We start from the raw sequence: 72089 nt of genomic DNA on the forward strand, positions 1-72089 counted from the left end.
GATGTCATACTGCATAAGAAGACGGTGAGGTCTGCCACAGCTGCAGGGAGGCCTGATGGGGCCCGCTGCAGGCCACAGGATATTGAGGGGGCCTGGCCCCCTCCTTGAAAAATTGGGGGGTCCTCAGCTTTCGCCCTCCCCTAGATGGCACCCCTGTCCAATATTTCTGGGACTGGAATACAGTTCTTGTTGCTAGGAAGAAATCCACAGCAGGTTCATCCTGAAAGGCAAAATATCCCCTAGCTTTTGACACAACCTGGCAAGGCTGTCGTTGTTGTTGTCTTCTTCTTCAAATTTGGCCTTCAGTATTGGTCCCACTAATTGACTGGCAGGCCGACTGAAACTCCGTGTGATTAATCCACCATTTAAATGGATTACAGTTGACAGCCCTAATTATTATGCACTGACAGAACACCCCCCAAAAAATAAAAAATAAAAGAAAGTGTAGGCTTATGCCCTTTACTTTGCCAGAGAATTGCTTACCCGCGTCCCCAGGACCGAGAAGAGAATAAAAAAATTCCAGGAAAGTTTCTTCTTTGGAGAAAAGAGTTTTATTGCAAATCTGTGCACAGAGACAGTCAGCAGAATATAGTTTCTGAAATCTGACTGTCCAGCAATACGCATCTGCAAGCCTTCTTATACTTTAGAGTATTTACCCACCTCCCAGACCTCCCCCCAAAACTTCCCCAATCAGCTGGCAAGTTTCCAACTTATTCCTTATATGGCACATCTATATTTGCTGGCTAAGGCTGCTAGCTAAGCACTTCTTCTGCTGGTTAAGCATTTTCTCTGCTCAGTAAGCACCCCCTCCCACCTCCTTGTACACGTGTATTCTTTTGCTAGCTAAGCATTCCCTTCGTATCTCTTCTTATCTTGCATTACTTAAAGCAGAAGCAAAGCAGGAAACATCTTGCTAGTGGTTTTTAGTTGACAGCAGTTTTTGGCTAGGCAGGAAACGACCTTCTGACCTGTAACTAACATCAGCAGTTTCAGATAGCTGGTTAGACAGGAAACGGCCTCCTGACCTGTCTGATTTAGACTTTGCAAATAACTGCATTTTTGGGTTTGAGCTTGTGTAACCATCCTAGCAGAGTGCCGGAATTTACTATGTGTAGATAATATTAATGATTAACCGTTCCCCTCTCCCTTCACTCCCTCCTCTTCTTCTGAACAACCTAATACTTAGGTTCGTTCTGGGGTATGGGCCTATACTCCCTCATCACAGCGATGACTGTGGGTCCTAGCTTCCGTGACAGGAGTCTTTGCATCATTTGCTGCAAGCATTGCAATAAGCAGGGGATACAGAGGCAAAGAAGCAAAAGGATTAATAGAGGTCCTGCTAATAATACTATAACATTCCTGAGCCAACTGCCATCAGGGAGCCAGGAATACATCCAACCCCATGCATCACTCCCTGTGGCTTTCAGCGGGTTTGCAGCTATCATTGTTTCCATGTGGTTGATGGTGGCTGAAATATTTGCTGACTGGTCTGAAATGTACATGCAGCAATGGGAATGAATTAAGGCACAAACTCCGCCCTTAGAGGCAAGGACTACATCCAAAGCGTAACGATTTTGAAGGACTACCTCCCTTATCTCTGACATTTCCTTATTAATTGCTTTTAAGGCCGAGATGGTGGAGTTAAACAAAGCCTCGGTCCAGTTTGCCAATCTATGCAGATCCCGGTAATTCATGGCTACACCCAAAGGGGGTAGAAGGGACCTAGAGATGGCTGTGCCGGTATACTGGTTAATAGGTGATTTCGCGTCCCTTTTGTTACGCAGACGGACTGTTGGGAGCTTATCCATCTTATACACCAGGGGTACGACTACTCCTAAAGTACAGGTTCCAGAAAAGGCAGAGGGGATTTCTTTGTAGGCTCTTGTGCCGCAGAGCAACCACAAATCAGACTGGAGCAGGCAGTTAGATCTGCTGCGCGCCGTCATCCAGGTAAACCAAGTATAAAAATCGACACACATAGCATCATAAATGGAAGTACCTTTTTGGAAGCAGGAGGATCCGTTAATATACTCATAAGTCCAATTGCAATATGGATAGTGACCTAAAAAATTGCTGCTGTTATGATTGAAACGGAGACAACGAGGTGCCTGTTCCATGAGTGACAGAAACACTGGGGGTGAATAGGTGCGACCATCTGACATAAGATTACTAATTCTAAATGACTCATTTATTGGAATACTATGCAGTAGTATGCCAGGCTTCTTAAATTGTGGAGGGATATGCATACAAACCCAGCATTCAGAAAGATTAAGCATAGAAGAGAAACGATCTATATCTCTAACATAGGTATTATTACTCCAAATCTGATGATAGGCATCAGGCCAATAAATGCGGTATGGCTCAGTGGGGTCAGGGCTGTGGGACATAAAGCAGATAACAAAAAGAAAAGAGAAAGTCCCTATGGAAATATTAAATGTCCTGGTGAGTTTCCTGGGTTAGTCCTGGCACGGAGTTGGGGACGCTGCCCGCGGGCGCCCCTCCCATCCAATTCTTCAGCTGTGCGTTGAGATATCAGCTTCCGGTGTGATATCAGCAGAGCGGTCGTCTGCCAGGCGTCTGGAGATGGTCAGCCGAAGGGAGTTCTCTGGATCTGGTGTTACTGTCCAATCCGAGATGGCTTTCTTCACTCGAGTATGGTGGACCCACGGGGTGATGCCGGCAACCTTCACAGCAGTAGGAGTAGAGAGTAGCACGGTGTATGGTCCCCTCCAGCAGGGCTGTAGGGGGGCTCGCTGCCAGTCTTTCACCCACACTTCATCACCTGGCTCGAACTGATGGAACGGTTCAGTCAACACACATGGGGTGCGAGCCTGGGTCCACCTGTTGAGATAAGAAAGAACTCGGGAGAGTGACTGTACATAATTATTCAGTTGCACATCTTGGCTAACATACGGATTTAACATTCTAACATATGGGACTGGTCTCCCAAACAGAACTTCAAAAGATGACAAGTGGGTCCGTTTTGACGGAAGACTGCGGACCCTGAGTAATGCCAAGGGCAACATGGCCACCCAATTAGACCCGGTTTCCTGTGTCAGCTTGGACAGCTGATTCTTTAGAGTTCTGTTCATTCTCTCTACTTTTCCAGAACTCTGGGGTCTATAAGCAGTATGCAGCTTCCAGTTGATCTGGAGCGCTTTTGCCAGCCCCTGTAGGATTGCGTGAACAAATGCTGGTCCATTATCAGATCCTATGGACCTTGGCAATCGGAGGTCTTGGACCGGACGATACGAGTTATCTTCCTTCTTCACCGGCAAGAGTGGGGTGTTCCACTGAGATTGACACTGCCTCAGGATGCCATGGCGAAGTAACCGTTCCAAATGTACCCATACTCCTTCTGCAGCTCGCCGGGGGATAGGGTACTGGTCCACAGCCACAGGGTTGGCGAATGGTTTGGGCTTGACTATTATAGGTGGGATGTTCTTTGCCATTCCGGGCGGGTTGCCTTCTGCCCATACACCAGGGTTTACTTTTTGCAGGAGGTCTTCTGGAATAATCCCCTCCTCTTCTTTTACCATCATTAAGCGCCAGTGTTCCCTTAAGGGTACTTCTAAGGAAAGCTCTCCTGTTTGCCCTGTAGTCATTGTCACTTCTCCTGTCGGTTGAAAGGAAATCTGGGCTTGCAATTTTGATAGCAGGTCTCGGCCCAATAATGGGATGGGACACTCTGGTATATATAAAAACTTGTGTTGGACTACTTGGCCACCCAGGCGACAGACAACAGATTGCAGGAATGGGGCTCTTTGTGATTTGCCTGTAGCTCCTATTATGTTAATTGTTTGCTTGGTGGGCTTGGACACTGGTACTGGCAAAACAGAGTGGGCGGCTCCTGTGTCAACCATAAAGGGGATAGTTTGGTTCCCTGTTTGTATTTTGACCATGGGCTCACGGGAACCTAAAGCAGCTGGGCCCGGTCTGTCCTAGTATTCTTCCTCCTCTCTCAGGCTCATCATGCCGGGCTGCCTTTGGGCTGAGGGGTACCAGGGAGGTCCCTGTCCACGTCCTCTACCCCTGCTGGCATTTGTCGATGACCAAGGTCTCAGTTCCTGTCCAGGTCCCCTGGGGGTTGGGCCTGGGGCTCGTTCTCCTCGTCCTCTCCCTCCTAAGTGGGCCTGTGGGCATTCTCCTTTCCAGTGCCCTTCCTGCCGGCAGATGGCGCACTGATTCCTCCCCAGGCGGCCTTGCCCTCCTCCCCGGGCACTTCCTCTTTTCTGAGGGATGGGTGCGGTGGCCTGTAATGCCATCAACTTCTTTGCTTGATACTTCTCCTTTTTCTTTTGTTCCTCTTCTTCCCTCTGATTGTAAGTGGTTTGAGCCAGTTCTAACATCCACTCAAGGGTGTGGCCCATGAACCCCTCGTGTTTTTGAATTTTTCGGCGGACATCGGGCGCTGCCTGAGCTACAAAAGCAGCCTTTACAATAAGGGCGTTGGCAGCCTCATCTGGGTCTACAGGAGTATACTGACGGTAGGCTTCCTTCAGGCGTTCCAGGTAAGCCCCTGGGGCCTCTTCATTCCCCTGCACTACCTCTCTGACCTTCACAAAGTTGGTGGGTTTCCTGGCTGCCCTTCTCATACCATTTAATACGTTCTGGCGGTAGGTAGTGAGGGTTTTCTGGCCATCAGCAGTCTGATAATTCCAATTCGGGGTACTATCAGGGTATCCTGTTATAATGTCTGGATCCGGTGTTCCCTGTGCTCTCATGTGTACTCGAGCTTCAACATGGATTCGCCTAGTTTCTTCTGTGGTTAGCAGCGCATCCATCAAATACTGCACATCATCAAAAGTGGGATTATAGGTTTTAAAAATCCCTTCAAACAATTTTATAATTTTAGCTGGATTCTCCTCAAAGGAAGGATTTTGATTTCTCCAATTACAAACATCTGCACTTGAAAAGGGTATATGCTGGACCGTGTAGGTCCGTGGTGCCTCCGCCCCACCAGGCCCTGGAGGTCCCGGTGGGTCATAAACCCTTCGGAGGGGCATTACTCCGACCCCACCCTTTTTCTGTGCCTCATGGGACTTATGGAAGGCTGCCCTGGTTGCTGCTTCTATCCATTCCTTCTGCCATTTCTTCCCTTGTGTTGAGGAGCATCCTGCTGCAGCCAACACGTGGGGGCTAACATCCACTTTTTCCGCATAGGGTTGTACATACTGTTGCAATCTCAAAGACTGATACTGAGTCCACTCTCTTCCCTTCTTTGCTAACTCAACCAATCCCTTTACAAATTCCTCATCATCCTCTTCTTCCTCTTCTGATTCATCAGCCTTGGGGGGTTCAGGCTGGGGGCTAGCTCCTCCCGGTGCTTGGGGACCTGGGCCTGGGGGAATTGCTAGAGGGGCAGTTGGTGGAGCATAGGGTGGTGGCGGTTTGATGATTCCCCCCTCCTCATCTTCTGGGTCTGGTATCACCGGGGGCTTTTCTGCCTTCCCTGCCGGTCGAACTGTACAAATTGTATTTCGTGGGGCGTCGCCTTGGCAGGCTTTCAACCACGGTGGATTCTTTTCTACATTGGTTTTCCAAGTAGAAATGTAAGGGATTTGGTCGGGGTGGACATTCAATATGTTCTGGTATAATGGGCTGATTAGTTGCAAATCAAAGCTTCCTCCTGACGGCCAATTAGTTTGTGCGGGCCAGTCAACTTCACATAATGTCCTCATTCTCTGTTTTCGCAATCTGATTCCCCAATCATCATGCTTTGTGGCCGCTTTCCAGTTCTTTAAAAAACATTCCAGAGGACTACATTGGCTTGCCCCAGACCCCATTTTTTTTTTTTTTTTTTTTTTTTTTTTTTTTTTCAGATACTCCGCACCTGACTGGGCTGTAAATTCTTTCACAGTTCACACGATACAGATTGTGGTCTGCACGAGGTCGCCCTGGCAGAAAACGCACAACCCTGCAATCGCTCGGCCAAGGGGAACGCTAGGCCCCGACCCACACTTGACAACAATTCAGTCACTGGAGTATCTGACATGCAACATATAACATACAAATCACACCATTATAATTTCAACATGCAACACACAAAACACACCAATACAACTTCCCCTCTGTTTCCCTTTTACCCAACCTTACTGGCGGCAAACTACTGCAATCGGCCAGTTCTCCCCTCTGTTTCCCTTGTACCCAACCTTACTGGCGGCCCTCTGCACAACCAGGTGAGGCTTGATCAGACCTCGCCCCCCTTTTCCTTGGGGCCCACGCCCTGTCCCTTGGGCTTACCGTTTTCCGCTGCGGATTCCCTCCTGGCCAGTCCTCTTTCCTCCCTCGACCGAGGTCCCTACTCAGGAGCGGTGTGGCCGGTTTCCCCCACGAATCAGTAGGGTGCGCGCTGAAGCCTGCAAACTCCGGTCCGAGCTGTTCACCTGGTCGAGCCTGGCTCTTCCCGGCCCCCTTGGGGTGGGGCAATTCCCGGCCAATGCACCAAGCTGTAGGCTTATGCCCTTTACTTTGCCAGAGAATTGCTTACCCGCGTCCCCAGGACCGAGAAGAGAATAAAAAAATTCCAGGAAAGTTTCTTCTTTGGAGAAAAGAGTTTTATTGCAAATCTGTGCACAGAGACAGTCAGCAGAATATAGTTTCTGAAATCTGACTGTCCAGCAATACGCATCTGCAAGCCTTCTTATACTTTAGAGTATTTACCCACCTCCCAGACCTCCCCCCAAAACTTCCCCAATCAGCTGGCAAGTTTCCAACTTATTCCTTATATGGCACATCTATATTTGCTGGCTAAGGCTGCTAGCTAAGCACTTCTTCTGCTGGTTAAGCATTTTCTCTGCTCAGTAAGCACCCCCTCCCACCTCCTTGTACACGTGTATTCTTTTGCTAGCTAAGCATTCCCTTCGTATCTCTTCTTATCTTGCATTACTTAAAGCAGAAGCAAAGCAGGAAACATCTTGCTAGTGGTTTTTAGTTGACAGCAGTTTTTGGCTAGGCAGGAAACGACCTTCTGACCTGTAACTAACATCAGCAGTTTCAGATAGCTGGTTAGACAGGAAACGGCCTCCTGACCTGTCTGATTTAGACTTTGCAAATAACTGCATTTTTGGGTTTGAGCTTGTGTAACCATCCTAGCAGAGTGCCGGAATTTACTATGTGTAGATAATATTAATGATTAACCGTTCCCCTCTCCCTTCAAAAGCATTGTTGTGTGCAAATTGAATCACATATTTGGGCCAGCTTTCGCCTAATGAGAATGTGTCTAATTTCGCAGCATCCCCAGAAACATTAGTATGATGGACTATGAAGGACAGCGCCGCAACCAGCAGAGTTGTCATGGTGAAGAAATATGGTGGAATTATAGAGTTCATCAAGAACTTCAGCTCCCTTCATTTGGGTCTGAATAGAACCAATGGCTTCCTTTCCTGTTACAGATTCTTCTTCTTCTTTGGCAATCACTCGTAGCTGAGTAAGATTGTCTTCCATAAACACAGTCTTAACAATGAGCAGATAAGTGACTGTGGGGGCCAATTCTGGATCCACACGTCCTTCAACAGTGGGGACGTTGGTTTCCAGGCAGGAATTGAACACGGTGTGGATTTGCCAAGCATGCCTTCCTCTTAGCATGTTTCTCCCTTGCTTCCTGAGTTCGAGTATCTTCAAAGCCAATGACACCTTTGGTAAAGGCTGTTCTCCAATTGGAGCGCTCACAGGCAAGTGCTTCCCAATTGTCGGTGGTTATACAGTGGTACCTTGGGTTACAGACGCTTCAGATTACAGACGCTTCAGGTTACAGACTCCGCTAACACAGAAATAGTACCTCAGGTTAAGAACTTTGCTTCAGGATGAGATCAGAAATTGTGCTGCAGAGGCATGGCGGTAGCGGGAGGCCCCATTAGCTAAAGTGGTACCTCAGGTTAAGAACAGTTTCAGGTTAAGAACGGACCTCCAGAACGAATTAAGTTCTCAACCTGAGGTACCACTGTACTCCAATTTTTTAGATTTGCCTTGAGACGGTCTTTAAACCTCTTTTGTTGACCACCAGCATTACGCTTTCCATTTTTAAGTTCGGGATAGAGTAGTTGCTTTGGAAGAGTATCATCAGGCATCCGTACAACATGACCAGTCCAGCGATTAATTACCTCAGCGCTGCCAAGATGATTGTTTTATCACCTGCCACTGCTGTTTTACCGAGTCACTGAGCCTATTTTGAACGCAGCCTACCTCTAATTGCCTCGTCCCTCCCTGTACTTCTGCCATTTTATTTCCTCCTGACCCCATTGCAGACAACTCAAATTACAATCCCTCACATTGCGGTCGTAAGGAAATAAACCTGCAGTTGAGGAGTACGCTTCATGCATCGGATGGAGTGGGTGCTGGTCCGCTGCAGCTCACACCACAATAAAAACTGGTGGTCTTGAAATTGCCACAAGACTCCTGGGAACATAAGGAGCTATTGTAGACCAAGTTAGAGTTTCATTCCATCTAGAGCAATACTGTACACACTGACTGGCAGCAGCAGGAGAAGTCAGCCACTGAAGTACACAACGCTTGGCTCTGCGCTCGGCCTCCTCTACCCCCTGATTTTTTCAGACATTGGGGGGGGGGGCGCAAAAGGGCTTGGCCCCCAGGAGTTGGTGCCCCCGAAACTGGGACATTCTGTTCTACATCAGTATCACTTCCTGAGCATTTCCTCCTGATCATGTACAAAATGTTATTAGGGAAAACGCACAATGCTACAGTATTTTATACACAGAAATCTTTGAATTTATGCATTGCATTTAGGGAAATCTGAGGGGGAAAGAAAACCTCAAATCAATAAATACAGCTGACTGTGTGGACTGTGTAGACTATGCAATGTTATCATGCATTTGCGAGTATTTTGGAATCACCATTACTGTTGTGATGGTGCTGAGGAGATTTCACCCCTCCCATATCTAATAATCTCCTGAGGAGTCTGCTGATTCTGCAGAGAGGAGGAGGCGTGTTCTGCTCTCTACTTATTCTGCTCCAGCACCACATCAAAGAGTCGGTCAGTGAGTCGGTCAGTCAGTCAGTCAGTCAGTGTGTCGGAGAGAGAGTGTTAGAGAGAGATTGTGTGTTTAGATAAGGTTGCTGCTAAGAGCAGCTGCAGACACTCAGTGCAGTTTAGCATTCATTTATGCTTAGGCTCATTTAGCTCTGTATATAGTTGTATTATAGTTGTAGTTATAGAATAAAGAAGATATTCTACAGAGCTGCTCTCCGAGTTGTTTATATACTCTGCTAGACTCTGCTGTACTCTGCTGTGCGACGACTGTCTACTTGTGGAAGTGAATCTGGTGCTCACAACTCTAAGCTGTGAGTCCACAGCACTTTGACCTGTTCCTGTGCAGAAGGTGGTCTCTGGAAGTGCTACCCAGCTCGCCTAGCCCAGTCGGGCTGAAGTGGATGAGTCCAGTTAGTGGCACTGCCTCAAGGGCGATGCTGACAGGTGCAGGGGTGTGAAATTGAGAATCCCAATGTTTATTTTAGGGTCCAGGAACACACAAACGTTTGAGTTCGGGGCTACATAAACTGCCCCCTTTTTTAGTGTTTCAAACTTCTGAGAAAATTAGGAATGTGCAGCTGCAAAGACCCCCACCCCACAGGTATCCCCTCCGCCAACTGCCCTAGGATGCGGCCCTTCACTCAAATGCACAAAATGGGGAGACTCATCAGATTTCAGAAGGTGCCAGCAATTCAGATGAATGCTTTCCCCCCATCCACATTAGAAGCCAGGCAGGAAGCGTCTTTGGAGGGAGGCGTTTTTGCTCCAGAGGACCCCTCCCCATCTCCCCAAATCCCCTTCCTCTCTAAGAATCCAGTCCTGTTCATTTTAAGCCACAGATAGTGCCAAGTTGCAGGATCAGATCTCTCTGCATCTCTCTCAAAGCAGGCGCCAAAGAGGAAACTCCCGCTACACATACCGGTGGCGGCTCAGTGACACTTCAGGTTCCCAAATGAAAATGGAAACGAAAGGCCATTGCAGTGATGCAAAGAAACTGGTCAAGGACCTAAGAGGTTTGGACGCAGAGCAGACCCTCCCTGTTGTGTGAGGTGTTGCTGAGTATCTTTTAAAGGTAAAGGTAAAGGGACCCCTGACCATTAGGTCCAGTCATGGCTGACTCTGGGGCTGCGGCGCTCATCTCACTTTATTGGCCGAGGGAGCCAGCGTACAGCTTCCGGGTCATGTGGCCAGCATGACTAAGCCGCTTCTGGCAAACCAGAGCAGCACACGGAAACGCCGTTTACCTTCCTGCCGGAGCGGTATCTATTTATCTACTTGCACTTTGACGTGCTTTCGAACTGCTAGGTTGGCAGGAGCAGGGACCGAGCAACGGGAGCTCACCCCGTCATGGGGATTCGAACAGCCAACCTTCTGATCGGCAAGTTCTAGGCTCTGTGGTTTAACCCACAGCACCACCCGGGTCCCTCTTGAGTATCTTTTAAGAGCATGCAAATGAGAACCTGAAGTACGGTAGATTACGGCTTCTCTCTGAGGATGGAAGGAGCAATGAATGAAAAGGTGGAGAAAGATTTGAAGCTTTTTGAGCGGGGAGGAAAGGTTTGCATTTGGAAATTTGGGACCCTACATGACGAAATGAGAAGCCGTAATGGCCTGAGGGTTTTCGTAACAGTCCCAGCATTTAAGGGCCAGTTGGAGACTGCATTATCTTCGTGAATTTGACTAAGCCTCTGTTGCCATTGGCCAGTTATGAAGGCTTCCAGTCTGTTGATCGTAGCTTGCCCATCACTTGAATGCAAATCATTGCTTTTATGAAAGAAAAATGAGGAGGAAAAACCCTCTCACCTCTTCTTACAGTGGTTTTATGAAGAAAAGAGTTTAGCTGCAATCCTGTCTAAAGAGTAAGCAGCCTGAATATATATAAAAGGAGAGAGAGAGAGAGAAGTGACCATTTTTAACAATGTAATATTTCGTTCATCGGAGGCCCTTGAGGAAACCAAATATGCTGCCATCGTGTGGACTGAACACGGCAGCAAGTTAGAAGAGCACGGTTCGAACAGCCGTCATGCCTAGGCATTGTCAAATAAGTCATTTCGCAAACCCTGTGCACTACTAGAGTCATTAAGAAAGATGTTGAACAATACCAGATCCTTGTGGGGAAGCTGCTGAATGCTTATTTACAACACAATTACTTCAATCCATTAATTACCCCTTTTCAAATGTGTCTTTTGTTCTGATTCTAATTCTACGCAGAATTAGACAAACTAACAGGGAGAATCCGAAACCGGCGGGACCAGAGATTTACAGAAGACTGGTGTAAATTTACGGAATATTTGAAAAGCAGTTGTGACGATCAGATTACGTTTGTAGGTTTGCAAGAAGTTTTTGTGAGGTGAATTATTTGAATTATTGGGAAAATGGATAAAGAGGAGGATTGTTCGCTAAGACAATTAAAGGCAAAATGAATTTAAGAAGTGCAGAAGAAATAATAAGAATGGTGGATCATCAGAGGTGCTGATGGAAGTCCAAAAAGATTGTATAAGATGTGAAGTTTTGTGGTATGTATGACAATTAATATACTAAAATTAATAAAAATTATTATTATTAAAAAGAAATTGAATGTGACTTTTGTTCACACTTCGTTTATCTGTTTCCCACTAGTTTATTTTAAGCACACATTTCTCAGGCTTGGTTAGCGAGGCGCCGTTTGGCTAAGCCCCAAGGAATCCTGGGAATTGTAGTTTGTTAAGGGTGCTGGGAATTGAAGCTCTGCAGTACAGTTCCCAAGATTCTTTGGGATGTGAGCTGAGTTCAAGGGCGTATTCCAAACAAGCAGAAACATTTGACAAGCGTGTGATGCAGCGCTAGGGAGGGATGTGGCTAATGGATAAAAGGGGAGGGTCCCAAGGGCCGAATAGAGAATTCTGGAGGGCCACATTCAGCCCCGCCCCCTCGGCTCCCGACCCCTTCATTATAGGAATGCTGTGCAATAATTTTACTTACTGCAGCCTTTGCATGTATGGGATGTCAGCAGATGGGAGGGGGATATTGTCTGCTGCTATAAATTTGTGATGGATAGGACTCTTGTCAATCAGCTGTCACAGGTAGTTTCCCCGAAGATGCTAGAGGGATGGGCAACAACCACCCCTGTGTGGGTGATTCATTGTGTCCCTGTCACTCCTTACAATCAAACCAAGCTCCAGGAACGCAAAAACTTGTATCATGATAATAGCTTCTGTTATTGCTACTGTAATTCAAGGTTCTCTTATAGCCCCTACACAGCCAGAGTTTTGAAACAGAAATGTGTTCCGTATTCTTTTTGACAAGGAATTTGACACGTGGCCTGCCCAATCTCGGAAAGGCTGAAAGATACAAGGAGAGTGTTGCTGCTACGATAAGTCTTGTCCCACCTTCTTGCCAGACACGATACCAATAGATCTGTGGTATTTTTAGTTGGAACATATAGCACATCTAAAGGAAAATATAAACTAAATTTTGGACTTTCCCCACACTGGACAAATTAAGCCAGTTAAAGTGCTGGGAATACTACTACTGCTGCTGCTGCTGCTGCTACTACTACTACTACTACTAATAACAATACAGTGGTACCTCATGTTAAGTACTTAATTCGTTCCGGAGGTCCGTTCTTAACCTGAAACTGTTCTTAACCTGAAGCACCACTTTAGCTAATGGGGCCTCCTGCTGCCCCCGTGCCGCCAGAGCATGATTTCTGTTCTCATCCTGAAGCAAAGTTCTTAACCCGAGGTACTATTTCTAGGTTAGTGGAGTGTGTAACCTGAAGCGTATGTAACCTGAAGCGTATGTAACCCAAGTTACCACTGTAATAATATATTACTTATACCTTGCCCATCTGGCTGGGTTTCAAAATGGCATCACGCACATGTGCGGAAGTGGCAAATCGCGACCTGCACACACGCAGATGCGGGTTGCATTCTGCTCAGGATGCGAACGGGGCTCCGGAACGGATCCCGTTCGCATCCAGAGGTACCATTGTACACAATCCTGTGCACCTTTGCTTTGAAATAAAGTTCTGTTATGTCCAATGGGGCTGCTTCCTTCGTAAGAGTGGTTAGGATGGCAGGCTTACGATCTTAAACACATTTTATGAAATACGAATTGACCGAATTAATGTGTGTTTTAAAAATGAAACACATTTATTAAATAAATGGTTTCATCTATACACACACACACACACAGCTTTATTGCGGTCTGTAGACCCAAAATACACAGTACAACAATAATATACATCAACAGTTATTGAGGTGTAAGATCAGCCTTGCTAGCCAACAGAGGAGCTTTAGCCTGTACATACTGATTTCTGATTTTTACTGCCTCCGAGAGGAATTTTGCTGCAGTCAGTGTAACAGTATCAAACCTATCCTCACATTGCCCTTCCTGAGCCACTCTGTGAGGGTGTGATCCCAGCCCTTCTTAAATTCAGTTCTCCATATTTCTGCAGCATATTTGTCAATGTAACAAAATCCCCACAAAAGAAGAATTTTTTTGGTGTGAATTTCTCCTAACAAGCACATTTTTTTTGCACAGAGTTTTAACTCCTGGGCACATTTTTGCCAAAGCAATTTCATAATTCCCATAGAAATCAAATTGCAATATTTCTATAGGACTCAAATTGAAGTATTTCCATAGAATCGCAGAACTGTAACACACACAGAAACACAACAGCAACAACACTGCTCATTCCATTTACCTTTGCTAAAGAGTGTTTTTAAAGAGTGTTTTAAAAGTTCCATTGTAGGAAGCACACCAGCGCCCTCTAACATCTTGCAGGGGATTGTTTTAAAAGGGGGTTTGAAACATGCCATATCTCAGCAGGTGAGCTTTCAAATTCCAGATGAGAAACCACCAATGAGCACACTCACTTAGACCATGTCAGACAGCTGCATGTCCCCATTCTGACAGCTCCTTCTGGCCAATTTGTAAAAGCCCATTTGGGTAGCCACCGAGCTGTGGTATGAAATTGTAGCGGGGAGGATGGATAGGTGTGAAGTTGCAGGCTCTCCGCTCTAACAAGTTTTGGAGAGCTTTCTGGTCATTACCACCTGCCTCTTCTACTTGTCGTATTCACGCCGCAGCAGCCAGTGACTTTGAAACACAAACCTGAGAGAACAAGAAGCCTCTGATTGTGTCCAGGCCGCATAACAGAGATGCTGAGCAGTAGTGAAAACATAGAACTTTGCCGAATGCCTCCATAAGCTAACTCTGAGGATCAAACCATGCACAAAAGGTAGAATGCATTTTTCAAGACTTGTTGAGAGTGGAATTTCTTGGCATATATCTTGTCAGGCTACAAAGCAAGACAAAAATATCAATATTTTCCTCTGTCACTGTGGCTACGTGTTCAAAAAGCCCAGGGAAATCGCAGATCACGCTAGCAGGTTTCACCAAGCGGATGATGGTGACTTAGCAAGGTTGATTTATTGGGACCAGTCAGCATGTTGACTCCTATAAACGGGTGTGATATAGTCCAGTTGGTTGCCTGTTAATTGCCTGTCAACACCTTTGGACAATGAAAGAGAAGACCCTAACACACAAAAGAAAAGGTGTGAGATATTGGCCTCCTTAAAGAAAAAAAAGAAAACGAGGGCCTTTGGGTGAAAGTCACATAGAGGGCTGCATGTGATGATAACTGGCACTTGATAGCTATGGTTTGCTTTGGTCTGGGGTCAATATGGTATAACAAAGGCGGGAAGGGAGAACAGATGGGTTAGAAATGAATTTGCTAGGTGCATCAGCGCCTGGAAAAAACTTTGCTTGTGACAAAAAGGGAATGATGTGCCTAATTTGCCATGAACACAAATAGCAATCTGATATTGCAGTGCCCATTGTGACGGACTGGTACCCAAAACCATAGTGCAAAGAGGAGGCAGAGGCATATTCCAGTCCCCAGAGGGGTGGAAAAATCACCCCATAAATCCGTCTCTAGTTATCTGTGTAAGGTCTTGAGTTCAGACAAGAGCTCGGATCTGAGCTGTAGGAGAAATGGCAAGGTGGTATGAAGGGGGAAACTATGGAGTACGTGGCATATATGTTTGTGTGTCGTGCCACTGCTGTCATGGCGAGATCAAACATGGCAGAAGCTTCCTGTCTTTCTCACACTGCGGCACAAAGTGTGTTTTTTCTGGTGAGGGTGGGGGGTGCCAATACAGTTCCTAGCCAAGGCTGGTTTGGGCCCCAGGTTTGCCTCTGAAAAGAGAAGGCTAGATTCTGGCACTGAAAGCTACTGTTGACGATGGTAGGCTATAGGTCTTTCTGCAGCCAAACAGGAGTGCTCCTTTATCACTGCATCTCTGTGACGCAAGCCTTATGTTATCAGCATCAGCAGTACATTTAGGTAATTTTAGATTCTGCCTCAACAGGAACAGGGAACTGAATCCAAGCAGGCAGACCAGATCCTTATCTCCCCTTCCTTATTCCATAGAAATGGTACACTGGGTAAGTACCCAGAAGCCTTGGAATCCTGCACTGCTTGAAGATTGGGGTGGCATGCAACAATATTTACAAGCTGCCAATTCCTCCTCTCACCCACAGTAAACAAGTGACCTGGCATTGCTTATTTTTTGTCTCAAATTTGTTTGTTTCTAGTACAGTGGTACCTTGGTTCTTGAACTCAATCCATTCTGGAAGTCCAAAACATTCACAAGCCAAGGCGCGGCTTCTGATTGGCTGATTGGCCCCAGAAACAATGGTGACAGTCAAAACTGACATTTGGCTTCCAAAAAATGTTCGCAAACTGAAACACCTTCTTCTGGCTTTGCAGCGTTCAGTAGCCAAGCCGTTCAGGAACCAAGGGACCACTGTACTGCCACTGTTAGAAGATGCAAAATGCAAATACCCCCCCCCCCATTAAACTGTAAACTATGGCCAAGTGCCAATTGTGCTTAACATAATTGCATGCAGTGAGCATCTCGAACACAAATTGTGGATTTTTCCCCACCATGCAACATGACGGAATGGCAGTGATAGGGTTTTAAACGCCATCTCCAACTCCTGGAAAGATTCCATCAACGTTGTCTCTGAAAAATGTGTATGCATCACTAGGGAAGACAGGCAAACTAATGTCAGCGCACTGGAAGGAGCAAAGATCATGTGCGTCAAAGCAAGGATTCTTCAACATCAACTTTGTTGGACTGTTCATGTGGTTCGGATGCCTGATTATCATCTTCCAAAGCAACTCAACTCAAAAAATGGAAAGGGTAATGCTGGAGGTCAACAAAGGAGGTTTAAAGAATCTCTCAAGGCAAATCTGAAAAAATGTAGTATAAACACTGGCAACTGGGAAACACTGGCCTGCAACTGGAGAAAAGCCTTTCCCAAAGGTGCTATGGGCTTTGAAGAAGCACAAACTCAAGACAAAAGGAGAAATGAGATAAGAGGAAGGCACGTTTGGCAAACCCTCTCCATGATCAACTCCTGCCCAGAAACTACGTCCCCACTATGAAAGGATGTGAGGATCCAGAATTGGCCTCCAGTGTCACTTAGGGACTCAAGTTTAAGACCACATTCATGGAACACAATCTTACTTGGTTATGAGTGAATGTGAAAGAAGAAGGGTTTTTTGTTGTTGTTGTTTCTGCTTTTTAAATATGGCATTTAAATGTGTGACAGGTTATTAAAAACACTTGTTTTTAATATTTCAATAAGGTGCCTACCTGTGGAAGTCCTGCTAGTGGCACAGAAGGATAATGGTGAGCCAGGGGTGTTTGTGGAGGAATAATGAAAGGTAATGCTTGGCTTTTGTCCTTTGTCCATGGAGTTTTCTTGGCAGGGATACTGGAGTGGCTTGCCGGTTCCTGCTCCAGGTGGATCACGTTTGGTCAAAACTCTCCACTATGACCTGTCCATCTTGGGTGGCCCTGCACGGCACAGCTCATAGCTTCTCTGAGTTCTTCAAGCCCCTTCGCCACGGCAAGGCAGTGATCCATGAAGGGAACTTTCCAGTAGTGATGTATGGAAGTGAGAGCTGGACCATCAAGAAGGCTGATCGCCGAAGAATTGATGCTTTTGAATTATGGTGCTGGAGGAGACTCTTGAGAGTCCCATGGACTGCAATAAGATCAAACCTATCCATTCTGAAGGAAATCAGCCCTGAGTGCTCACTGGAAGGACAGATCCTGAAGCTGAGGCTCCAAGACTTTGGCCACCTCATGAGAAGACTCCCTGGAAAAGACCCTGATGTTGGGAAAGATGGAGGGCACAAGGAGAAGGGGACGACAGAGGACGAGATGGTTGGACAGTGTTCTCAAAGCTACCAACATGAGTCTGACCAAAATGCAGGAGGCAGTGGAAGACAGGAGTGCCTGGCATGCTCTGGTCCATGGGGTCACGAAGAGTCGGGCACGACTAAACGACTAAACAACAACAACAAATGCTTGGCTTACTAAACTTGTGATGAAAATGTGAGCTGGAAAAAGAAGCCATCTTACTGCTGAGAGTGAATCTGCATCTAGGAGATACACACACACACACACACACACACACACACACACACACAAACCCACCCTCTTCAAAAATGAACTATTTGATCTGGATTCAGGCACAGTCTCTATGGAAACCCTGCAAGGCCATTTCTGAATAACAACATTTCTGGATGAGAGAGATGAACTTAGTAGCACCAGCTGAAAGAGGGAAGGAAGAGTAGAAGATGAATCAGAAGAGGAAAAAGATATGTGGTCAAACTGTAAGTTAACCTGCTGCAGTAACAAAGAAACGTGAAAGGCACAGATATATTCACCTTCATAAGGGCAGTTAAAAGCGGATTGTAGCACATGGAATTGGATGTCTCTCATCTCCTATAGCATCCGCTGGCCCAGCTGTATTATATTTATCTGTGAGAATTTTACGATCCCGCTCTACAGTCCAAAAAAATGCTCCCAGACCACCTTCCAAACTGCCCACCATCTAAAGAGACACGACACAAAAGGAAAATGAACTGGGAGGGAGAAGGAAATAAGCAAGCATGGGAGCATGTTCTTAGCTACAAGTTGTTCTTAAGACTGACCCACTGAGATGGAAATGTTTGAAGGGGTGAGGCAGTTCGATTGTGCCAGATTCTGTACCCTGAATCTCGTAAACGATATGCGAACGGTGGGGTCTACAGTTCCCAGGTGTCTTCAGAACGGCCGTATACCAGCTAAAGCATGATGAAACTAATATAATAACGTATATTTACCACCAAGTTTAAAGCACCTGATGCTTGATTTTTATTTTTATTTTTTTTGTGATGTGGCATCCAGCAATACACTAGTAGTGCCTGATAGATTGGAAGCAAGGATTGGCACCTCAGCAGTCAAGAGTAGCTTTTGCCTTGCTAAAATGTGTTCTCAAACTCTGATACCGGCTCCCTCTTGTCTCTGTGAAAGGTAGAGAGAAGTGTGTATTTGTGTGTGTGTGTACGTGTGTACGTGTGTACAAAGGTGAAATTTCAATTAGTTGCTCCACCCTCTCTGATAAGAATTTCTCAGCCACTTCAGTAAATAACTTTTCCTAGGATTATCAGAGGACAATTAGTTTAAATCTGCAGCACAGATATGCCCTCATGTGCTACTCTCCTTCAACGGTGGAGAGAACAGCCTTTATTGGCTCCCAGTACGTTTCCGAGCACAGTTCAAAGTGTTGATACTGACCTTTAAAGCCCTAAACGGCCTCAGTCCAGTATACCTGAAGGAGTGTCTCCACCCCCATCTTTCTGCCCGGACACTGAGGTTTGGATTTGATATCCCGCCTTTCATTCCCTTTAAGGAGTCTCAAAGCGGCTAACATTCTCCTTTCCCTTCCTCCCCCACAACAAACACTCTGTGAGGTGAGTGGGGCTGAGAGACTTCAGAGAAGTATGACTAGCCCAAGGTCACCCAGCAGCTGCATGTGGAGGAGCGGAGACGCGAACCCGGTTCCCCAGATTACGAGACTACCGCTCTCAACCACTACACCACACTGGCCAGCGCCGAGGGCCTTCTGGCGGTTCCCTCACTGCGAGAAGCCAAGTTACAGTGAACCAGGCAGAGGGTCTTCTCGGTAGTGGCGCCCACCCTGTGGAACATCCTCCCATCAGATGTCAAAGAGAAAAACAACTACCAGACTTTTAGAAGACATCTGAAGGCAGCTCTCTTTAGAGAAGCTTTTAATGTTTAACAGACTACTGTATTTTAATACAGTGGTACCTCAGGTTACACACGCTTCAGGTTACAGACTTCACTGACCCAGAAATAGTACCTCGGGTTAAGAACTTTGCTTCAGGATGAGAACAGAAATCGCACGGTGGCAGCAGGAGGCCCCATTAGCTAAAGTGATGCTTCAGGTTAAGAACAGTTTCAGGTTAAGAACGGACCTCCGGAATGAATTAAGTACTTAACCTGAGGTACCACTGTACTTTGCTGGAAGCTGCCTAGAGTGGCTGGGGAAACCCAGCCAGATGGGCAGGGTATAAATATATTACTATTATTATTATTATTATTATTATTATTATTATTATTATTATTGAAAGCCAAGTCATGAAGTTATGTGTGAGAGGCAGTGTGGCCTAGCGGTTAGAGTGTCAGACTAGGCCCTGGATCCCCACTGGCCCAGGAAGCTCCCTGGGTGCTGCCTGTCAGCCTAACCTACCTCACAGGGCTGTTGTGAGGATAGAAAAAGGAGGGGGAACCCAGAAGGAAATAAGCCAGGCGAGCATAATCTGCCATGTTTGGTTAACATTTCAGTGTGGATCTTAAATATACATATTTGCTGTATGGGTGCCAAGCCTTTCTGCAAACTCTGCTGTGTAAATCATTAATCAAGCAGAGGTGGAATTCCCCCAAACTGACCTTTGGAACTGTTCTCAGCCTGCCTATTCCATCTTGCAAACAGAAAGTAAAATAAAGGGTAACTGGAGTATTTTCCTTTTTTTACTTCCTTTTGCAGCACACACACACACAAACACAAAACCCAGCTTTGGTAGCGAACGGATTTTGGTTTTAGCCTAAAATACCCCCTCTTCCATCTCTGTTATGCTCTCCGTACAGGGTCCAGTCAAGTTTTGCAAAGCCAAAAGAAGATGAGATCACGCCCTGCCTCTGCAGAGAAGGTGTCTTGACAAGCGTTTGTCTGAGGGGAGTGCGAGAAATTGCAGATTTAAGAAAACCAGGTGAGTCATGAAGAGAATTGCATCTGGAGGTCCCTTTTGGCTTCCCCGTCATAGTCTGGGTGTTCTAGGTGGATATGAACCACCACCCTCCTCCCCCTAGATATTTACAAGATTAAATGGGGGAGAAGGCATAATTTACGTTTTATCAGTAGGGGACAAGCAACCATCAACACGAAAGACACTTACCATAGATTCCGGCGTATAAGACGACTTTTTAACCCTGGAACAGAGGTTAGAAAGTCGGGGGTCGTCTTATACACCAGGTATTGGCGGCGCGGAGCAGAGCCTACCCCTCGCTGCTGCTGCACCGGCTCCGAAGCAGCAGCAGAGGCGGTGGGCAGCTGCCAATTTGGGGGGTCGTCTAATACGCCCATTAAAGGGACGCAGGTGGGGCTGTGGGTTAAACCACAGAGCCTAGGACTTGCCAATCAGAAGGTTGGCGGTTCGAATCCCCGTGACGGGGTGAGCTCCCGTTGCTCAGTCCCTGCTCCGGCCAACCTAGCAGTTCGAAAGCACGTCAAAGTGCAAGTAGATAAATAGGTACCACTCCTGCAGGAAGGTAAATGGTGTTTCTGTGTGCTGCTCTGGTTCGCCAGAAGTGGCTTAGTCATGCTGGCCACATGACTGTACGCCGGCTCCCTCGGCCAATAAAGCGAGATGAGCGCCACAACCCCAGAGTTGGCCACGACTGGGCCTAATGGTCAGGGGTCCCTTTAGTAATGCGCCCAGTCACCTACTACACAGGAATCTACGGTAAATATTTGGTCTGTTTTAAATGAATTGTTAATAGTGCTATGTAGTAAGTGTTATGTAGTAATCTGTGCCAGCCCTGCTGTTAGGCACCGTGATACAACTGCCTCGGGTGGCAGATGGTGGTGGGCAGCAACAGCTACACCTGATCTGTTCCTCTTGAGCTCTTCCAGCCTCTCTTCAGACAGCAAGATTTCTTGGGCCGTTTCAGCAATGTTGTCATTTTTTATATGGCTGGTGTTTTGGGACTGTTTATATTCTCTGTACTACTTTGAACCTGAGTGCATTTGTGGGAAGTGTGGTTTGTTACGTATGCTGGGAATTGTAGTTCTTTGTGGGATAAACCACAGTTCCCGGGATTCTTTGGGGGAGGGGGGAGGTTTAAAAGTACTGCAGCAGAAGTCTGTGACTGCAACCAAAGGGGTTTGTATGCAAACCTACTGTATAGATCCCATTTTTATGGTTTATAATAGCCACATAGGGACGCGGGTGGCGCTGTGGGTTAAAGCCTCAGCACCTAGGACTTGCCGATCAAAAGGTTGGCAGTTCGAATCCCCACGGCGGGGTGCGCCTGCCAACCTAGCAGTTCGAAAGCACCCTCGGGTGCAAGTAGATAAATAGGGACCGCTTACCAGCGGGAAGGTAAACGGCGTTCCGTGTGCTGCGCTGGCTCGCCAGAAGCAGCTTGTCACGCTGGCCACGTGACCCGGAAGTGTCTCCGGACAGCGCTGGCCCCCGGCCTCTAGAGTGAGATGGGCGCACAACCCTAGAGTCTGTCAAGACTGGCCCGTACGGGCAGGGGTACCTTTACCTTTAATAGCCACATGGAGTTAGCGCAAATGCAATGCTCTCTATCCCTTTACACAGTGCTATTTTTCTAGAAAAAGAGGTGCCGGAACTCACCGTGAACACCTCCTTTGTTCTATTAGAATGGCAACAACAGCACCCACGTGAAAGGTACCAGAACTGAGTTCCGCTGAGTTCCAGCTGGAAAAATGCCCTGCCTTTACACTGATTAAAGGTCTGGGAATCAGCTGTTGGATTATGGCATCCTCTAATCCTTCCAGCCTCCCACTTCCGCACACAAACTCTCCATGCTGGGCTTTGCTATGGTTGTGTATCCCATGGGCGTGGAAAACCAGAGTTCATGCTAGCCAGGGCTTTAAATGGAAGGTAAAATAAAATAAAAGCACAGGGATTTGTGTTTAGAACATGGGCTCACTTGGTGCACAACGGTCCTCATTCTGCCTGGAGAGAATAAAAGCACTTGATGGATAATCACATATGGTCTAGATTAGAACATGGGGAGAAGGGATAGCAACATAGGAAACTGCTTATACAGTGGTACCTCTGGTTACGTACTTAATTCGTTCCGGAGGTCCATTCTTAACCTGAAACTGTTCTTAACCTGAAGCACCACTTGAGCTAATGGGGCCTCCTGCTGCTGTCGCGTGATTTCTGTTCTCATCCTGAAGCAAAGTTCTTAACCCGAGGTACTATTTCTGGGTTAGCGGAGTCTGTGACCTGAAGCGTATGTAACCTGAAGCTCAATACTGTGGACACTGACTGGCAGCAGCTGTCCAGGCTTCCAGGCCTTACCTGGAAATTCCAAAGATGGAAGCTTTCCCCACACAAAGCATATAATGCTTGACAGCTAGGGTGTGTGTGTGTCTTTTTCTGTGTGTGATGGGCTCTCCTACCTTCCCCAAACACCACTCCTATTAAATTGGGAATAGAAACTGAAGTGGAGGTGGGTTCCCACAAGGCAAGACACATTGCTAACGTCAAGAACCTTTATTGAACTAACAGAACTGGACAACAGGGGCAAAGCAACTGCTTATATGCATTTCTGAAGGCCTGGACCACTCCCACTCCCAACGTCTAAACTTCCAAGCTGCGAATCGCGACTCAAGATTTTAAGGGCCAATGGTAGAGGCCCAAATCCTGAAATGTTCTCTGATTGGATATCAATGTATCTAATCAGAACACAGGGGCTCAGAATCCTTAGTCCAGTCTCAAGACAAACAAAGAGCACTGAATGCATAACAGAAACCATCTTGGTCCACTCTGCTGTTTCTTCCACCCCCATAGTTACTCAAATCCCTTTCTTTCAACTGAAAGAAAGAGCTGTAATTTTCTCCTAGTGTCTTTCTCTCTATTTTGTAACTTGGATTGCTGTTTCCTTCCCCTGCTGTGGTTCCTGGGCTTTAGCAGCTATTTGACCAGCAAAATTTGGTGGCAAAGCCCTCCCAGGCAGCCACAAGTGGCAGCGATGGGTGGAAAGCTCACCCTGTGGTATTTCTGCCTGTCACACCACTCACTGAAAGGACGGGTCTAGTGTGGGAGGGGGCCGGGGAGCTGCCATCCTACAGTGCCATAGAAGTAGGAAAAGTGGGGTGTCGGTAGGACAGCTAGATGCTGTCCTTTCGTTAAAAATAAATAAACCATTAGCTGTACTTTTTCTTCCCCACTCCACCTCCTGAAATTCCTTCCGCGATGCATTATTAAAAGCACAGGAGCTTCATTTCCCCCTTTACACTTGGCCGGCCTACCGAACACGGCATTACAAAAACGGATTGCACGTTTCAAAACCACAGAGCAGTAACCATGGCGATTGACGTATTTCTGATTTCAGAAAACTTAAGCTATCGAGGGCCCCTTTTAACCGAGGCAGAGTGTGCAAATGAGGGTTTGCCTTACAGGTCAGAAACAAGTACTGCATCGACTCCAGAGATCAGGCCAATAAGCGGCACAGTGAAAAATAAATCCCTGGACTTGCCTTGACCTGCTTGAGATCCTGCTTGAGGTTTTCCATCTTCAGCTTCACTCAACGAATTGACAGAGGAAGGGAGCCCTATTATAATGTGGAGATTGAATGTCATCTTTTTAGTAGGTCAGGGACATGCCTGGATGTAGCAATGAACACATCTGGCCAATGGCAGAGTAGCAAAATTCAAAGTGTGGGAGCTCATCATTATAGCCATTATAACCAGACCTGCAAGGAGACAGTTGGGTTGATTCATTGTTGTTAGGGATGCGGGTTGGAAATGCAATGCAAGTTGGCTCTTTAAATGCAAACCTGCCCAATTCGCATTTTTTCAAAATGATGTGCAAGCAGCCAGGCTTCAAAATTTGCACTTCTCCAAATCTGGAAATGCAGTTCTCCAGCCAAGTAATGTGTCAAACTAAATGCATGTATTAGGGTAAAACGTGCAGAAATATGCAAGTATTTGTTAAAATCATAGAAAACTGCACTATATTAGGGGGAAACTGGTTTGCAAAAATGTGTGCATTGGGCAAAAATCACATACAAAAATTAGGTTTCTTAGGATAAATTCACACACAAAAATGCTGCTGGATTTTCACAGCAATATTTCAAAAAAGTGCAAATTGCCAAAGAAATGTGGAGAGCCGTAATTTAGAAGATTAGAAAAATGAGAACTTGAGAAAGCCCAACGTGACAGATCTGACCATCCCTAGTTGCTGCAAAATGTCCAACAGCAACGGGAGGAAACTATCAATGTGTTTTATGAATGATCTCAGACAGACAGGCTTATACATGCAGGCTTTGTCCAGGGCTTTGAGAATGTCATGGTCTTAGCCTGGGACCAGACAATGTGGCTTATGGGTGGTGTGTGGGCAGGGCCAGAATAAGGCCTTTAGGGGCCCTAAGCATTTAAAGATTTGGGTGCCCCCATTTGGGCTACTATACATTCAGAGTTTCCCAGACATAGCCTGGATTCGTCCATCAAAAACCCAGCTGCATGGCAGCCCATACTGGAAGTACAGATTTTTTGGTGATTTTCCTAAAAAGAAAAGAGAAGCTCAACAACTTTGCCAAAAAAAGCTTGTGTCCTGAATTTCACTTTTTGAAATATGGCAACCCTAGTCCCCATATTTATCTAATTCAATATATAAACTGTAAAATTACACACACACACCCGAAATGAAACGAAACCTACAGTAAGATGGGAAATAATGCTTATTTTTGTATTTATATTTTAGGGTGGCAATTCCCCTACTTTTTCTAATTGCAAAGCCTTTGATCAGGTCCTCAAAACTAATATTACATAACGCATCTGCTTCTAGAGTTAGCAGAGATAAGCCATGCCTTGTTGCATAGTTGTTCTGTTGGGATTTTTAATGTACTTCAGCGGAGAAAATGAACGCTCGGCTGAGCAATTTGTGACCATTAGTGTTAAAAATCCGGCAATGGAATGTTTCTGTGGTGCCCCCCCTTTTTCTTGATGCATGTGTTTATTTCACTTAATGGTTAATTCAATCCTGCGTATGGGTGCTTAAATCGCTTCTGGAATGAAAGGGGCAAGGTGGGTGTGCAACAGCGGCCTCTGCAATTGGCTGGCAGTATGACTGTACAGTGGTACCTCGGATTAAGTACTTAATTCTTTCCGGAGGTCTGTACTTAACCTGAAACTGTTCTTAATCTGAAGCATCACTTTAGCTAATGGGGCCTCCTGCTGCCGCCACGCCACCAGAGCACAATTTCTGTTCTCATCCTGAAGCAAAGTTCTTAACCTGAAGCACTATTTCTGGGTTAGCAGAGTCTGTAACCTGAAGCGTATGTAACCTGAAGCGTATGTAACCCGAGTTACCACTGTAATAATATATTACTTATACCTTGCCCATCTGGTGATGTTGCTCCCGCAACCGGGGTGGGGTCCGGCAGCCTTTTATCTTTGTTGGGGTAGCGGCTGGTCTTGATCACCTGGCGACTCACCTCCCTGTCTCGCCCAAAGGCGAGCATTCCTCCTGCGAGTACTCAGGTCTCTCCTTCTCTCAGACCTCAGTCTCTGAAGCTCGGGAGGCATCGGTGGGTGAGTAAACCCAGGAGCCGCCTCAGCCTCCCCTGACCAAACCGGTAGTGGAGCAGCTGTAAGTGATGGCCCAGCTGGAGGCAACGAGGTAATCCCCGCATCTGGAGCCAGGGCAGGCTCAGGCCCCTGACTCGGCCCAGCTGGTGTTTGTTGCAGGGGAACCTGTGCAGACTGGGACTCTTCAGGATCAGGCCCCAGACTTGGTTCAGATGATGCCTGAGGCAAAGGATTCGGTGCAGACTGAGACTCCGAGTCCGAGCCAGAGTCCCAGGCCATCACACCCATATGTAAAGCTGGCCTTACTGATAGTGGATGTCTACTGCACATGTCAGCAATAGTTATTTCCTGCCTTCCACTTCTGTAACATACTGATTAACTTTCCTGCTTGTTTCCCTGCCCTGCCCCCCCCGCCTCCCACAGTAAAAAAAAGAGAGAGAGAAGCAAGGGAGACGAGTGGGGAAATGGAGTTGCCAGCGTCTCCAGAAAAATGCACAGAGAGTGAAATTGGCGGTTGTCTTCCCAAAGATTCTCCGCCCTTGAGTCAGCAAGGAGAAAACGAGCCCAAAAACTTCATCAGGGGTATCAGAGAAGTGTTGAGCTTCAGGGGAAACGCATCAAAATTGGCCAAAGAGAAACTGGCTGAAGCTAAAATGGATGGAGATAAAACAGAAATAAGCGGGAGGAATGGGAAATTGGAGGTGCCATCCCAGCCGGAGTCTCCAGCGAAAAGTGCAGAGAGTGAAGGTGCACACTGTCCTCCCGAAGACTGTCCATCCTTGCATAAACAAGGAGAAACTGAGTCAAAAAGCTTCATCAGGGGTATCAGAGAAACACTGAGCTCCAGGAAAAGAAAGTCTCAAAGTCTCAAAGAGACATTAAGCGACACTAACAAGGATGGGCAGAGAACAGAAACAAGAGAGACTGATGGGGAAATGGAGCCGACAGCAGAACCAAAGTCTCCTGCAAAACGCACGGACGGTGAAGAGGCACCGAAATCTGCCAAAGAGAAATCTACTGACGTCAACGTGGGTGAAGATAAGGCAGAAATAAGGGAGGCGGACAGGGAAATGGAACGGCCATCAGAGCCAAGATCTCTGGCAAAACATACGGAGGGGAGTGAAGATGACAAGCGCCTTCCCAAAGAAAAGGAGCCCCAAAACATCAATAAGATAATAAGAATGAGCTTGAGGAAAGGTAGATCAAAATCTCTCAAAGAGAAATCGGTTGAACCTAAACTGGATGAAACTAAAACAGAAATAAGGGAGAAGGAGAAGGAGGAGAAAATGGAACCTTCAGTGAACTACACAGAAGGAGAAGGTGACAATTTGTTGTTGTCAGTTGTTTTTAATGCTGTAACTTGCCTTGGGACCTTAGGGTGAAGGGTGGGAAATCAATCAATCAATCAATCAATCAATCAATCATTGTCTTCCCAAAGGTTATCCGCACCTGAGTCATCAAGGAGAAGACGAGCCAAAGGAATTCAAACCAATTCGGAGCTTGAGCTTGATGGGAAGTGCATCAAAACCTGTCACAGAGCAATCGGCTGAAGAAGTGGAGCCCTCCAGGTCCAGCAAGCGTTTTTCATTCTTAAAGAAAAAAAAGACCAGCCTTCCAAAGGAGAGTAAGGAACCTGAAGAAGAAGAAGAAGAAGAAGAAGAAGACCATGTTCAGAACGAAATACTATCTGGTAAGAAATTGAAGATGCCATTGCTTGATGTTGTTTCTCTGGGTTGTTCTGGATGGCAAGGCTTGAAAACAGGTGTACAGTTCTTTCAGCATATCACAATACAGGGCATGTTTACTACATGCCAAATCAAATATTGAAACGGAGTTGAGTGCTGGTGCCTTTCTTGTAAATTGGGTCAATGACATTTATCAGGTACCCCTACTGAACGAGACTCAATGGGTGTCCATCAGAAGCAGGGACTTTTGGGTGGTGGTGCCATCCTGACCACTGGCTGTGTTGTTTCACAGATTTCAGGGCACTGTACCGTTCAGCCCCCTTTACTTTTTGTTCACATATCAACCTAGGGAGGATGGTTACATCTGAAAGATACTGCTCTGAGAGCTCACAGTCAGCTTTCTGGATGAGCAGGGAACTGAACCCAAGTGTCCCTCAGCTATTATAATTTGTGGGAACGACAATTAGGAGATTTGCTTTCTTGCTTATAAGTGCCTCTTGGATGCTGCTTTTGCTTGCTTTCAGTTTTGCGTGAGTCTCTTTTTATCTGCCGGAATGTGCTCAGTACTTGTTTCAACTTTGCCTTGAAAGGAAAATTGGGAAATTAATTGGGGTCAGCCACTTTTTCGAAATCTAATCTTCAGCGCCTGCCAGAGCCCAAACTCTCTGTCAGCGGTATTTTGGTACAAGTCATTACTAGCCAGCTGCCTTCGCTCACATCACACACAGAGGCACGACGCAAATCATTTCTGTGCATGTGAACTACACAACCGCAAAGTGCAGAGCAGGAATTTAACTGGGCCATGATGGGAGCAGTCTCTCATTACACTGCAGAGTTTTATCAATCTCCGTCATGTCCTTTCTTAGCCATCTTTTTTCTGAACTCAAAAGCTTTCAGTACAGGGGTGAACAACCCCAGGCCTGGGGGACAAATCCAGCCCTCTGGCCTGCTCCATCTGTCCATGGGACTCTCCTCAGGCCACATACCCGCTCCAGCCCTCCTTCTCACTCCCCTTAAGAGTTTGTGTCTCTCTGGAATGTGCTCTTGAACTCTGATAATGATCTAGCAGGGCACTAAATAGTATAGTCGCCTCCCTCGCATCCTCATTGTGAGCTTTCCGTCTTGCTGTGACTGTTAGTTCGCATTTCTTAGTGCAGAAAGTATTGATCTTTCTTATTCTACTTAATTCAAGAGGGTTCTGGAAGCTTCTGTGTGTGAAAGAAACAAGCAGAAGGTTCATGATGTTTTGGGTATTCCTTAAGAGAAACTGAATATAGCTGACTTAAACTGTTATCTCTTCAGCCAAGACCAGAAGCAGCCTGAGTTTCACATTTTCTGTTTCTATCTCTTTTCCGTCTGGTGTGGTGTTCTGTTCTGTATGCAGTGTTAAGGTTTAGACTTATTATAAGTTATTGTAGGTTTAAGTTAAGTCTGGTGCAACTGGACTTCTTATGGACAGTGCCAATCCTGAATGTACTGGACTTGTGACCATTATGCTCATTTGCCTTCAGTAGCAGTAAAGCTCTGCTGGATGAAATATTAATTGCCTCTGGTCTATTTTTTGGGAATCCTGCAATGTGTTTAAGTTTTTACTCTGCTAACTATGCATTAGAGTTCTGCTCCGAACCAATATTGAGTAGAATTCCATGACAGTGACTTCCTCGCAAAGCATTTTGAGGACAAAACCGCTTGCATCCGCTGTGATCTTGACTCCACTGTTTACAGCAGATAAATATCATGAGGTATGCAGAGCACTGTCCATGGCTGGATCTACATTGATCTTTTAAACATTATTGTTTTAAAATGTCACAGGCATTCCCTTACCTTTAACACATGGTTTCCCAGTTGCCAGCGGCTGTTTAATGCATTTGTAATGTTATAGGGAAAACATAATTTGCCCTTATACAGTATGTTATGAAAACCATTCCTAAAGCTCCCTTAAAGTTATAAACCATGAGTGTAGATCTGCCCTAGTCCTGTTGTGTTGGATGAGTTTCAGTTAGCAAGGCTCAGGGATGTACAGAAGGTGCTTGGGCTGGTTAGGGCAACCACTGTCACACGTAGCTGATAAAAACTATCAAGGAGGGGACAGCTGGCTGGGCCAGGGAAGTGATTAAGGATTCCTTGTGAGGTGGGTTGGTCCCTGCCTACCTGAATGAGGCAGTGGTAAGACCACTCCTCATGAAACCTCTCTGGATTCGGAAAATCTAAGTAATTACCAGCTAGTTGCCAATATCATAACACCGGTCCTGAGAGATCTGCACTGGCTCCCAGTACGTTTCCGAGCACTACTGAAAGTGTTGGTGCTGACCTTTAAAGCCCTAAACAACCTCGATCCTGTATACCCGAAGGAGCATCTCGACCCCCATTGTTCAGCCCGGACACTGAGATCCAGCGCCGAGGGCCTTCTGACGGTTCCCTAACTGCGAGAAGCTAAGTTACAGGGAACCAGGCAGAGGGCCTCCTTGGTAGTGGCGCCTGCCCTGTGGAAGATGTGAAGGAATTAAGCAGCTATCTTTAAAAGACATCTGAAGGCAGCCCTGTTTAGGGAAGTTTTTAATATTTAATGCTGTATTGTTTTTAACACTCGATTGGAAGCCGCCCAGAGTGGCTGGAGAAACTCAGCCAAATAGGGGGGGGGGGGATAAATAATAAATCATCATCATCATCATCATCATCATCATCATCTCCCCTTTGGGGGAAGGTTTCTTGAGCAGGTGGTCTTGAATCAGATCCAGGCACTGTTGGGGGAAACTGATTTTCTTGATCCATTTCAATCAGGGTTTAGGCTCAGTTTTGCCACAGAAGATGCTTTTGGTTCTTCTCAACCTCTCAGCTGTTTCTGATGCCATCAACATCTGGAATAGGTGGACCTTCAGTGTGATCCAGCAAGTCTCTTCGCTAGCACTTATGAAGTGGTTAGGATAAAACCAATAAAACTTTTTATTCATAGCGGAAATGTTTTTGGGGTAAAAACAATGTCAGAATAGAAGTAAGGAAATGAAAACTTTTCATTCCAGTAGAACATTTGCCGCCTGTATTTGGGGATGGAGAACCTGTAGGCCCTTCAGAAGTTCTTGGACATGGTCAATGGCCAGGGAAGATTAGAGCTGTAGTCCTGGAATCCCTGAAGGTCCACAAGTTCCCCACAGCTGTTGTAAAGGATTAAAGCAGTAGTTTTCAACCAGTGTTCCGTGGCACCCTGGGATGCCTGGAATGGTAGTCAGTGATGTTGCAGGCAACACTGGCCTCTGTCCCTCTTTCCTTCCCTCCCTCCTCTGAGGCCCTCTCACATCTCTGCCTCCCAAAGGCTTGTACAGCTGCTTATTGCAGCCGCCCTGACTACAAGCTTCACAGGCGAATGGTGCCTCAGGGGGTGCTGGTTGCCAGGAGCTGAGGCAGCCTTGAAGTAAGCAAGCAAGTGGGCAAGGGAGCCCAGCCAGACACTCCACCAACCCTTCCTGTTGGGAATGGACAGACAAGTCCCAGGCCCCTGTGGAGCAGTGTGAGGAGGCACCTCTCTTTGAGATGAGGGGGCAGCTCAGAGACCAGGGGTGGCAGCAGCGGCTGCCCAGAGGACTCCCAAAGAGAGGAGAGGAGGTTGAAGGAAGATTCTAGAAGGGAGGGTGCCCAAAAAAGGGCAAGAGGCTGCCAGCTTTGCAGGCAAGGGGTGACATAACATGGCTCCTGAGCCCCACAAGGGTGCCGCAGAAAGAATGTAGTTGGTCAAAGGAGCTGTGGAGTCGAAAAGGTTGAAACCTCTGGATTAAAGTACAAGGAGCCAGCCTGGTGTAGTGGTTAAGAGCAGTGGACTCGTAATCTGGTGAACCAGGTTTGCGTCCCCGCTCCTCCACATGCAGCTGCTGGGTGACCTCGGGCTAGTCACACTTCTCTGAAGTCTCTCAGCCTCACTCACCTCACAGAGTATTTGTTGTGAGGGAGGAAGGGAAAAGGAGATTGTTAGCTGCTTTGAGACTCCTCAAGGGGAGTGAAAGGTGGGATATCAAGTCCAAACTCCTTCTCCTCCTTCTCCTCCTCCTCCTCTTCTTCTTCTTCTTCTTCTTCTTCTTCTTCTTCTTCTTCTTCTTCTTCTTCTTCTCTTGAGAACACAGAAGTAGTTCTGTAACTCCTTTTATTCTTGTTCTGCATGAAAGAGCCTCCTCCTGCTGTGAGACAATAGACAAAGCATCTTGTTTAGGTTTCGTTTTATTCAACAGAGCATGGGTGGGACACCTCTGGCCCTCCAGATGTTTATTGACTCCAGCTCCCACCAGCGCAAGCCAGCTTGGCTAATGGTCAGGGATTTGGGGGGCTGGAGTCTAGCAACAAGTAAGAGGTCACAGGTCCCCCACTACTGCCCCAGAGGAACTCTTCCAAATTATTTCTGAAGAGGAAAACATGCAGTAGATATGGCTTGCTCTCACGCTCCATTTCTCTCTTTTAGTTATGCAGATAAATGAACTTATTAAAAACGGGAAACTTCTAGAAGCCTTCAAAAACATCAAGGGTTTAGAAAGGGAGCTTCTGGCTGAAATAGGTGCCAAGAAATATGAAGACAACCCCAAGGAATGCATTGTGAAGGCCAAGGACATTGACTTGCTCTACGACTTGGTTTCTAAGGCCATCCAGCGCATTGTGGAGGAAACCCTGGAGCTTCCCAGGGTAGATGCAAAGGCTTTAAACACTCTTGTGACTCTGATCGCAGAGGAAGAAAAAGCCCATGCTGGGGCCACAAGCATCTCTGCCCCATCCGAGGCTGTGTCCAACCTTGGGTTAGCCAGGAACTGGAGGCAGCTTTGGGAAGACTCTGTCAAGCAAAGTGTGGAAATCAGGGTCTCCAAAGTGCCTGTGCCACTGAAGGAGGACAACACCTCTTGGCTGTCGATACACTTAGGATATCTCAAAGAAGTCGTAAGAACAGATTTGTTGACAATCAAACACTGGGTACACAAATGCTATCCACCAGACTACAGTGTGGGCGATGCATACCTGAAGGCTTTCCACAAAGCCCTCTCTTTGCATTTACAAAGCATCCTGGAAGAAGATGAGAGCCTGGGATGCAATCAATTCTATGCAGTACTCAACTGGGTCACTAATGTATATCGCAGGTAGGTTTCCCATTAATCACATGATGATTAGGAAAAGGTAAAGGACCCCTTTAAGTCGCAGATATAGTTTGGTCTATGTCACAAGCTATAGGTGCTGCAGTGTTCAGTAAAAAAGGTAAAGGTAAAGGACCCCTGGACAGTTAAGTCCAGTCAAAGGCAGCAATGGGGTTGTGGAGCTCATCTCGCTTTCAGACAGAGGGAGCCGATGTTTGTCCACAGACAGCTTTCCGAGTCATGTGGCCACCATGTCTATACAACTTCTGGCACTACGAGACACTGTGACAGAAACCAGAGTGCACGGAAATGCTGTTTACCTTCCCGCCGGAGTGGTACCTATTTATCTACTTGCACTGGCGTGCTTTTGAACTGCTAGGTTGGCAGGAGCTGGGACAGAGCAATGGGAGCTCACTCCATCGCGGGGATTCGAACCACTGAGCTTCCGATCAGCAAGCCCAAGAGGCTCAGTGGTTTAGACCACAGCGCCACCCATGTCCATGTGATTTCCATGTGATCAAGATGCAGCAGGATTGTACCGCTGACCCCTCCCACATGCTTGTGTGGATTCCTTCAGCCTCCCCTTCATATTTTTGTTACCCTGGGATCCAGTAATTACTAGGACACCATTGGAGGCTACAGAGTCACTGGATAATGAAATGAACCTGGTTCCTGGCTCTAGGTCTGATGTTGGTAATCTGCTTTGTGCATCTCTACATTTTGTAAAGTTTAAAATTTTAAAAAATACAAAACACTGTATGCTACAAAAAAGTGCACACGAAAAGCATGCAAAATTATTATTATTATTATTATTATTATTATTATTATTATTATTATACTGCCCTTCCAAAGATCCCAGGATAGTTCACAACAGAAAAATACAAAATGAGAATACAGAATGCATAATAAAACAAAAACAAACCAATAACCCTTCTCCGACAAAAACATTTTAAAAGCCATAGATTTTAAAACGTGTATGTTAGTAAAAATAACACACCAAAATGAATTAGATTAGGGACCACCCCAGCTGCTGCCCTCCTTTCCTTTAAAGTGATGGGAGGGAAAGACTTTGCCAAGACCAGTAAGGTATTTTCTGTAAGCCAGATTCTGTCCACAGGCTTCATGGAATGCTGTTTTTGTCTTTGTAGTGAAAATCTCTTAGGATGCCCAGATCTTAAACCAGAAATAAAAACTGAAGCTCTGCCGGATTTGTTAACTTCAGAAGATTTAGACAAACTGAAGAGCAACTACGTTAACTCTGTCCAGGTAACATCTCAATTTCCTTGTATAAATCAAAGGAGAGGGTGGGGAAGTTTGCATCACTGATTGAATCCTTTGAAACCGAACACATGCTGCTTTTATTCCAGACTGTAGCATTCAGTGCCCCAACTTCCTTTGGAATGAAGTGATCGCCTTAGAAAATGCATTTATGAATGGGATCCAAAGGCCCCTTAAACTTCCACAGGAGCAATGCATTATTTGTTATTTGTTGAATGGAGATTCCTTGTCTACTTCCTGATTTACAGATGGGGATGGGTGTGTGGGGAATTCGATTCAATTATCATTTAAAGGCAAACATATCCAGTGCTCAGGGATGCGGGTGGCGCTGTGGGTTCAACCACAGAGCCTAGGGCTTGCCGATCAGAAGGTCAGCGGTTTGAATCCCCGCAACGGGGTGAGCTCCCATTGTTCGGTCCCAGCTCCTGCCAACCTAGCTGTTCAAAAGCACGTCAAAGTGCAAGTAGATAAATAGGTACCACTCCGGTGGGAAGGTAAACGGCGTTTCCGTGCGCTGCTCTGATTTGCCAGAAGCGGCTTAGTCATGCTGGCCACATGACCCGGAAGCTGTACGCTGGCTCCCTCGGCCAATAAAGCGAGATGAGCACCGCAACCCCAGAGTCGGTCACGACTGGACCTAATGGTCAGGGGTCCCTTTACCTTTAACAGACCCTAGGCCACAACAAAGGCATGCAGTAGGACATAATCTCCAACATTTCTCCGATGAAAATAGGGATGCAAGGAGCATTGAGAAGTGAGTGTGAGCTCTTTTCATCAAAGCCCCATGACGGGTTCATTTAGTGTGCAGGTTTGACTAATGTACACATTCTTGGAAGCAATTTCTCCTAATATAATGAAACTTTTGTACGTTATTTTTACTTTACCCTAATAATATGCATTTTATACACATTACTTTTTTTTATAAATAATTTTTATTAGTTTACAACAAAACAAAACATACGTTATTTTCACATTCAAATTTTTCAGAGTCTTTCTTTTTTGGACTTCCTTCAGCTTTTCCGTAAATCTTTCGTAGTCTTTATTAATTTACGCATTTCTTTTTCTTTATATTGTTATTATTTAAGTCTTTCCCCCTCCATTTCCTTTTAACAATATCTCTCGCGTTTTCACAGTGCTCTTTTAAAACCTTCTAGCGTTATTTGACCTTCACTTATACTTTCCAGATAATCAACAAATTTTCCCCAGTTTTCTGTAAACTTTTGGTCTCTTAGGTATCTAATCTTTCCCGTCATCTTGTCCAATTCAGCATAGTCTAACAACTTTGATCTCCAGTCTTCCATTGTCGGTATTTCTTGTTGTTTCCATTTTTGTGCCAGTAACACCCTTGCAGCCGTCACTGCATACTGGAAAAACTTACTATCCTTTCTCTTAATCTATTTTCCTATAATACCTAGCAGAAAGGCTTCTGTTTTCCCTTTTGCAAACGATATGTTGAACCGCAAAACACAGCCATCCTTGAGAATTTGCCGAATTTAGCAATGCAGTTGTCCAGGCAAGTAATGTGTATAAAATACTTTAAAATCTTTTTCAACTCATTATATATCATTTCCCAGAAACCTTTCACTCTTTTACATTCCCACCACATATGGTAAAATGAGCCATCTTTTTCTTTACACTTTGTATACTTTTACAAAGAAAACAGAAGCCTTTCTGCTTTGTAAAAGTATACAAAGTGTAAAGAAAAAGATGGCTCATTTTACCATATGTGGTGGGAATGTAAAAGAGTGAAAGGTTTCTGGGAAATGATATATAATGAGTTGAAAAAGATTTTAAAGTATTTTATACACATTACTTGCCTGGACAACTGCATTGCTAAATTCGGCAAATTCTCAAGGATGGCTGTCTTTAAATGCGGACTGAATTGAATTCTCACCCACCCACCCACACTTAGCAGTGGGCCACACTGTTTTGCAAGGCAGTTTGTCTGCCCTTGCTGATTTTTCTCAAGCAGCCGAACTTGACTAGCTTCCAAAGCATCTTTTGGATCCATTTTGAAAACTATTTTACTGGAGAGCTACAAGGAACTGGGATGCGTGTGCATAAAAGGAGTGTCTGCATATATGATTATGTTGATCTGTGTTGTTCCCCTTTATCTAAATATTTAGCAGGAAACCAAGAACTGCTTGGAGAATATTTTGGTGCTGGAGACCAAGGAAAAGTGGAAAGGACAGCCAGATGAGCGGAAAAACCCATACGATTCGTCGCTGTCCTACGATATTCAAACGGTATTTGCTGAGATTGTTCATAGCACATGCATGTTCTTTGATTCCAGGGAAATTGAAATATTACCTTCTGGTATGTAGGTGTCGCCTACTGTGCTAATTTATGTTAGTCACGTCCTTGGAGAATGTATTAGCAAAATGTAGTTTTATTACAATTTTTAACACTGCCACCCCTCGCTTCCTAGCTACAAATTAAACCTGCTGTCAATTGTGTCACAGACATAATAGGCAACTGATTTTTAGAGTCTTTTTAGAAGGAGAGAAGGAGTGCAGAGAACAGGGTTGTTACAAAAAGACCTTTGGTGTGGAAAAACCACTTGCTACTAGGCCTGCAGCAGCCTCGAAAAAAGAGAAAGAAGGAGAGAGAAATTGGGGGTGGTGTGTGTGACCACAGCAGAATGACAACCTCCCACATTTTTAAAGTGAGAGAGAGAAATAAAAGCCCCTGCTAGATTTAGGGATTGGGAGATCAATGAAGCCAGGAGGAACTCATATTTTTGCAATTTGCAGTGGGCTGAGTCATTTCAGTTAAATAAAATGCAAAAGAAATAATAAACCCATATTGGGAGAAAATTAAATTTAAGGTGAGGTGTTTTGGAGGGAGGGCTTTTTGTTCTGCTGTCGTTACTAACGTTTCATGGGATCATTATATGTTTTCAATAATCAAAAAGTATATGGATTAACAGAAGTGTTGGGAATTTTGTAAGGGGGTGCAGCAATTGCCTTTGTGTCCTGTTTGCTGGCTTCCCTGAGGCTCGGCTTTGACCCCCTTACAGAAATAGGAAGTTGGATGCAGCGGACGTGATTCAGCAGCAAGGCACGTCTTATGATGTTAGTCTAACAGGCTTCCTCAACCTCGGCCCTCCAGATGTTTTGAGACTGTAATTCCCACCATCCCTGACCACTGGTCCTGCTAGCTAGGGATCATGGGAGTTGTAGGCCAAAAACATCTGGAGGGCCGAGGATGAGGAAGCCTGATGTTAGTTAAGGCACGGCCATCCCTCAGAAATCAGAATAACACAGGCCTGCTGGTAGGGATGGAGCAGAAATGTGATTCCGTTTGCATTCAAAGGCAGCCCTGCTTAATTCACACTTTCTGAAATAAAATGAGATCCTTCAGAAATTGCACTTCTCAAAAGCTACACCCCACACACTTTTTTAAACCTTTCCCTGACCTTTGAAAAAATGATGAGGTGTTTTACTACCCCAGTTGGTTAAAATTCTGGCAAATAGATTTCCCTAGCCTCACCCAGGTCCTTCTTGTTTCCTCTTTGCAAAATGCAAGCTCTGGCATGTTCTGTGTCTGCCACACCTGAAAAAATCATTGAGGTGCCCATTGTACTCATCAACGAAAGCCATTGCCTCTCTGCTTTTTGTTCCATCCCTTGTCCCCTTTGGTCCAGCTCGCCAAACAACACAGGAAGGTAGCCAGCTGCATTTGCGAAAAAGTGGAAGAAGCCGTTCTCAAAGGTATCGTGAAAGAAGTGACAGAATTCCTACCACGGTAATGTCTGCTTGTTTCAAAGTACCAGTGTCTAAACTGGATCACGTTTTATGCTTAATGGTTCTAGCAAATAGGCATGATGGAAAAGCATCAGCTGTTCTGAGGACGTAGCTGCAGTGGCGTAGCGTGGGTTGTCAGCACCCGGGGCAAGGCAAGTAATTTGCGCCCCCTAACCCGTGGATTTGCGCCCCCTAACCCGTGGATTTGCCCCTAACCCTAACCCCCAGAAGTTGCGCCCGGTGCGGCCGGCCCCCCTGCACCCCCCATGCTACGCCACTGCGTAGCTGAGGCTTTAGCTCAAGTGCAGAGGCAAATGCTTCCTCTTCAAATGAATCCAAATTCTGACTCTGACATCGCCAGCAAAAAGAACTTCAGACGGAAGAGCTGGGAAAGAAATCTGGGGCCTGTTTGACCATCTCTGCAAATCACAATGTCCTCATCACCAACTCGTAGTCAAATGCATATTGCTTCTCTAAGCATGAAGGACCCATTTTAGCTGACCTGGCTAACACAATTGATAAAACTATCATCCAATAACTCCTCTGACTTTTATTTTATTTTTGTATACAATTTTTATTAAATTTTCTAAATTACATTTCAAAATATTCATTTAAACAACCTTAAACCAATGACTTCCCTTCTTCTCTTTCTGTGGTTCATTTTGCATAACATACATCCCTGCATATTTTACATAAAGTAAACCATTCAGTAGTCCATCAAAATTTATTTACACTGTTGGATTTATCTTAATGCTACCAGTGTTTTTAAATGAACCCAATTTTCACCTATATATTCAATAAACATTTTCCAGTCTTCTTTATACGTATGTTCTTCTTGTTCTCTTATTCTATATGTTAAATCTGCAAGCTGCACATATTTCATCGGTTTAAGTTGCCATTTTTCTTTGGTTGGGACCTCACTCGTTTTCCATTTTGGGGCTAACAAAACAGAGGCTGCAGTAGTAGCATACATAAATAGGCTTTTTTGACAGCTGGGAATTATCCCCAACGAAAAAGACTCTGGTGTGGTTTTTTGAAGGGTACTTTTAAACGTTTTTTCCCCAAATAATTATATAGCATTTCCCAATCCTCTTTTACCCTTTTACAAGTCCACCACATATGATAAAATGTACCCTCAATGTCATTAGATCTCCAGCACTTATGTGATTCGGACTTATACATTTTAGCAAGTCTAGGTAAAAGTAAAGGGACCCCTGACCATTAGGTCCAGTCGTGGCCGACTCTGGGGTTGCGACGCTCATCATCACTTTATTGGCCGAGGGAGCCAGCGTACAGCTTCTGGGTCATGTGGCCAGCATGACTAAGCCGCTTCTGGCAAACCAGAGCAGTACATGGAAACGCCGTTTACCTTCCCACCAGAGTGGTACCTATTTATCTACTTGCACTTTGACATGCTTTTGAACTGCTAGGTTGGCAGGAGCAGGGACCGAGCAACGGGAGCTCACCCCGTTGCGGGGATTCAAACCGCTGACCTTCTGATCGGCAAGTCCTAGGCTCTGTGGTTTAACCCACAGTGCCACCCGCATCCCTAGCAAGTCTACTTGGCATTAAATACCATCTGTAAATCATTTTCAAGTAGTTCTCCTTCAAAGATGCTGTTCACATGCTGTGAACTTCAAATCGCTCTCCCAAAGTTTACCCCAGCTCCTCTGACTTTTAAAAACCCCACATTAGACAGTGGAGTTTGTTGTAAAGGAAGCCAAGCTGTGAATCCCCTCAGCCAGTAGGTTATTCCTTAACCCCATGGCTCTTGGACTAGACCAGTGTTTCCCAAACTTGGGTCTCTAGCTGTTTTTGGACTACAACTCCCACCATCTGTAGCCAGCAAGACCAGTGGTCAGGGATGATGGGAATTGTAGTCCAAAAACAGCTGGAGACCCAAAGTTTGGGAAACACTGGAAAGACAGACAGGATTTCTGCTAATCCTCAAATGCAGGATTGCTCTAACAGGGAAGGATGCTGAAATCTGTGTTGTTTATGCTTGTTCTGTGTTTATCGCTGATTAGTGGCCATTTTTAATAAGCAATTTTATTACAGCTTTGGGAAAGAATTTTTGGACCAAGCGAAAGATCACCCCCACTTTCTGATGTTCATGATGGCCTACCTTAACTGCTTCCAGGACTTGAGGTAAACCTGTTTTTCCCCCCTCACCCTGTGTTTGAAGAGGAGATGTTGGACCAGATCTTAGGATTTAGCACAGAAGGCAAATTGGTTGTGTTCTTTTGGACAACGGAACGTCCAGGGATCGTTTTGCAGGGAAAATACAATTACTCAGTCTCCACACATTGTGCTGGGTGGAAGTACCAGTATCAGGGGAAGTTATCCAACAAAGGTAAATTAAGGTGTGACACAAGTTCCCTATGCCCATTTTACTGCCTTACAATTTCTTTTTAGAAAGCAGCCCTGCACAAAAATTACTAGTGTACCCCCAAAAAGATGAACCTGCCCACTAAGAGGCCAGTAACCCTCTTTTCCATTCTGGTTATGGAGATAGGAAAGTGGACACACCCAACCACCCACCCCAGCTTTCATACCCATCTATTATTATTATTATTATTATTATTATTATTATTATTATTATTATGCCCCACCCATCTGACTGGGTTGCCCCAGCCACTCTGGGTGGCTACCAACATATAGTATATAAAAACATAATAAAACACTAAACATTTAAAAACTTCCCAATACAGGCATGCCTTCAGGTGTCTTCTAAAGGTTGAATACAATGGTACCTCAGGTTAAGAACGTAATTCGTTCTGGAGGTCTGTTCTTAACCTGAAACTGTTCTTAACCTGAGGTACCACTTTAGCTAATGGGGCCTCCCACTGCCGCTGCACTGCTGGAGCACGATTTCTGTTCTCATCCTGAAGCAAAGTTCTTAACCCGAGGTAATATTTCTGGGTTAGCGGAGTCTGTAACCTGGAGCGTCTGTAACCTGAAGCATCTGTAACCCAAGGTACCACTGTAGTTACTTATCTTCTTGGCTCAGGGGTCATATAACTCCATAGCATCCAACATCTCTCCAATGAAAATAAGGATGTCCGAAGGAAAAGTGGGATATACCCAGATCAAATCAGAAACTGGGACGGCTTCTGTAAATCCCGGAATGTCCCTTAAAAATGGGGACAATTGGAGGATATGCATTTGGCCATAGTCACCATGGAAATCAATGCAATAAAAATTAACATGCAATAGGAAAGACATGAGAGACAAAAGCACGTTACCATTTTACAGCCATTCAAAATCTATTTAAACACAAAATATAACTAAAAGCATTAAAAAAAAAAAATCAGGAGCCCATTTCACACATATAGTATGTTTTTAGATTTTATTTTATGCACTAGCATTATTCTGCCTCTAGGTGGCAGGGCACCTCCAGTAATTAGCAAGACAGTTCAAGGGGCTGGAAATAAATTCAGCTTGTTACTGTCATTTTTTTTATCCACAGAAGAAACCCAAGCAGGCAATTAAAAGAAAAACAAGAAACTATTGTGTAAACGTAAATATACATTTTTTTGTTTTGAAGGATTAGTACCCCCAGCAATGTGTGGGATGCATTTTTTCCCCTCCAAACATGGTTAAAAAACAAACACAAACGATTGCAATGACTACGGATAAGCAAATCTGTCAGTGTTGATTGTGCTTAGTTTCTTGTTTTCCCCACCTTCAATTCACCACATTTCTGCACCAGTTTGCAATTTTAAAAAGAAGCTGCTTGTGAAAATTCACCTGCATTTTAGTGTACATTTCTCCTAGTCTACACATTATCAACTAGTATACACATTACTGCAAGCAATTTCCTCCAATATATAGACATGTTTGTTGCTGCTGCTGTATTTGACCGCAAAATTCAGAGAGGTGCAGATTTTAAAGGATAACTGTGTTCTTATTTGTGTATTGCGTTGGAAAGTGTGAATTAGGTAGGTTTGTGTTAAAATGTGAAGCGAATGAATTTCACTCCTCCAGCCCTAGACTTTGGTGTCTTTATGATATACAGTTTATATACATGTATATGCGACCTGAGCCTACAATAAAGAGGACTTTGCTTCCCCCATAGCTGCAGCCTTGGATTCAAACTGAAATCAAGCATCGCTCTCACTCTCTGCCTTCCCAGCCTGTTGCTATCCCCCTTCTAGCTCACATCACTCAACTCCCCATTCTGGCCTTTTCTCTTTCTAACAACCAGCCGGTCAAGGGAGGAGCCCCACCCCTTCGTCATCTGGCACAGATCCATTTCCTTTGTTTCCTTAATGGCCCACAAACCTAGGCTATCACCTCATCAGGAATTTGAATCCTTCCTCATAGTTTAACACTTGGATCCACAATACAGTGGTACCTCGGGATGCAAACAGGATCCGTTCCAGAGCCCCATTTGCATCCTGAAGTAAACGTAAGATGCGACTGCGCATCTGCACACGTGCGGGTCGTGTTTCATCGCTTCCGTGCATGTGTGTGATGTCATTTTGAGTGTTTGCGCGAGCGCAAAACCGGGAACTAACGCGCTCCGTGGGGCATTCCAGGATCAAATCAGAAACCAGGATGGCTTCTCTAAATCAGGGACGTTCCTGGAAAATAGAGACACTTAGAGTGTTGGTGTTATGTACTGAGTTGAATAGGATCCAAAATGCAGCAGTCTGATTGGTCCTAGAACAATAGTATTCAGAATGCAGCAGTCTGATTGGTCCTAGAACAATTAGATCCAGAATGCAGCAGTCTGATTGGTCCGCAGGAGCCACCCAATCCAGCTCCAGGTGGAAGTGAATCCGCAACCTGATTGGCCTACAGGAGAATCCCGGAATTAGCCAATCACGTGGGGCCCATTGCGTAAATAATGTATATAAAGCAGACACTTTGGGGGGATTTGCATTCCTCACTACTATGAGCTGAATAAAGAGCATGAAATCCACACTTGACTCCGGGTATATTTCACATTTGCAAGAAATATAGAAACACAGGCTTTGTGGAGCTCCTTTGTGGAACTGGGGTATCTTTGCACACCCCAGTTCCTGACCTGGAGGGAGAGAGGAATCCATCTTGGAAGAAAGGTGGAGTAGAAATTTGAAAAGCCCAGCCAGCACATTTGGTGAAAAGACTTCTATATAGGATCTAAAAATACACAGATGTATTAAAATGTAATCAATTTGTTAACTGATTAATCGGTTCAAAGCCAAAACCTTTAATTGGTGCATGACTCCTCTTTCAATTCTTCTCTATCATTACTCTGAGTTCATTCTTACTGGTATGCAGCGATCAAGCTGGCAAGTTGCCATCTAGGATGCAATTTAATTTCAGGCTTTTAATTTCCCCTTCGCTTCTGTTCCTAACGATGGGAAATTAAGGCTTCTAATTAAGAGAGAGGTTGGCAAAAATCAATTTGGATCTTTGGGAAATGCCATTTATTTTGAAGTTGTTAAAAGACCAAGGTGTTTAATCAGGATAACCAGTGGGAAAATAAGTGGCCAAAAGAAAACCTTAAATTTCAACATCGTTGTATTTGGCCTTCTTTGGTCTTCCTTCATCAGAAATCAAAGTGAAATTATTTAGCTGTGGGTTCCTAGACTGCTTACTCTACACTAAATAGCAAGTAATGCGGGTGGCGCTGTGGTCTAAACCACAGAGCCTAGGACTTGCCAATCAGATGGTCGGCGGTTTGAATCCCCGTGACGGGGTGAGCTCCTGTTGCTCAGTCCTTGCTCCTGCCAACCTAGCAGTTCGAAAGCACGTTAAAGTGCAAGTAGATAAATAGGTACCGCTCTGGCGGGAAGGTAAACTTCATGCCTGTTGTAAGCAGAGAAAGCGGGTTGCTCTTTAAGAGGTAAAGGAGTGTTGGCTTTGTAAATTACACCTTAATGAACATTGACTTGTCAGCCTTTTCACTACAGGATGAACTTGCAAGCGACTTTTCACATCAACTGCGAAGAACTGGAGAAGACCCTGACTGGTCTGATGCTGAGATACAGGAAATGCTTTTTAAATAAATTAAAGCTGGAAACACAGGTAAGAGGGGTATTTGCAATTCGAGAAGACTGTGCTAGAACCCAGCTGCTGAGATTCCAGGCCGCAGCAGGTCTTGTTGATTTCCTCCGTGAGATGCCATCACTGCAGTGGCGTAGCGTGGGGGGTGCAGGGGGGGCCGGCCGCACCGGGCGCAACATCTGGGGGTTAGGGTTAGGGGGCGCAAATCCACGGGTTAGGGGGCGCAAATCCACGGGTTAGGGGGCGCAAATCCACGGGTTAGGGGGCGCAAATTACTTGCCTTGCCCCGGGTGCTGACAACCCACGCTACGCCACTGCATCACTGAGCCAGGGTGTGTACGTAGGCAGATTGGCACACCATGCATTCAAAGCACATGGCTTCCCCCAGAGAACTCTGGGAACTGCAGTACAACTCCGCGCCGCCGGAGCACAATTTCTGTTCTTATCCTGAAGCAAAGTTCTTAACCTGAAGCACTATTTCTGCATTAGCGGAGTGTGTAACCTGAAGCGTATGTAACCTGAGGTACCACTGTATATTGCGGACGTTATCATAGCATCAGAGACCGACAACAGTGCAGGAGGATTTTGCCCTGAGATGTTGTGATTACTTTCCTGGCGAATGTGAATCCCAAAAAATACAATAATTCAAGGCATGCTTTTTCTACCCCAGAGCATCTCTAAAACATGGACCAGATGATGCTCGGTCATTCCGTATGCATCAGCGCCTCCTTGTCTTCGCAACAGAAATAGACCTGTGCTACTTTTTTTAAAAGCAGAGGCTCCTGGGCGAAGCACCAATAAAAGCTGCTCAAAGTGATTTAGCACAGCTCGTTGACCCGCTCCTCTATCCCACTTTACTTTCCCTCTGATTTACATTTTAATTGGTTCCTGCCTCTTTAATACAGTTGCCAGCTGGTGGAAAAGGCTTATATTTATCTAGGGGAATACAGTTTAGGGATCTGAAGAAGCCCGGAACTCATGGAGGCATTCCAACTGCCCATAATCCCTTAATTAGGTGGAGCATCTACGGTAAATGCACACAGGCCACCCTTGACAATTACCAAAGTGATCTGCAGCGCTTCCTGGTTTGAGCCTTCCTCCTCCCACACGCCTGAGCTGTCTCTAAGATCTTGCATCACACCCTGGATTTGAAGCACTGCGTTGACACGCAGCCAAGGCACAGGGAGGGACCAGACCCTAACTACATATGGCACACACAGGGGTTTATTGGAAACACCTTTGGGGGATAACCAGGCAGAGGAGAAAGGGAGCAAGGAGGAAAGTGCTTGACCCTTCCCCCACTGCATCTCCACTTGAAACTCTCCTCCCCGCTGCACAGTTTCGAACAAGAGAATTCTGAGGGCAAAGATGGGAAAGCGTGAAGCACCCCTCGCCATCAGCTCCAAATACAGTGGACGCTCAGGTTGCGAACGTGATCCTTTTAGGATGCACGTTTGCAACCCACAGCGGCGCATCTGCACACTCGCAGGTTGCGATTCGGCACTTCTGTGCATGCGCAAAGCGTGATTTAGCACTTCTGCGCATGCGCAACTCCCAAAACCCAGAAGTAACCCGTTCCGGTACTTCTGGGTTTCGGCGGTCTGTAACCCGAAAGAAACGCAACCTGAAGCATCTGTAACCTGAGGTGTGACTGTAATTCCTACCCAAATGTGCTTTTCCTTAAAATTGTTGTGCTTCCGTTACATGTGTTCATGCACTGCGTTCAAGGGATTCATAAATCCTAGTTCTTCAGCTCCACCACTGAGCTGAAGCCCTTCCCCTGGATATCGACTCATGTTTTTCCCTGGAAGCTGATTATAACATATGCATCGTTTTGCATCTAAGAGTAACGTGGTCTTGCGCTTTGAATCTAGGGTGGGGGGAAAGTTCCGGGTATCAAAAACCTGGGAAACTGTTTACCTGGCTGTCAACAATCTCTTTTTAAAGTAGGAATGATAATTAGATTTTTACACTGACATAGAAAATAACCTATTCTCCTACCATGAAACTTAATAGCCAATACATACTGCCTTATCTTTGGGTTTAGTTCTATTCCAGAAGGGCAGGGATGGGGCTGTTGTGGTCCTCCAGAGGATGCTATGTTCCAGCTCCCATCAGCACCAGCCAGCATGACCAATGGTCAGAGTATGGGAGGATAGGAATTGAACAGCTTGTGGAAGGTCACTGGTTCCCCACCCCTGCAATAGACAGTTGCAAGAACTTGTCCCCCAAATGATCTTCCCACATTTCTTGGGCATCCTGAGCTTTTATAGTGTGTACATGGTCCTCAGTATCGTATGTTAAAGTCTCCATGCCCAGACCTCCATTGCGAGGGGCTATATTTATTTCCCAAACTTTGCATGCATAGTTCCTGGCAAAGTTTAAAATGTTTCCCAGTAGATTCCAGTAGTTTTGTTTTCATGCCCACCTAGGAAAGAAGTGTTAGCAGATAGATCAATGGTGTTTTAACCAGGTTATTCTTAAATGCACTTGCATATCAGCAAAACATTGACACAGAAACAGGAGGGCTTGTCTGAAATATTCGTGGAATCATGTGTCAAGTACTTAAAGCTGGTTTAAAAGCCGGCAGAATCCGAGACCAGGGAGAAGAGTCAGTGGAAGAAGATTGGAAGAAATTTAAAGACTACTTACAGAAACATTGTAAAATTAATAAATGTTAGAATGATGCTGGATTGAAGTTAAGTGGGATTTTTTAGCAGCAATGTTAAGGAATATGTAAAAATGGATTGTTAACGGTGATAATTTAAAGCTATAATATATTAAGATAAAAGATTAAGATAAAATTAAAGAGGGAAAGGATTTGCTGAATTAACCAGTTGAATTGGAATGCAAGAAGGGGAGGTGTGGGGAGGTCGGGGAAACAAGTAAATGAAAAATATGAAATGGAAAGACTGATTTGTTTTTAAATGTTTTTATTTTGTATTTTTTTTCTTCTTTTTCTTCTTTTTTATTTTTCCCCCTCTAATTTTTGTAATATATTGAAAACTTTAATAAATATCTTATAAAAAAAAAAAGCTATGGGAAAAGACCGAAGGACCATGATCAAGATTTTGAAGAATGAGAACCCAAGGAGCCAGAGAACAACCTTAGGCTCCAATCCTTTAAGGCCAGCTATAAGGAACCAGAGGTGCTTTTAGGGTGGCATGATCGGTGTGGCCATCTTAGGCACCATGCTGCAGGGGGCACCAGAGCAATGAAGTAGAACAGAGCCCGAGAGGAGGGGGCGCCGGATTTTAGCATTGCGCACTGAAATTTGAGAGCCTGGTGTCTGCCACTGGAGGAATTTGGCCATACCAAATGGCGCTGATGGAAGTTGATGTCCAACAACATCTGGAGGCCGTAGGTCCCCCACCTATGCAAGAGTTTCTTCTGGGTTAGGCAGGCCAAGGATTGGCATATTCATTTCACGTTTCTCAAACTGCACTCCCCTCGTGGCAAATGGCAAAATGCTTTTGAAATGAAGGAGGCTTTCCCATGCAGTTTGTGAGGGGACCTGAGATGAGAGGCATATGCGCCACTCAAAGGGGTGGGGGATGTCCCAAAACTCTTCTGAGTACCCTCCAAACCCCTGGGTAAGCTCTGGACCATAAGGACTTGAGTAGGCCACACCTTAGAATCAAAAGAGATGCTTTAGTAATACCCATTACTGATGTGTGTGTGTGTGTGTTTTACCAGCCAATGTTCAAGAAAATTCTAAGCCAGGCCTGGGTCGTAAGTGGCGGAACTTTCGATTCGTTCATCCTAAAAATATTGTCCATCATTGAGGAGTCTTCGGAACATCTAAAGCATCTAAAGGAACCCATCTGCAAGGTAATAGTAAGAGTAATAGTAATAATTAATAATTCAGTAATGATTTTTTTAAAAAAAAAGTTTGTTTGTTTATTAAATTTATATTCGTCACAGTTAACAGAATAAAATACAAGATAAAAACACAAGTAAGTAATTAAAACAAAAACATTCCTAACCTGTCTTTCACACAATGTACACAAGGCATAGCATATATAGAGATGTTTTGAACTATTGTCAGTCCTCATACTGGCTGGGCCTCGTGGATGTTGTAGTCCCAGGGTGAACATCCTGCGCCCCTCCAGATGTTTCCGGACTACAACTCCCATCAGCCCCAGTCAGCATAGCCAGCGGTCAGGGATGATGGGAGTTGTAGTCCAATGCATTTGAAGGGGCATCCAGTTAGATTTCATTTATAGAGACCCTGAGGACTGGGCTGAAGCCTGACAAAATCTATTTCTTACGTCCATAGGATAACAACAGATTTCAAAAATGTAATAAGCAACAAATATATATACCCATATATACCCAAATATATAATGACCCAACTTATTTTAGTGATAGTAAGTTGTTTTTAACTGTTTTTAACATTAGATTTAATTGTTGCAAACCTAGGACCTGAGGGTGGAGAGAGAATAGATGATGATGATGTTTTTCTTTTTCTCTCATTTACCTCTCACCATGTTTAGTGCACATCTAATTATGTACTTTTTGACCTTTCAATAAAGATTCCTTTCAATAATAAGGAAAATTATTATTATTATTATTATTATTATTATTATTATTATTATTATGCAATTTTAGTATTGTTGTTTTGCTTTGTAGTGTTGTGTATTATTTTTGTTTTGCTTTGGTTGTAAATTGATTAGGGACATTATTAGTGGGATGCAACAGACAGAATTAATAAGCCTAAAGGTAACCATTGCAATACTTTGCAGTGACACGAATAAAACTTGATCTTACAGGTGGCTGTGCACTGAAAAACTCATCCAACGGGTTTCTTTTGGGTTCTCTGAATCTTTCCCAGTCCTTGTGGATTGGCATGGCAATAAGCCCCTGGCTGTGCTCTTGCGCTTTGGCCAACCCACTGTTGTTATTTTTATCGTTCTTGTTGTACGCAGGATTTTCTCAACGAGGTTCACAAGGATGTGGTCAAAGAGTACATCACGCAAACTCTCAAGCCAAGAGGCAGAATGAGGAAAACGAAACGAGACGAGGTCAGCAAAATAATGTCTCAGGATGCCACAGCTATTAACAACACAATGCAGCATCTGGTAAGGAATTTCTGCCATTTGTATCTACCGTATTTTTTGCTCTATAAGACTCACTTTTTCCCTCCTAAAAAGTAAGGGGAAATGTGTGTGCATCTTATGGAGCAAATGCGGGCTGCACAGCTATCCCAGAAGCCAGAACAGCAAGAGGGATTGCTGCTTTCACTGCGCAGCGATCCCTCTTGCTGTTCTGGCTTCTGAGATTCAGAATATTATTTTTCTTGTTTTCCTCCTCCAAAAACTAGGTGCGTCTTGTGGTCTGGTGCGTCTTATAGAGCGAAAAATACAGTACATCGTAGCAGTGGATTGATGTGAAAGTACCTGAGGTTATTTAAATGCAAGTGAGCCAACGAAACCTCAAGATCTGTAACCTTTAAAGTTGTTTCTTTCCTAAAATGTGTTAACAAGATTCATTTTAAGAGCAGTAGGGTTAAAGGTAGAACATTAGAAGCTGTCTTAAGTGGAGTTTCATCAGCACTGACTACATCAGCCTTTTCCAACCAGCTGTTGGGATTTACAGCCCAAAACATCTGGAATTGTTTGGAACCACGATATCAGAAGCTCTTGCAGATCAAGAAAAGTACCATCAAGGCCAGGCATAGGCAAACTCCAGTACTCCAGATGTTTCAGACTACAATTCCCATCATCCCTAGCTAACAGGACCAGTGGTCAGGGGTGATGGGAACTGTAGTCCCAAACATCTGGAGGGTCGGAGTTTGCCTATGCCTGATCAAGACCAAGAGGATGTCTGTGTGGTAAGAGTCAAAAAAAGGTTATTAGAGGCAAGACATTTTCCTTTAGAACAGGGTATGTTAAACTTGAATCTCCACCTGTTTTTGGACTACAGTTCCCAACACCCCTGACCACTGGTCCTGCTAGCTAGGGATGATGGGAGTTGTAGTCCAAAAACAGGTGGAGACCAAAGTTTGGGAAACCCTCCTTTAGAAAATGTAAGTCTTGTTGAAATGTGGAGAACAAAAAGGGACACAAACTTTGGCAAAATAAATGCAAGCAGACTATAAAAGATGATGGAAAAAAACCAACTTGAGGAGTTGGTTTATCTAAAAAGATAAAGACCACCAACAACAAAAAGTATTTAAATACATGAGTCGTAAAAGACCAGCTAGAAGTGTGGGTGACAAAATGTTATCAGAGATACATTGCTTTTTCGAAACCTGAATGCTTCCATCTTAACTGAAGGTCATTTGGTGGGGGGAGAATAACCAGATATTCTAACATATTTCCAGGGTTCAACTTCTGACTGGCTCGCTCCTGCCATAGAATACATTGCTAGAATAATTGGCGAGGAAGAAAAACCCAGAATCAAGGACCACATTAACTGTTTATACCAGGATTATCCAGACATCAGGTATGCCAACCCATTCTGAATAGCTGTAACTCGCAGGTTTGAATATTACAATCTCTCTCGTTCTCTAGGTGGAGGTTTTCTGTGCTGCTTGTGGGTGCAAAGTACAGTGCAAAGTGACTATTAGGGAGCGATCATATGTATGTTGCATCCCCCCACCCCACTGCCGTATTAGTAGCTGCATTGGGGGGGCACTCCCGCTTTTTCAGTTTTATTGCAATTAGGGATGGGGGAACCTGCCAGTTTTGGGTTCTCTCAAATTGGAACGATGAGAAACTGAGAGAGGCCTAAACTGGCAGACCCACCCATCCTTGGGCCATATAGATGCTCCCCCATTCCCTTCTTTGTGGGGGCACATTGCTGCTTTGATTCATTGGTTTGTTTTCAGATCTATTTTACTCAGAGTAAAGGTAAAGGGACCCCTGAACATTAAGTCCAGTCGCGGACGACTCTGGGGTTGCGCTGCTCATCTCGCTTTATTGGCCGAGGGAGCCGGCATACAGCTTCCGGGTCATGTGGCCAGCATGACTAAGCCGCTTCTGGTGAACCAGAGCAGTGCACAGAAATGCCATTTACCTTCCCGCCGGAGTGGTACCTATTTATCTACTAGCATTTTTGGTGTGCTTTCAAACTGCTAGGTTGGCAGGAGCTGGGACAGAGCAATGGGAGCTCACCCCGTTGCGGGGATTCGAACTGCCAACCTTCTCATCGGCAAGTCCTAGGCTCTGTGGTTGAACCCACAGCGCCACCTGCGTCCCTTCCTTTACTCAGAGTAGACCCTCTGAAATTAAAGACCATCACCAACTTAGGTCCATCAATTTCAGCAGTTTTATGCTGAGCGTAAATAAATAAATAAATAAATAAATAAGTTTTTGTTTAGACCTCACCCTCCCCAGCCAGGGCCGGGCTCAGGGTGGCTAACACCAAATATGAATTACAATAAAATGTAATAGAGAAAAACAACAATAACAGCAGCAACAACAACAAACAGTTAATTAAAATACGGCTTAAAATACAGCTTAAAAAGCAGCCTCATTTTAGTAGTAGCCCATAAATCAAGACCATAAAGGGAGGAAACACCAGATATTCACCCAAGCCAGCTATCCATGCTGGCCCTACATGGGCCAGCAAAAAAGTCAAGGGAAAATTTATATACTAAATCCCATATAAGAGGTCAGAGTGAGTCTAAGCCGAAGGCCTGGATGAACAGCTCCGCCTTGCAGGCCCTGCGGAAAGATGTCAAATCCCACAGGGCCCTAGTCTCTTGTGACAGAGCATTCCACCACGTCAGGGCCAATGCTGAAAAGGCTATGGCCCTAGTTGAAACCCATCTAACCTCCTTGAGGCTTGGGACCTCCAAAGTGTTGTTATTTATGGACCTTAAGGTCCTCTGCTGGGCATACCAAGAGAGGCGGTCCCCTAGGTACGAGGGTCCTAGGCCGCATAGGGCTTTAAAGATCAAAGCCAGTAACCCATTTTATTCTGCTGCTTTCTTTCATTTCCCCCTGAATTTTGCTTTAAATTTATCAGGTGCGGTTGGAGGCCCCTTCAGTGCATTCTGTACAGGGTGAGCCCATCTTATCCCTATGCCATGTGGGCATTTTTTGGGAGAAGAGGCAGAGCAAATGATCAGAGTTGGCCAAACATCTTGGTGCCTGAGACAATTAAATGGCTGGCCCCACCCCCATCCCAAAAAACCCCACACTTAAAGTCTTATTGTACCCACAACTGGCCAAGTTATGTTTGCGCTTAAGGCAAAAACTCCCCCAACTACCTCTCCACCTCTCTGGCAGCAAAACAATAAGAAATTAAAATTACTAACCAATTTGCTGCCCTTTCATGACAGCTATCATCATCTTCCACTAGGCAGCCACCCCACTTTGCCTAATGATAGGGCCGGCCCCGGAGAAGATGGAAGAGCGGAGAAGAGGCTGCACCAAGTCATTGCCAGCCAGCTTTGCTTGTTTACAGGGAGGGATAAAAAGAATTGGCTAGGATTCAACTAATGAGTCCCATCACTGGAAGCACTGTGTAAGGACTTCTGCTTGTGCAAGAGGGCTGCCTGCATCTCCTCCCCACAAAACAATCAGAAGTGTGTGACATCGATTCTTCCCATTTTCTCTTATTCCATGTTCCTCTTTCCCCAATCTACAGCAGAAGGAGACACTACCGTATTTTTCGCACCATAGGGCGCACCGGACCATAGGGCACACCCAGTTTTTAGGGAGGGAAATCAAGAAAAAAATATTCCCCCCCCAGCCCCAAAGAGCAGCGTACAGGCTGCGCACAACCTCTCCCTGCCAGAGGGATTGCGTGCAGCTATGAAACAAGCCAAGGCAGCGAGCGGGATGGATCCCACTCACTGTTTTGGCTTCCCCTTTAGCCCCGTGCAGCCTCTCCTTGCTGGGAGACGCTGCGCAGGGCTAAAGAAGCCATAGCCCCGTGCAGCCTCTCCTTGTGGAGGGGTTGCGCGCAGCTATGGAAGAAGGCAAGGCAGCGAGTGGGATGGATCCTGCTCGCTGTTTTGGCTTCCCCTTTAGCCCCGTGCAGCCTCTCCTTGCCAGAGGGGTTGTGCGCAGCTATGGAAGAAGGCAAGGCAGCGAGTGGGATGGATCCTGCTCGCTGTTTTGGCTTCCCCTTTAGCCCCGTGCAGCCTCTCCTTGCCGGGAGACGCTGCGCAGGGCTAAAGAAGCCATAGCCCCGTGCAGCCTCTCCTTGCCAGAGGGGTTGTGCGCGGCTATGGCACAAACCTGCATTCGCTCCATAGGACGCACACACATTTCCCCTCAATTTTTGGAGGGGAAAAACTGCGTCCAATAGAGTGAAAAATAGGGTAATTTTACTTTTAAAAAAAAGATGTTTAAACATTCCTAACCAGCTTTTTTTAAACAGAAACTTAGCACAGCTGCCGACCCTTAACTGTCATAATTCTTGACACACTGGCTATTATTGCAACAACAGTGAAATAACCATTGCCACAAAAAAAGCGCAAGCAACTATTTGACAGAGAAGACGTGCCTCCTTTCTGTAAGCACTGGGAAGTTCCAGGGCTGTTCCTCTTTACAGGGTCTGCTTCCTCATGATAAGAAAGAATTCTGCAGATGGTGGGGTAGGGGGAAAACTCAGTTAAGTTTGAAGCAGAACACATATGAGAACCAAATACGATTTGCGAACCAAAGCACAGCCTTCCTTCAAAAATCAGCATTTCTCTTAAATATGCAGTGCTGTTCTCCAGCCAAGTAACACATTGCAATAATGTGTAAACGAGTGTAAAGCATGCATAAAAATGCATAATATACAAAAATGAGTTGCCGTATTTTTCCGTGTATAAGACTAGGTTTTTCCCCTAAAAAATAATGTCAAAAATTAGGGGATGTCTTATACACGGGGCCATCTCCCCTCATTTTCTTAAATCTGAGTCCCCAAAAACAGGGGGCGTCTTATACATGAGGGCGTCCTATAGATGGTAATATTGGTGGGAAATTCACATGAAAATGCTGGTGAATTTTCACAAGGTTCTTTTTAAAAAGACACACAAAATGATCACTAGTTGTTGTGGAAAGGTAAATTTAAGACTGGAAAAATGATAAACTTCAAGAATTGAAAGGAACAGAGAGGCCCATCTCTACTTTAGATTTAGTGCCGTCTCCGCCAACCTGCCGCCCTCCTAAAGCGGGGGCTAAAACTAACTTCAGCCCCAGTCAGCACAGGTGGTGGTTCTTGTAATCCAAAATGGCCATCTTGGCTGGGAGTGGTGGGAGTTGCTATCCAAAACATTTGGAGAGCACCTGGTTGGTGAAGGCTGGCATATGGTGTCTTCATAATATCTGTTTCTTTGCAAATATACAAGCCGAACATAATGGAAGCAATTGAATTCCTAGAACAAGCAGCACAACCACTAACTGATAATATAACATCACACAGATATAGGTGCTTTCTAAGATATGGCAATCCTAGGTAGGTTAGGACAATCAAAGTCACTCTCCACCTTGGCTAAATGCCCCTCCCCCAAGACCCTCTTATGTCAGTGGGCCAGGTGGCAAAAACAGGCTATAGCACTCTGAATCAGCACTGGGCAGCTAGAAGCTGCCATTTTAATTTCCCACAATGCCTCCCTCCATGTAACGTTTCTCCAGGTGCATTGTGGGGGTGTTAAAGTGGAAACTCCTCAACTTAGACACTTTCTACAAGAAAGGACTTTGCAGAATTCGCTCCCCTCACACCCCACTACCCCAGACATGGGGAAATGACTTTGTAATTGAAGCCCTATGGTCTTTTACCTACAATTGACTAGATTACAGTTTATTGGATGGCAACAGCATTTTAGAAACTCCAGGCCTCTATGATCATTTGGGTGTTGATGTTTGCCAATGAATGGTGGGAGCTGATCTTTTTATTGCCTTGTTTTGCTTTTGTTTTACATGTATATTTCCCCCATTTGTTTCTTGGAGAATTCACCTTCATTGCATTTTGCAGAAAGGAGCACATTGTCGCTATTCTTGCTCTTCGAGGATTGAGTCGAAATAAGAGGCGAGCGATAGCTGACCACATGAAGCAGCCGTCAGAAGAGTTGGGATGCAGGACACTCTTTGCTGAAATAGAAGTCCCAAGAACCACCCAGTGCTTTTTTTAAAATCTGCAGAAATGGAATGTTGAACTATGCTTGTTTCCATGTATCTATGAACATACAAGCACTTGAACAGAGTCAGGCCATTTGTCAATCTCTCTGTGGCTCTCCACATCTTGCTCCTTAATGATCCTTTTGGCAGGAGATGCCTGGGATGAGTCTCAGAAGATTAGATACTCGCTAAAAATGGACACTACTTAAAAATGGAAAGCGTAATGCTAGTGGTCAACAAAAGAGGTCTAAAGAATCTCTCAAGGCAAATCTTTAAAAAATGCTGTAGAAACACTGACAACTAGAAAACACTGGCCTGTGAGCGCTCCAATTGGAGAACAGCCTTCACCAAAGGTGTCATGGACTTTGAAGATGCTCAAACTCAGGATGAAAGGGACAAACATGCTAAGAGGAAAGCACATTTGGCAAACCCTCACCATGATAAATTCCTGCCCGGAAACCTATGTCCCCACTGTGGAAGGACACGTGGATCCAGAATTGGCCTCCACAGTCATACAGACTGACTGTTAAGACCGTGTTCGTGGAAGACAATCTTACTCGGCTACGAGTGATTTCCAAAGAAGAAGAAGACTACCTCTGAGCTATAGTATCTCTCCAATTTAATCATCATCATCATCATCATCATCATCAAACCTTTTATTGGCATCACATACAAACACCCAAAACAAATCAATACAGAATTACCGCTTCCCCAGTGGCATAAAACATTTGCTAAAAGAAAGGAGGCAGAGCAATCTATCGTCACATCTCTAGGTTTCCAGGGAGTTCAGACGTCTGCAGTGTATTTCGCCGACAAAAAACCAAATAGAGATATTTAGCCACTAACTTGGTGAGCTCCTGATCATTCCCCAGTAATAGAAAATGTATGACCTCCGACTCTGGTTTCCATTTGGGGATACAGAGTTGATCTAGAAATTGCTGATGGAGATCAGCATATAGTTTACAATTGAGAACCTTATGTGTAAGGGTTTCCACCAGGTGGCCTTCACATGGGCAAGTTCTTTCTCCTTCCACCCTGCCTGAGAACCTTCCCCAAAGGAGGTTTGATGGATTTGAATTAAACCTGGCCAGCGAAAATGCTCTTCTTTCTTGAGGGTTAAGCAGAAATTCAAGGTAATTGTGGTTAGTTTCATGTGCCCAAGAAAGTTGAAAATAAAGAGGGGAACATGTTTTCTCTGCTACTGTTAGTTCTTGGTGTTCACTATCCCGCAACCTAGCTTTTATTATAGCCTTGGCAGATGGTAGGGACATCGATTGCAAAAGTTCCACTGACAGCCCGAGTTTCTGTACCTTCTTGTTAAACTGTTGTAGCCCTGGGGAAAGAAAGGGGTCTAACAAAACTTCGCTGAGGAGAGGATCTTTATCTGATGTAAGGCAGATGTTTAACCAGCATAGAAGAAATCTCGCCCAGGCGACAGTCTCTACCTTGTGTGGACCTCCCTCTAGACACAAGGCTGCATAGGGTACACAGTGTGGGACAGTAAAAATTAAGTACTCATTCTACCAACTGGGTAAAGCCTGGCAGCCAGACTGGAATACCATAGAGCAATTGAGCTATAATTTTGGCGTTGAAGACCTTAAGGGCAGAAGGGGTATGCGAATTACCTCTTGTTATGAAGAAACGCATTATGGCCTGCATAGACATCTTACTGGCATTCACCGCCATTGCACGGTGTGAGGACCAGAGAAGCCTATGATGGAATGTAATTCCCAGATACTTAAATTCAAATACCTCTTTAATTGGTTTTCCACCAAATACCCAGCTATAGCTCTTGCGTGAATTCCCAAAAAGCATTATTTTGCTTTTATCAAAGTTCATGCACCATTTCATTCTGGACAGATACAGTGGTACCTCGGGTTACATACGCTTCAGGTTACAGACTCCCCTAACCCAGAAATTGTGCTTCAGGTTAAGAACTTTGCTTCAGGATGAGAACAGAAATCGGGCTCCGGCGGCGCAGCAGGAGGCCCCATTAGTTAAAGTGGTGCTTCAGGTTACGAACGGACCTTCGGAACAAATTAAGTACTTAACCTGAGGTACCACTGTAGTCAATACAGGAGTTTAACAATTGCTTTAAACCAATTCTTGTCCGTGAAAGCAAAATCATATCATCTGCACATAGGAGGATGGGAATGCTTAATGCATTGAGTTTTGGGCCAATTTAATAATGAGAAGGTCTTCTCTCCTTACTGTATTTATAATTATGTTTGCCTGCCCTCTCTCAGGTGTGGGAAACCTCCAGCCCACAAGTCAACTTCTTCCCCGCAGAGGTCCCAGCTTAGCACACCAGATCATTCCCTGCAAACCACAGATGCCTACCCTACACCGGATGCCCTGTGTGGGGCAGGTGTGTGTGGTTTCAACGGCACAACTGGGAGGTTAAAATGAGCTTCCTATTACTCCTTTGCTAGAGGAAAAGCACATTCCCAGCGCCCAACTGATAATTCTTAATTTTAGAAGGGTTTTTAGAAAAGTGGGAGTGCCTTCAAATATGCCCATCAATCATGTCAGGTGACTGAAAGATGGGTGACCTCACCCATCTCTCAGATTTGATCCCTGGAATACTCTCCCCAGGGAAATTCACCTGGCACCTTCATTGCACACCTTTCGGAGTCTGGTGAAAACTAGCTTCCTATATCTATTTAAATGTGTTTGAGGGAGGCGGGGGGTTATTGGTTTGTTTAGGTCTTGTTCTTGTTTTTATTCTGTGCTTTTATCTTGTATTTATTTTTTTTATGCTGTGAACAGCCCTGAGATATATGGATGAAGGGAGTACAAATTTAATTAATTAATTAAAGAAGGAGACACGATATGGGGAACTTGACTAAAAGCATAGCCCCGCTCCCAAGAAACCATGGCCGCACCCGACACGTGAATAGAATTAATATGACCCTGACATTCCCCAAAAGCAGTGGCATAGCATGGGGGGTGCAGGGGGGGCCGGCCGCACCGGGCGCAACATCTGGGGGTTAGGGTTAGGGGGTGCAAATTCATGGGTTAGGGGGCGCAAATCCACGGGTTAGGAGGCGCAAATTACTTGCCTTGCCCCGGGTGCTGACAACCCACGCTACGCCACTGCCCAAAAGAAAACAAAGAAGATCTGTTGGCGACCAGCTGTCACGTGTCAAACACCACAACAGACCTTCCCATCACTTGATTTTCCTCCTGATACCATACTTTTCAGAAGAGGAAGTTCAGCCAGTTTTTCTGAATAGTCCAGTCAAGTGATACGAATCTTACCTCTCACCTCAGAGCGGATGTAAAGCAGGCCTAATAACATCAGCATTCAAATGTGTTTGGTTTGGTTTGGGGTTTTTTTCTCTTCTTTCTTTTTTTCTTCCCCTCCCCTTTTTCTCTTTTCTTTTTTTGTGCCTCCTTTCTTGGTCTTTCTCTTTTTGATGTGTTAAGAAGGAGATAAAGAGATAAAAGTGTAACATGAAAACTTCAGTAAGTCAAAAGTGATGTTGTGTAATTTTTCTATTACTATTTATATATTGTTAAAATCGGTGAATTGTAATGAATTGCTGTAACAATTACTGTGGTTTTCTCCTTTGTTATTGTTGAATTCTAAATAAAGTATTATTCTTTAATATTATTATTATTATTATTATTATTATTATTATTATTATTATTATCAGCATTCACATCTTTTGCCCTAGCCCAGCCCCACTGCTGAGCCTTCACCTTAGAAAACATGTCTGCCTCAAGGAGCTGCCATTTTAATATCCCACAATGCCTTGGAGGGTGGTTTCTGTTTAAAATGGAAACTGCTAGGGCTGCCACTAAGTAAGTCAGAAAGGGCAGAGGGGAATCATCAAACATCACTGGTTTGGTGAGTCCCTATTTAAATACCCTATTTAAACACCTCATTTGTGCTTTCTGAAACAATACAAAAAACGAAACACAGCCATGCTTCAAAATTCGCACTTCTACAAATTGTGCAATGCAATTCTCCAGTAGATTTCAGATCAGCTTTCCACAGCTTTCCCCAAGAGTTCATTTCTATATTATATCCAAGAACTTTTAGCCCATTGTATCATCACTGATTTAACCATTTCATCTTTCATCTCCCATTCTAATAACAATTTATACATTTCTGAAACCGGGTTTTCTGTTCCTTAGAGCAGAATCTTTTCAAAGTCAGAACTTCAATCTATAAAACCTTTTAATAGATCCTTTAAAAAAATACTCATTAATTTGATAATGTTGAAACCAGTCCAATACGAATTCTGCTTTTCAAGTCACGGACCACAGACATAAAAAAAAACCAACCAGAATAACACATCTCAGCAGAGTGAGAAAAACAAGTTAAGGGAGTTCCTTTGGTCTTTCATAATAAATACAGAAAATTCATGCAATGCTGGAAATATATATTTATAGGGAAGTAGCAAGGCTTTCCTCACCCCTCACATGTGAAAGCGAAACTAGCCAAATTATTCCCCAGCACAGTTATTCAAGATAACAGCAGCCCTGTCATCTGTTATAACTGATTAACCTATGAAGAGTGAATCAAGCCACACAAGCAATTCGGGGTGGGCTGTGATGCTCTGATAGTTGCTGGAATTCAATTCCCATCATCCCTGGTCATGCTGGCTGGGGCTGATAGGAGTTCAACAATGTTTGGCAGGAACCAGGTTGAGAAAGGCTGCTCAATGAAATAACACATTTGGTTTGAAGAGCTTCTGGTTTGACTAATCTAGGCATGGCCAAACTTGGCCCTCCAGCCGTTTTTGGGACTACAATTCCCATCATCCCTGACCGCTGGTCCTGTTAGCTAGGGATGATGGGAGTTGTAGTCCCAAAACAGCTGGAGGGCCAAGTTTGGCCATGCCTGGACTAATCCCTGGGAAAGCCAAATTCATGGGTTTTCCCCATGATGATGTGAAGCAGGGACAGGCCAGGATGAAGCACTGCCACTTATTTCACAGCAGAGACAATGATGTCATCTCCAGGGAACCTATGTGCCAATCTTCTGGGTGCTGAATAAATAAATTTTCTCTTTTTCCTCAGAGAGAAACCTGCCAAATAAACAAATGAGAGGATAAAGTAGGTGACCTGAGCATGAATGGCTAAGGATTTCATTTTGGAAATATTGCCAACCAAAATGTGACAAAACAAGTGAGCAAGGAGATTCTTTTGCAGACTGGATGTTAAATAAAAGGGCTGGTGGTGAGAGAGAGAAAAGTTTGCTTGGTATTGATGTCTGCACTGGTCAACATTTTATTTGTGTTTTACAGTTTTAGAAGGGTTACCATGAAAAGCAGCTGCATTTCATAATTTCCCATCACACCACTGAGCTTTTTGCAGTAATCCCACACTCTTAAACCAGCAAACCATAATGGATTGTAGGTATCTGACAAACCATGCACAAGAGTAGACCCACTGAAACCAATGCACTTAACAAAATAAAAAAAATCCTTCCAGTAGCACCTTCGAGACCAGCTAAATTTGTTATTGGTATGAGCTTTTGTGTGCATGCACACTTCTTCAGATACCACACGAAAGCTCATACCAATAACAAACTTAGCTGGTCTCGAAGGTGCTACTGGAAGGAATTTTTTTATTTTGTTTCGACTACGGCAGACCAACACGGCTACCTACCTGTAACAATGGACTTAAGTTAGTAAGGGCCATTGATTAACTCTGAGTATGACTTAATTAAATTCATTGCAAGGCAAACAAGGCCTCTGCTTAAAGACCTCCAAAGAAGGAGACTCCACCACACTCCTTGGCAGCAAATTCCACTGTCAAACAGCTCTTACTGTCAGGAAGTTCTTCCTAATGTTTAGGTGGAATCTTCTTTCTTGTAGTTTGGATCCATTGCTCCGTGTCCGCTTCTCTGGAGCAGCAGAAAACAACCTTTCTCCCTCCTCTATGTGACATCCTTTTATATATTTGAACATGGCTATCATATCACCCCTTAACAACCTCTTCTCCAGGCTAAACATGCCCAGCTCCCTTAGCCGTTCCTCATAAGGCATCGTTTCCAGGCCTTTGACCATTTTGGTTGCCCTCCTCTGGACACGTTCCAGTTTGTCAGTGTCCTTCTTGAACTGTGGTGCCCAGAACTGGACACAGTACTCCAGGTGAGGTCTGACCAGAGCAGAATACAGTGGCACAATTACTTCCCTTGATCTAGAAATAAAGTACTTTTTATCTAATAACTAAATCTCCAAAATGGAGAAGAGTTTGCCCTTTCCCCCCTAACCACCGCTAATGTTCCAAACTAACCATTGCAAAACAACAGCACTTGTATGGTATTTTTTGCATTCAAGCCAGTTGCTAGAGAAGCAAGGAGCCAGGCAGGATTTTTCCTCCTTTTGGCTTAGGAACGTAGGAAGTTGCCTTATGCTGAGTTAGACCATTTGTCCACCTAGTTCAGCATTGTCTACATTGAGTGGAAGTGGCTCTCCAGCATTTTATAGGCACATGGTTGTTCATGTGAGATGTGAGGCCATTGAACTCAGATCTTGTTTGTTGGGCTTCCTGGTGACCGGAGTGATATTGAACTAAACCAGACTAAATGGCCAAGTGCTAAGAAAACCCCGTGTGATCACATTTGATTTCAAAAAAGGGAACTTCCCCCAAATGAGGGAATTGGTGAAAAAGGAAGTTGAAAGGCAAAGTCAAAAACACAATAACTGGAAAGAAGGAAAGGTACCATGAGAGCCAAGAAGATGCCAATGTGATTAACAAGCAAAGAAGCTACTGGAGGCAAGAAGGCTTTCTGCCAAATGAAGAGAACTAAAAGGCAAACCAACTTTGGCAACTACAAAAAGTGCAAGCAGGCAGCAAGGGTTGCTAAAAAGAATTTGAGGAGCACATTGCTGACACCTTAAGACCAATAACAAGAAACGAATTAAATACCTTTGTAGCAGGGGACCACCTAGGCAGTTGGACTCTTGGATGACGAGGGAGTCAAAGGTGTGCTAAAGGAGGATAATGAGATTGCAGAGAAGTTGAATGAATGCTTTGCATGTGTCTTCACTTTGGAAGATATGGTGCAGATCCCCAGTGCCTGAATTAATTTTTGCAGGAGGAATTGAGTCTGAGGAACCAAGGCAGATAGTGGTGAAAAGAAATGAAGTTCTAAGGCCTAATCGACAAAATGTTGTTGTTGTTGTTGTTGTTTATTTGTTTAGTCGTGTCCAACTCTTCGTGACCCCATGGACCAGAGCACACCAGGCACTTCTGTCCTCCACTGCCTCCTGCAGTTTGGTCAAACTCATGCTGGTAGCTTCGAGAACACCATCCAACCAGCTCGTCCTCTGTCGTCCCCTTCTCCTTGTGCCCTCCATCTTTCCCAACATCAGGGTCTTTTCCAGGGAGTCTTCTCTTCTCATCAGGTGGCCAAAGTATTGGAGCCTCAGCTTCAGGATCTGTCCTTCCAGTGAGCACTCAGGGCTGATTTCCTTCAGAATGGAGAGGTTTGATCTTCTTGCAGCCCATGGGACTCTCAAGAGTCTCCTCCAGCACCATAATTCAAAAGCATCAATTCTTCGGCGATCAGCCTTCTTTATGGTCCATATCCAGTTCTAACTGTAGCTTCTTGTCCCACATAGAGATTTCTCAGGAGACAGATGAGGTGATCAGGCACTCTCATTTCTAATTGACAAAATAGAAACTGGCCAATCCCCAGTTCTGATGGCAGCCACCCAAAAGTTATCAAATAACTCAAATGTGAAATTGCTGATTCTCTAACAAAAATATGTATCTTGTCCCTCAGATCAGCCTCCATACCTGAGGACATGATATAGCCAATATAATACCATTTTTTTTAAAGGGGGAGGGATCCAGGGGAGATACTGAAAATTACAGGCCAGTTAGGCTAACATCTGTTCCAGGAAAACAGGTGGAAAGTATTGTTAAGGAGAAACTAACCAAGCGTATAGAAGACATTTCCAATGGACCAGCTTCAAAAATTTGCACTTCTCTGAATTTTGCAAAGCAGTTCTCCAGCCAAGTAATGTGTACAAAAAAGCAAAATGCAATGTAAAATGTATGTTAATGTGCATACATTAGAGAAAATAAATGTGTCATATTGGGGAAAATGGCATTGCAAAGAGGTGTATATTAGACAAATCTGTAAAAAATAAATAAATCACAAACTGATATGCCAAGTTGAAAAAAACGGACCTATCCCTAACCATAGTCCACAAAAGCTTACACTATGATAAATGTGTTAGGTGCCACAAGACACTTCATTGTATTTGCAGCAGAAAACTAACATGACTACTCTTCTCCAAATACATTTACACAGGCATTCCAGCTTTTATATATCCAGCCTTGGTTGTGTTAGTTGTAAACTTCTGTTGAGTTTAGTATTGAAAGACCTACATTGGCTCCCAGCCTGTTTCTGAGCTTAATTCAAAGTGTTGGTGCTGACCTTTAAAGCCCTAAATGGCCTCGGTCCAGTATATCTGAAGGAGCGTTTCCACCCCCATCATTCAGCCCGGACACTGAGGTCCAGCGCCAAGGGCCTTCTGGCGGTTCCCTCACTGTAAGAAGCCAAGTTACAGGGAACCAGGCAGGGGGCCTTCTCGGTAGTGGCACCCGCCCTGTGGAATGCCCTTGCGTTAGATATCAAGGAAATAAACAGCCATCTAATTTTTAGAAGACACCTGAAGGCAGCCTTGTTTAGGGAAGCTTTTGTGTTAGGAGCCGCCCAGAGTGGCTGGGGAGGGCCGGCCAGATGGGTGGGGTATAAATAAATTATTATTATTATTATTATTATTATTATTATGCTTACAGGCTTCTTGATTAGGTTGGGTTTACAAACAAATTAAAAATTTACAACCAAATAATGAAAAAAACCCCAATGAAAATGACATAAAACATTATTAAAAACAGATTGAACAGCACAATATCACACCACTGATTCTTCCAAAATGCCCGGAATACAAGGAAGTTGTTGCCTGGTGCTGAAATGATGATAAGGTTGGCACCAGGTGGGCTTCCCTGGGGAGAGCATTCCACAGACAAGGAACTACCAAAGAAAAGGCCTATTTTCTCGTTGACACCCTTCAGACTTCCCTCAGAGGTACATGCAGAGAAGGGCCTCAGATGATGATCTTGGGGCCTGGACAGTTCATGTGGGGAAAGGTGGTCCTTTAAGTAATGAGGTCCTGGACTGCTGTAAAGATTACCAAGTTATTATACATTAACTTTGAAATGAGGTATATAATTGATCATACAGTGGTACCTCAGGTTAAGTTCTTAACCTGAAACTGTTCTTAACCTGAAGCACCACTTTAGCTAATGGGGCCTCCTGCTGCTGCCGTGCGATTTCTGTCCTCATCCTGAAGCAAAGTTCTTAACCCGAGGTACTATTTCTGGGTTAGTGGAGTCTGTAACCTGAAGCGTCTGTAACCCAAGGTACCACTGTATTGTTAAACAATCATTATCCTTTGCAGCGAGGGGACGTGGGTGGCGCTGTGGGTTAAACCACAGAGCCTAGGACTTGCTGATCAGAAGGTTGGTGGTTTGAATCCCCGTGACGGGGTGAGCTCCCATTGCTCGGTCCCTGCTCCTGCCAACCTAGCAGTTCGAAAGCACATCAAAGTGCAAGTAGATAAATAGGTACCGCTCCGGCAGGAAGGTAAACGGTGTTTCCATGTGCTGCTCTAGTTCGCCAGAAGTGGCTTAGTCATGCTGGCCATATGACCCAGAAGCTGTACGCCGACTCCCTCGGCCAATAAAGCGAGATGAGTGCCGCAACCCCAGAGTCAGTCACGACTGGACCTAATGGTCAGGGGTCCCTTTACCTTTACCTATCCTTTGCAGCAACAAGCTTTATAAACAATAACCACCAGGGCTTTTAATAACAAGTGATAAATTGCCTACGTTGCTCAGCAGAATGTGGGTTCAGGACTGAACATTACACAAGGGGTATTCCAGAGAGCCCTTAACGGAGCAACTGCAAATGATGCAATCATTTCTAGGCCTCTCCTCTTCTAAACTGACCACTTTGCATTGCTGTGCTGCTCTGTGAAGCAACCGACAAAAATCCCCCACTGTGTTGCAATTTCCATTTTGGTACAAGCATGAGCTAACCTGCAAAGAATGGGAATCAATGGATATCTAAAGATGCTTTGTTCCCAGAGAAGGGAGCAGAGCTGGGCAGGGAGAATGAGTTGCTTGCTCTGAAAATTGAAGAATTCTGAAATTCTCCATTTCCTCGCTCTGAAACTGTCAATATTTTAGATACCTATGAGGCTCAGAGGTGCCTCACAATTAATTCTCATAATGTCAGGTTCTCGACCTGGGCCAAACTGTGTTCTTAGGGCATGCCTCGTTTCCCATCAGTAGGAAATACTCACTTCTGCTTTAACTCCCAAGCATATTGCAGAAGTCATATGAGCACCTGTTTCCTGTCTTGCAAATGAAAAATGGAAAGTTATTACCATACAAAAAATGAACTGGGGGAGGGGGGAAGAAGCAGTCCCTCTCATCACCACATACTCTGTCACTCAAATTTGTAGTCTCCTCTGAGGCTCATTTTTTTAAAAAAATAAAACCAATAAACAATAATTAAATAACAGAACAGCAGCCCTACTGGGATGGTAAACCAATCTTTACTATACAGTGGTACCTCGGGTTACATATGCTTCAGGTTACATACGCTTCAGGTTACAGACTCCACTAACCCAGAAATAGTACCTCGGGTTAAGAACTTTGCTTCAGGATGAGAACAGAAATTGTGCTCCGGCGGCACGGGGGCAGCAGGAGGCCCCATTAGCTAAAGTGGTGCTTCAGGTTAAGAACAGTTTCAGGTTAAGAACGGACCTCCGGAACGAATTAAGTACTTAACCCGAGGTACCACTGTACTTGGTAAGCCAACAATGACCATTGGTTTGACACCATGGTTTATTTGGAGTTAAACAATCCACAATCCATAAACTAGGATGACTGGATATTATACAATGTGTATTCAGGATAAGGAGGGAGGAGAAAATTCCATTTTATTTGCATTTTGATCCACTTTTATTTGCATTCTCACTTCTCAAACCAATATGTGAAACGAACCACAGCTGCCCTTCAAAATCCACTCTTCTCTGAATTTTAAAAAGCAGTTCTTCAACCAGTGCAGAGAAAAACATATATTGGGGGTAAACATACATACAAAAATTCATTAGATGAAATTGCTTACAAAAGTGGGCATGTGCATGCACAAATGTGAAAATTGCAATAAAATGCTGGTGAAATTTCATGAGGATTTTTTTCTTTATTAAAAAGACCACAAATTCTGCAGAAATGTAAGATAATAAAAACACAAGAAGTGACTACTGGATTAGTCCAGCATCCTGTTCTCACAGAGGCTAACTACATACTTATGGCTCCATAGCCACTGACATGCCCTTTTCTTTTGCTTTAATCATGCAATAAAGTTCACCAAATAGCAGTGATGTATATAACACAGCCATTTCATTAAAAGTCAGGCTAGTCGAGAAATTAAGAGACTACATATCTTGGCTGGCTAGCTGGCTTTCATGGAATAAGGAGAAATACATGATAGATATAGATAGATTAGATAGATAGATAGATAGATAGATAGATAGATAGATGATAGAGATAGATGATAGATAGATAGATAGATAGATAGATAGATAGATAGATAGATGATAGATAGATAGATAGATAGATAGATAGATAGATAGATAGATAGATGATAGATGATAGATGATAGATAGATAGATAGACAGATAGAGATAGATAGATAGATGATAGATGATAGATAGATAGATAGATAGATAGATAGATAGATAGATGATAGATAGATAGATGATAGATAGATAGATAGATAGATAGATAGATAGATAGACAGATAGAGATAGATCATACAAGCAGTCCCTCTCATCACCACATACTCTGTCACTCAAATTTGTAGTCTCCTCTGAGGCTCATTTTTTTAAAAAATAAAACCAATAAACAATAATTAAATAACAGAACAGCAGCCCTACTGGGATGGTAAACCAATCTTTACTATACAGTGGTACCTCGGGTTACATATGCTTCAGGTTACATACGCTTCAGGTTACAGACTCCACTAACCCAGAAATAGTACCTCGGGTTAAGAACTTTGCTTCAGGATGAGAACAGAAATTGTGCTCCGGCGGCACGGGGGCAGCAGGAGGCCCCATTAGCTAAAGTGGTGCTTCAGGTTAAGAACAGTTTCAGGTTAAGAACGGACCTCCGGAACGAATTAAGTACTTAACCCGAGGTACCACTGTACTTGGTAAGCCAACAATGACCATTGGTTTGACACCATGGTTTATTTGGAGTTAAACAATCCACAATCCATAAACTAGGATGACTGGATATTATACAATGTGTATTCAGGATAAGGAGGGAGGAGAAAATTCCATTTTATTTGCATTTTGATCCACTTTTATTTGCATTCTCACTTCTCAAACCAATATGTGAAACGAACCACAGCTGCCCTTCAAAATCCACTCTTCTCTGAATTTTAAAAAGCAGTTCTTCAACCAGTGCAGAGAAAAACATATATTGGGGGTAAACATACATACAAAAATTCATTAGATGAAATTGCTTACAAAAGTGGGCATGTGCATGCACAAATGTGAAAATTGCAATAAAATGCTGGTGAAATTTCATGAGGATTTTTTTCTTTATTAAAAAGACCACAAATTCTGCAGAAATGTAAGATAATAAAAACACAAGAAGTGACTACTGGATTAGTCCAGCATCCTGTTCTCACAGAGGCTAACTACATACTTATGGCTCCATAGCCACTGACATGCCCTTTTCTTTTGCTTTAATCATGCAATAAAGTTCACCAAATAGCAGTGATGTATATAACACAGCCATTTCATTAAAAGTCAGGCTAGTCGAGAAATTAAGAGACTACATATCTTGGCTGGCTAGCTGGCTTTCATGGAATAAGGAGAAATACATGATAGATATAGATAGATTAGATAGATAGATAGATAGATAGATAGATAGATAGATGATAGAGATAGATGATAGATAGATAGATAGATAGATAGATAGATAGATAGATAGATGATAGATAGATAGATAGATAGATAGATAGATAGATAGATAGATGATAGATGATAGATGATAGATAGATAGATAGACAGATAGAGATAGATAGATAGATGATAGATGATAGATAGATAGATAGATAGATAGATAGATGATAGATAGATAGATGATAGATAGATAGATAGATAGATAGATAGATAGATAGATAGATAGACAGATAGAGATAGATAGATAGATGATAGATGATAGATGATAGATAGATAGATAGATAGATAGATAGATAGATAGATAGACAGATAGAGATAGATAGATAGATGATAGATGATAGATGATAGATAGATAGATAGATAGATAGATAGATAGATAGAGATAGATGATAGATAGATAATTTATTATGGTCGGAGACCAGCTTATAAAACACACTTGGGGGTACAATACCAGAAAGAAAACAATCAGTTAAAACAATGTACAACAATAAATTTAAAATTTATAAATGTGATAAGCATATAGACACTTAAAACTTTAAGATAAGCTACCACAAAGATATGACCCAGAGTCACCCATGGAACCGAGTTTGGGGATTTTCTTCACGAACTAGTTTGAGTCGGGGGGTGATCTGCACCTACAGATCTGTACACAGAATCTGGCAACCATCCGGGTCGTCTTATGATCTTTGCCTAACAGGAAAAGGTCGAATTTTTGCTTTTTTGGGAGGTCAGCGAGCCTCACCAGTAGGGGATCAATGGTCTGACTATGTGCCTCTTCATAAAACAGACATCTAAATAACAAGTGCTCTGGGCTTCCTATCTCCCCCAATGAACAGGCACAAAAGTCTCTGAGCATATGGGACCTTTTTTAAAGGCTCCTTCCAGGATTGGCGAGGGCAGAGCCAAGCTTCAAGTGAGTGTAAAGGCCCTTCTAGCATTTTTGGATACGAGAAAGAAGAGAAATGCTGCCAGTGCGGCTATATATCTCTCGATTTCTCCAATTTTATAGTCGGGGCACTTTGAGCAGTCCTGTTGTCTCTTGGTGTCTATGATTCTTTGCCTGACATGTACAGTCATATCTCGGGATAAATACACTTCAGGATAAATATTTTCGGGTTGCACTCCACAGCGACCCGGAAGTAATGAAGCGCGTTACTTCAGGGTTTCGCCGCTCGCGCATGTGCAGATGGTCAAAATGATGTCACACGCATGCGCGGAAGCCGCGAAATGCGACCCGCACACGCACAGAAGCGCAGTCACGTCTTATGTTCTGTTCAGGATGCGAACAGGGCTCCAGAACGGATCCCGTTCGCATCCCAAGGTACCACTGTATTCACACTCCTTGATATCTCAGTCAGTAGAGCATAAGACTCTTAATCTCAGAGTCATGCGTTCGAGCCCTGCATTGAGCAGAAGAGTCTTGAATTGCAGGGGTTGGACTAGATGACCCTTGTTCTCCCTCCCAACTCTTAAGTTTAAAAGCACGTGCCCCAATACTGATCCATAGGGGGCTCCACTCTCTACATCTCTCCATCCAGAGGACTGTGCAATTATTCCTATATATGAGAATCGATGAATAAAAGAATCAAGTTAAGGCAATTTGGAGTATGGAGGAAAGGATGAAAATAGGAACCTCGGAAAGAGAGGAAAGGGAGTTGAAATTGAACTCAAAGAAGCTTTTCCCTGAACAGACGTGTATAAAATGGTGCTCACTGTCCATTTCTCAAATGGGACTCAGATAACTGGTTGAGTGTCCATGTGCCCTCTTACTTCATTCAACACATTGGTGCTTAGTAATGCATACAAAAACCAGCAGAGTTTATGAGAAATGGCTTACATCATAAAGACCACAGAAGTTTTCCAGATCCGTGAACTAGCAGCTAAGTCTTTCTGCTTATTATTATGCAAGAAACTACTAACAAGCCTCACCATTTGACTTTCGGAAAAATTATCACCTACAGAAAACCTGGTATTACAACATGCTTTTCTTTCTCTCTATAGCTCAGCCCAACCTCAGTGCGTGCTCTTGATCGTTAAGCAGAAAGCAGTAATTGCTAAAGCAATTCTGTGGCCCATAAAGGCCCTATGGGGAGGTCAGGTGTCAGTAAAATGATCAACCGTTAAACCACTCTGGCAACTGTAGCTCTGAGGAGAATAGGAGTCTCCTTCCAACTCTCTGCACCCTTAACAAACTACAGTTCCCAGGATTCTTTGCGGGAAGGCATGATACTGCTTTAGGTGTATAACACAGGCGGAGCCACCGTCCCAGCTACATGGAAGCCCCCTGCATCCACCCCACCCAGTCAAAAATACAGGAACTTTGCAAGCGAACAATAAACGCTGAGCTGCATTGCTTGCCCTTACGCTTAATCCAAACCGCATGCTTTTCGCTCAATTAGGCACCTGCTTTCGCACTAATCTGTAAACTAGCAGAGCAGCTGCCTGATGATTCAGAGCCAAAACTATTCGACATGTTGCCATTCTCCAGAATTATTCACACACAGTTACAAAGGGCTGCAGATGTGTCTGGCCTTCAGCTAAGTCGGTTATCTTCACCATGTGCGTGGGAATGTTGATTTCTCCACCGGACCCATGCAACTAGAGAAGTCCTGGAAATGAGGGGAAATATTGCCAGCCTCCATCCTGATGTGTATTCTCTTCAAGAATGGCCATTCTCCCATTTCGCTGTTCTTGCATTGGCAACACACAATTCTATCCAATTTTTTGCCCTAACGGAGGGTTTTTACATAAATACAGTGGTGCCTCGCAAGACGAAAAGAATCCGTTCCGTGAGTCTCTTCATCTAGCAGTTTTTTCGTCTTGCGAAGCAAGCCCATTAGCGGATTAGCGGATTAGCGCTATTAGCGGTTTAGTGGCTATTAGCGGCTATTAAAGGCTTAAGGGATTAGCAGATTAGCTGCTAAAAGGCTATTAGCAGCTTAGTGCCTTAGAAAAAGGGGGTGGGGAGTGGGGAAAAAAACCCCCAGGAATCGCAAGACATTTTCGTCTTGCGAAGCAAGCCCATAGCAAATTCGTCCTGCGCAGCACCTCCAAAACGGAAAACCCTTTCTTCTAGCGGGTTTTCCGTCTTGTGAGGCATTCGTCTTGCGGGGCACCACTGTAACCCCATCGTGTTTTCCTTTTGTATTGGCTCTAGAGGCAAATGCATCTCTTCGCCTCCATAGAGGTGGAGCAAAGCCGCCATCTGCCTGAATCCTAATCCTAACCGTGTCTACTCAAAGGTGTCCCATTGAATTCAGTGGGGATTACTCCTAGGTAAGCCTTTGCAGAAACAGTCCCACTGTTCGACACAGTGAATAGCTACTGCGTGGACAGGCAAACCGTGGGCAGCCCTGTGTGGAATAACGACTCAAGACAATGTGCTATGGGATTAAAATTGGCCACAACTTTATTATGTTTCAGATGTGGGTAGACCTTGGCTCAGGCATTGGGCGTTTATCCCTCCCAGTCCCCCACTGGGGATCTTGGGAACATCAGGATTATCTAGTGGGGGGGATGGGCTGGCTCTGGAGAACATATGTTCAAGCAGAGAGATTACGCCCCCGTTACGCCACCATCGCAGGGCAGAGCAATGACGACCTCTCGGCGTACGGCCAAAGTCTCCCCTCAAAACAACCCTTTTAACAGAGACCCCTGGTATAGCTGCTGCAAGGAGAAGGGGGGGCGTGGGTCACCGCTATACCTCACCCCCATTTAGGGAAGATAGACTAAAGGAATCTGCCCAAGACCTGATACCGCCAAAGTTTTGACATTTTGCTACGAGAAAGGCAAACCTGCCATTGCAGGAGAATTCATTTCTGGCCCTTCAACAGCGACCTTGACGTAGCAGAGCCCGCGTACCTGTGGAGAAAAGGTTAACCTGCAAAATAAATCTTAACTGAGGGTGGGTAGGGTGAGAAAAGCTCTAGAGCCAAATACCGATTCCCAGGTAAGATCTTCCCCCTATTGTGTGGGCAGGTGGTTCTTCCGCCTACCTGGCCTGATCACCTTGGCAACGCCTCCCCAGGCGGGATTGGGCAATTGGCTGAGGTAGGCGGAGACCTCCAGGTATCCCATCTGGGGAAGGTGAAGCCAAGCCTGTGCTAATGGTGCCGCATAGAGTCCCAGGGGCTGCGCGTGACCACGCAAAGGGCGCCCCCCCCCATTTAATGGGGGAGCGGTCATTTTCCAATTATTGTTTCAAGACCCCTGGTCACATCCCAGAACTACAATTTCCAGAGTTCTCTGGGGATTGATTGTTAAACCACTCAGGGGGGAAGGGACTAGAGGTCTTTTAAGAAATCTCACCATCCATAACAAACTACAGCTTCCAGAATTCTTTGGGGAGGGAAGCCATGGCTGTTTGAAGCAGTAGCACAATGTTTTAAATGTATGTTGTGAATGTGGCCTAAGTGGGTTTAGGATTGCAGCATTTGTTTATGTCTGCTTATTCAAATGTAAATCCCACCCCCATCGTTCAGCCAGGACACTGAGGTCCAGCTCCGGGGGCCT

The 72089-nt window shown here is 44.6% G+C and overlaps 1 protein-coding gene across 1 annotated transcript; it reads left to right on the forward strand.

The window, feature by feature from the left end:
• The first annotated feature begins 19829 nt into the window (after positions 1-19829).
• EXOC3L4 (exocyst complex component 3 like 4) lies at positions 19830-57420 on the forward strand. Its single transcript, XM_083434971.1, has 14 exons — positions 19830-20108; positions 26114-27010; positions 27129-27380; positions 31820-32483; positions 33626-33743; positions 35882-36001; positions 37402-37502; positions 39560-39649; positions 43405-43519; positions 47195-47329; positions 48427-48579; positions 49824-49945; positions 54419-55167; positions 56732-57420. The coding sequence occupies exons 2-13, from the start codon at positions 26155-26157 to the stop codon at positions 54573-54575; spliced, it is 2883 nt and encodes a 960-aa protein (XP_083291097.1). The 5' UTR covers positions 19830-20108; positions 26114-26154; the 3' UTR covers positions 54576-55167; positions 56732-57420.
• Positions 57421-72089: the final 14669 nt, after the last annotated feature.

This window comes from Podarcis tiliguerta (genome assembly GCF_965153285.1).
Source record: "Podarcis tiliguerta genome assembly, chromosome: 1".
In the NCBI taxonomy this organism is placed as follows: domain Eukaryota; kingdom Metazoa; phylum Chordata; class Lepidosauria; order Squamata; family Lacertidae; genus Podarcis; species Podarcis tiliguerta.

Excerpts from the sequence above, each read along its gene's own strand:
- EXOC3L4 (XM_083434971.1), top strand. The coding sequence starts at position 26,155 with ATGGAGTTGCCAGCGTCTCCAGAAAAATGCACAGAGAGTGAAATTGGC. Across the intron at positions 27,381-31,819 it reads TCAGAACGAAATACTATCTG|TTATGCAGATAAATGAACTT; the intron begins GTAAGAAATTGA and ends TCTCTCTTTTAG. Across the intron at positions 36,002-37,401 it reads TGTCCTACGATATTCAAACG|CTCGCCAAACAACACAGGAA; the intron begins GTATTTGCTGAG and ends CCTTTGGTCCAG.